This window comes from Salvelinus sp. IW2-2015, linkage group LG20 (assembly GCF_002910315.2).
Source record: "Salvelinus sp. IW2-2015 linkage group LG20, ASM291031v2, whole genome shotgun sequence".
NCBI classification, from domain to species: domain Eukaryota; kingdom Metazoa; phylum Chordata; class Actinopteri; order Salmoniformes; family Salmonidae; genus Salvelinus; species Salvelinus sp. IW2-2015.
Window position 1 is genome coordinate 25,882,190 of NC_036860.1, and position 71,123 is coordinate 25,953,312.

The 71,123-nt window shown below is 41.3% G+C and overlaps 2 protein-coding genes across 3 annotated transcripts; both read right to left on the reverse strand.

Moving 5' to 3' along the window:
- Nucleotides 1-23,888: 23,888 nt before the first annotated feature.
- On the reverse strand, nt 23,889-44,173 carry LOC111980704 (keratinocyte-associated transmembrane protein 2). 2 transcript variants are annotated; one of them, XM_024011601.3, is made up of 3 exons: nt 44,033-44,170; nt 31,588-32,779; nt 23,889-25,166 (listed from the first exon to the last, which is right to left on the reverse strand). In XM_024011601.3, exons 2-3 carry the CDS (start codon nt 32,068-32,070, stop codon nt 25,032-25,034), a joined length of 618 nt encoding a protein of 205 aa, XP_023867369.1. In that variant the 5' UTR covers nt 32,071-32,779; nt 44,033-44,170; the 3' UTR covers nt 23,889-25,031. The 2 variants fall into 2 exon arrangements, with proteins under 2 accessions (XP_023867369.1, XP_070305382.1); XM_070449281.1 differs by lacking the exon at nt 23,889-25,166 and having other exon boundaries at nt 32,067-32,776; nt 44,033-44,173.
- Nucleotides 44,174-45,035: 862 nt separating this feature from the next.
- Nucleotides 45,036-60,630, reverse strand: LOC111981335 (non-selective voltage-gated ion channel VDAC1). The gene is made up of 9 exons (XM_024012557.3): nt 60,520-60,630; nt 56,969-57,038; nt 54,595-54,644; nt 52,119-52,271; nt 51,674-51,726; nt 51,212-51,439; nt 47,579-47,729; nt 47,312-47,369; nt 45,036-45,797 (listed from the first exon to the last, which is right to left on the reverse strand). The coding sequence occupies exons 2-9, from the start codon at nt 57,033-57,035 to the stop codon at nt 45,706-45,708; spliced, it is 852 nt and encodes a 283-aa protein (XP_023868325.1). The 5' UTR covers nt 57,036-57,038; nt 60,520-60,630; the 3' UTR covers nt 45,036-45,705.
- Nucleotides 60,631-71,123: the final 10,493 nt, after the last annotated feature.

A 71,123-nucleotide genomic window follows, 5' to 3' on the forward strand; every position in this document is an offset into this window, starting at 1 on the left:
CACTAGAGAAGCTACACTCCACACAGAACAAAAATATAAGCGCAACATGCGTAACTGAGTTACAGTTCATATAAGGAAGTCAGGCCCTAATCTATGGATTTCACATGACTGGGAATACAGATATGCATCTGTTGCTTACAGATACCTTAAAAAAATGGTAGGGGCCTGGATCAGAAAACCAGTAAGTATCTGGTGTGACCACTATTTGCCTTATGCAGCGTGACACATCTTCTTCGCATAGAGTTGATCAGGCTGTTGATTGTATCAGGCTGTTSATTGTAGCCTGTGGAATGTTGTRCTGCTTCTCTTCAATAACTGTGCGAAGTTGCTGGATATTGGCAGGACCTGGAACACGCTGTCGTACACGTCAATCCAGAGCATCCCAAACATGCTCAATGGGTGACATGTCTGGTGAGTATGCAGGCCATGGAAGAACTTGGACATTTTCAGCTTCCAGGAATTGCGAACAGATCCTTGCGACATGGGGCTGTGCATTATCATTCTGAAACATGAGGTGATGGCGGCAGATGAATGGCACGACAATGGGCCTCAGGATCTTGTCACATTATCTTTGCATTCAAATTGCCATTGATAAAATGCAATTGTGTTCGTTGTCCATAGCTTATGCCTGCCCATACCATAACCCCACCGCCACCATTGGGCACTCTGTTCACAACGTTGACATCAGCAAACCGCTCACCCACAAGTCTGCCATCTGCCCAGTACAGTTGAAACCCGGYARTCATCCGTGAAGAGCACACTTCTCCATTGTGCTTGTGGCCAGCCAAGGTGAGCATTTGCCCACTGAAGTCAGTTATGACGCTGAACTGCATTCAGGTCAAGACCCACGTGAGGACCACAAGCGCGCAGATTAACTCCCCTGAGACCGTTTCTGAAATTCTTCATTTGTGCAAACRCACAGTTTCATCAGGTGGCTGGGTYGCTGGTCTCAGACGATCCCGCAGGTGAAAAAGTCGGATGTGGATATCCTGGGGTGGCGTGGTTACACGTGGTCTGCGGTTGTGAGGCCGGTTGGACGTACTGCCTAATTCTCAAAAATTACGTTGGAGGTGGCTTATGGTAGAGAAATTAACATTRAATTCTCTGGCAACAGCTCTGGTGGACATTCCTGCAGTCAGCATGCCAATTGCACACTCCCTCAAAACTTGAGACATCTGTGGCATTGTGTTGGGTGACAAAACTGCACATTTTAGAGTGGCCTTTTATTGTCCCCAGCACAAGGTGCACCTGTGTAATTATCATGCTGTTTAATCAGCTTCTTGATATGCCACACCTGTCAAGTGGATGGATTACCTTGGCAAAGGAGAAATGTTCACTAACACGGATGTAAACAAACCTGAGGAGAGATACACAACCATTATGCATACACACACACCCAAACACACACACTCTCAGTCACAGAGATACAGTAGCTCTGTCACTGCAGTCCCAGCAGGGTTTGGCAGTGGCTAAGTCAAACACAGAGGTGGGCTGGTGTCTGTACCACAGTGCAGTCTCTCTCCACTTCCTGTCCTCTCCTCTGTCTCCACAGAGCACAGAGGCCCAGACTGACTAACATGCTCCACAGGACAGTGTAGCACTGTGCTGTCAGGGTCCCATGAACAGATGGAGGGCCACCTCTATGACAACACCTGGCAGACAGAGTAAAGCACATTGTCATGCCTGAGCTGTGGCAGCAGGCAGCAGCTTCACGTTCCACACCGCAATTAAGTCTGAAGGATGGACAGAGGAGAGGAGTGGGTGGTGAGGGTAGTTATTGTGGTAGACAGTGAGATCTGTTGTTTCTATTCAAAGAGAAAGAGAAGCTGTTCAAACAGAAGCTGGGACTTTTTGTTACATAATTTATTGTTTTTTAGGGTAATTTTGAGGATGGTTTGAGAGTGGTCTGGAAGTCCAAGGGACTGGGTAAATGGTGGAGGTCTCTGGCTATTGAATAACGTTGCCAATGCAGTTAGTATATGGGTTCATATTCATTGTGTTTTAGTCACCTTTTATAACATCTTGACCATATGGTGCTTAGTGATTCATTTTCATGTTGTGTTGATTGAAATTTAAATCTAACCCTTTGCTTGTGCTAATTTGTGTAAGTACATACACTACCGGTCAAAAGTTTTAGAACGCCTACTCATTCAAGGGTTTTTCTTTATTTGACTATTTTCTACATTGTAGAATAATAGTGAAGACATCAAAACTATGAAATAACACATATGTAATCATTTGGCTGGGACCGCAGATTGTCCCAGGTTTGTGGCTGTCTAGATCCCTGCTGTTTGTTGTTTTCAATTTTCCCCGTGACCTGCCCTGTCTGGAACTGCGAGTAACAGCCTAACATACYTTGCTAGCTACCATGACAAAGACCAAAGCCAGCAGGAGTACCATTGAGGACAGTGCCAGTGGTGTCTCTCTATCACACGTGAAGGATCTTTTAAACAAACAAAAGACCTATAAGCAGTTGTTACAACAAGAAAATACTTAAGTGTTTAGTCCAAATACTCATCGATTCTACTAATAAAAGAATGGACGACCTGACCAGAGAGGTCCAGGACCTGAAGAAKAGTTGTCAGCTCGACGAGTTAAAACAGGAGAACGGCAAGATGACAGCAATCTGTAAGTCATTGAGAGAGGACATCAGTTCTGTCTGTGAATCCATGATAACAATGACAGATAAATCAGACTATCTCGAGGGACAATCAAGGCGAAACAACAWGGTTGTGGACGGAATTGCAGAATCTCGGCATGAGACCTGGATGGGACTGAGTCTGAGTCTGAGGACAAAGTGAGGGAAATGATCTCTGAGAAATTGAAGATGGACCACAGGAAGATTGAGGTGGAGCGCGCCCAAAGGACTGGAAAACCCACCACCGGCCCAGGTGATAGGCCCAGGCCGATAGTGGTCAAGTTCCTGAGGTTCAAGGACAAGGTAGCTGTTCTGGAAAGAGCCAAGAACTTGAGAGGAACGTATATCTTCCTCAACAAGGACTATCCTGAAGCTGTGCGCCAGAAGAGGAAAGAACTGATCCCAGCCATGAAAGCTACCAGAGCGCTTGGGGACATTGCGTACATCTGCTATGACAGGCTCATTGACCACCCTCACTCCCAGAAGCCTGGAAGGGATGAGAGAGCCAAGCCTATGGGTTCGTAGCCTCAACCCCGCAGCACACAACAATTGATTAATGGACTGATGAATGTATATTTTTTTCTCTTACTTAGACATACTATTGAAAGAAGAAGACTATCTCTGATAAGCTACCCAGGAAAGGGCTGAAAATAGCACATATTAATATATATAGCCTTAGAAATAAGGTTCATGAAATCAATAAATTGCTAACATCAGATAACATTCATATATTAGCCATTTCTGAGACTCACTTAGATAAGTAATTTGATGATACAAAAGTAGCAATACAATGTTATAACATCTATAGAAGAGACATAAATGCTTATGGGGGAGGGGTTGCTGTATATATTCAGACCATATCTATCAGGGCACAAGGCGAGACCCAGATGCAGACACAGGAAGCAGATGGTTGGAGTCTTAGATGTTTATTGATCCAAAAAGGMGTAGGCAAGAGAATGGTCGTGGACAGGCAAAAGGTCAAAACCAGTTCAGAGTCCAGGAGGTACAGAGTGGCAGGCAGGCTCGAGGTCAAGGCAGGCSGAATGGTCAGGCAGGCGGGTACAGAGTCCAGAAACAGGCAAGGATCAAAAKCGGGAGGACTAGCAAAAAGAGAATAGAAAAGGCAGYAGCARGGGAAAAACACGCTGGTTGACTTGGACATACAAGTTGAACTGGAACAGAGAGACAYGAAACACAGGGATAAATACACTGGGGTTAACAAGTGACACCTGGWGGGGGTGGAGACAATCACAAGGACAGGTGAAACAGATCAGGGTGTGACAATATCCCTGTAATGCTTAGAGAATATCTTACGWCAAGTGTTATTGAAGTGTTGTGGTTGCAGGTTCACTTGGCACATCTAAAGCCTTTTCTTTTGGGGTGTTGCTATAGGCCACCAAGTGCTAACAGTCTGTATCTAAATAATATGTGTGAAATGCTTGATAGTGTATGTGATGTAAACAGKGAGGTCTACTTTCTTGGGGACCTGAATATTGACTGGTTTTTATCAAGCTGTCCACTCAAGAGGAAGCTTCTTACTGTAACCAGTGCCTGTAATCTGGTTCAGGTTATTAATCAACCTACCAGGGTGTTTACAAACACTACAGAAACAAGATCATCCACGTGTATCGATCACATTTTTACTAATGCTGTAGAACTTTGTTCTAAAGCTATATCCGTACGCATTGGATGCAGTGATCATAATATAGTGGCTATATCCAGGAAAGCCAAAGTTCCAACAGCTGGGCCTAAAATGATGTATWAGAGATCATACAAAAGYTTTTGCTGTGACTCTTATGTGGATGATGTTAAAAAATATTTGCTGGTCTGATGTGATTAATGAGGAGCATCCAGACGCTGCACTTGATGAATTTATGAAATTGCTTCTTCCAACTATTGATAAACATGCACCTGTTAAGAAACTGACTGTTAGAACTGTTAAGGCTCCATGGATTGATGAGGAATTGAAAAWCTGTAAGGTTGAAAGAGATTGGGCAAAAGGAGTGGCTAATAAGTCTGGCTGTATATCTGACTGGCCACCTTACTGCAAATTGAGAAATGATGTGACTAAACTCAACAAAAAGAATAAGAAACTTTATTATYAAGCCAAGATCAATGATATAAAGAATGATGGYAAAAAACGTTGGAGTACCTTAAATTAAATTATGGGGAGAAAGACAAATTCAAATCCATTTTTCATCGAATCAGATGGCTTATTCATCACAATACCCTCTGATGTTGCCAATTATTTMAATGATTATTTTACTGGCAAGTGGACAAATTTAGGCAGGAAATGCCCACGACAAACAGTGAGCAATTATTATTTATTATTATTTATGTATAAAAAAACAAATAATGAAAGAAAAGCAGTGCAAGTTTGAATTTTGTAAAMTTAGTGTGGGAGAGGTGGAAAAATTATTGTTAACGATCAATAATGACAAACCTCCTGGCATTGATAACTTACTTAGATGGAAAACTACTGAGGATGGTAGCTGATTCTATAGCCACTCCTATCMGTCATATTTTTWATCTGAGCCTAGAGGAAAGTCTTTGTCCTTAGGRCTGGAGGGAAGCCAAAGTAATTRCACTACCCAAGAGTGGTAAAGCMGCTTTTACTGGTTCTAACAGCAGACCTATAAGCTTGCTGCCAGCTCTTAGCAAAKTGTTGGAAAAAATTGTGTTTGACCAAATACGATGCTATTTCTCTGTAAACAAATTAACAACAGACTTTCAGCATGATTATAGAGAAGGGCACTCAACATGTACTGCACTGACACAAATTACTAATGATTGGTTGAAAGAAATTGATAATAAGAAGATTGTGGTAGCTGTACTGTTAGATTTCAGTGCAGCCTTTGATGTTATTGACCATAACCTGTTATAAACTTAAGTGCTATGGCTGTTCAACCTCTGCCATATTGTGGATTCAGAGCTATCTATCTAATTGAACACAAAGGGTTTTCTTTAATGGAAGCGTCTCTAATGTCAAACATGTAAAGTGTGGTGTACCGCAGGGCAGCTCTCTAGGCCCTCTACTGTTTTCTATTTTTACCAATGACCTGCCACTYGCATTAAACAAAACATGTGTGCCCATGTATGCAGATGATTCAACCATATACGCATCAGCAACCATAGCTAATGAAGTCACTGAAACCCTTAAAAAATAGTTGCAGTCTGTTTTGYAATGGGTGGCCAGCAATCAACTGGTCCCTAACATCTCTAAAACTAAGAGCATTGTATTTGGTACAAATCATTCCTTAAGTGCTAGACCTCAGCTGAATCTGGTAATGAATGATGTGGCTGTTGAACAAGTTGAGGAGACTAAATTACTTGGCGTTACCTTAGATTGTAAACTGTCATGGTCAAAACATATAGATTCAATGGTTGCAAAGATGGGGAGAGGTCTAGCCGTAATAAAGAGATGCCCTGCTTTTTTGACTATTGTCCAGTCGTGTGGTCCAGTGCTGCAAGGAAAGACCTAGTTAAGTTACAGCTGGCCCAGAACAGAGCGGAATGTTTTGCTCTTCATTGTAATCAGAGGGCTAATATTAATACTACGTATGCCAGTCTCTCTTGGCTAAGAGTTGAGGAGAGACTGACTGCATCACTTCTTCTTTTTATAAGAAACATTAATGTGTTGAAAATCCCAAATTGTTTGCATAGTTAACTTACACACAGCTCTGCCACACACACTTATCCCACCAGACATGCCACCAGGAGTCTTTTCCTAGTCCTCAAATCCAGAACAAATTCAAGAAAACGTACAGTATTATAAAGAGCCCTTATTGCATGTAATTTCCATCCATCTCATATTGCTCAAATAAACAGCAAACCTGGTTTCAAAAAACAGATAAAGCAACACCTTGCGGCACAACGCCTCTCCCCTATTTGACCTAGATAGTTTGTGTGTATACATTGATATGTTGGCCCCATGTGCCTTTTTAAAAATGTATGTAGTTCTGTCCTTGAGCTGTTCTTGTCTAATAATGTTCTGTATTATGTCATTGTTTTGTGTGGACCCCAGGAAGAGTAGCTGCTGCTTTTGCAACAGATAATGGGGATCCTAATAAAATACCAAATACKAAATGTAGTAACCAAAAAAGTGTTAAACAAATCAAAATATATTTAAGATTTAAGATTCTTTAAATAGCCACCATTTGCCTTGATGACAGCTTTGCACACTCTTGGCATTTTCTCAACCAGCTTCATGAGGTAGTCACGTGGAATGTATTTCAATTAACAGGTGTGCCTTCATAAAAGCACATTTGTGGAATTTCTTTCCTTCTTATTGCGTGTGAGCCAATCAGTTGTGTTATGACAAGGTAGGTATACAGAAGATAGCCCTATTTAGTAAAATACCAAGTCCATATTATGGCAAGAACAGCTCAAATAGGCAAAGAGAAATGACAGTACATCATTACTTTAAGACATGAAGGTCAGTCAAGGCAGAACATTTCAAGAACTTTGAAAGGTTCTTCAAGTGCAGTTGCAAAAACCATCAAGCGCTATGATGAAACTGGCTCTCATGAGGACCGACACCAGAATGGAATACCCAGAGTTACTTCTGCTGCAGAGGATGAGTTCATTAGAGTTACCAGCCTCATAAATTGCAGCCAAATAAATGGTTCTTAGAGTTCAAGTAACAGACACATCTCAACATGAACTGTTCAGAGGAGACTGTGTGAATCAGGCCTTCATTGTTGAATTGCTGCAAAGAAACCACTACTAATGGACACCAATAAGAAGAACAGACTTGCTTGGGCCAAGAAACACAAGCAATGGACATTAGATCGGTGGAAATTTGTCCTTTGGACTGGAGTCCAAATTGGAGATTTTTGGTTCCAACCGCCATGTCTGTGAGACGTGGTGTGGGTGAACGGATCTCGGCATGTGTATTTCCCACCGTAAAGCATGGAGGAGGAGGTGTTATGGTGTGGGGGTGCTTTGCTGGTGACACTGTCTGTGATTTATTTAGAATTAAAGGRACACTTAATTATGGCTGCAGTCCCGATATCAGGACCAATATGACAACAGCCAGTCCAAGTGCAGGGCGCCAAATTCAAAAACCAGAAATCTCATAATTAAAATTCCTCAAACATACATGTGTCTTATATCATTTTAAAGGTAATCTTGTTGTTAATCCCACCAAAGTGTCCGATTTCAAATAGGCTTTTCAGCGAAAGCACTACAAATGATTATGTTAGGTCACCACAAAACCAAAAATAATCACAGCCATTTTTCCCAGCTAAATATAGCTTCACAAAAACCAGAATAGAGATAAAATGAATCACTAACCTTCGATTATTTTCATCAGATGACACTCATAGGACTTCATGTTACACAATACATGCATGTTTTGTTTGATTAAATTCATATTTATATAAAAAAATCTGAGTTTACATTGAGGCTACAAGATCCACTAAATGCAAAAACATCAAGTGACTTTGCATAGCCCATCGTTTCAACATGAATACTCATCATAAATATAGATATAATACAAGTTATACACATTGAATTATAGATATACCTCTCCTTAATGCAACCGCTATGTCAGATTTCAAAAAAACTTTACGGAAAAATAATTGCACGCTATAATCTGAGACGGCGCTCAAAGTAGCATACCACAGCTGCAAAGATAGCGTCACTATAAACAATAAAATACATGATAAATATTCCATTACCTTTGTTGATTAGGATCAGAAAGCACACCAGGAATCCCAGGTCCATAATAAATGTTTGTTTTGTTCGAAAAAATCTGTTATTTATGTCATACCTTCTTTTGTTAGCGCGTCTGGTTTACATATCCAAACGCTAATTCTGGTCAGCGTTATATCGGACAAAAACTTCGAAATGTGATATTCCCGGTCGAAGAAACATTTCAAACTAAGTACTGAATCAATCATTAGGATGTTTTTAACATATAGCTTCAATAAGTTCCAACCGGAGTATTCCTTCTGGTCTGCGTGAGCAATGGAACGTCAGTGCCTTGCATGAGGAAAAGGCATGATCAGCGCATGGCTGCTTGATGGACCCTGACTGATTCTGCTCTCATTCTCTCCCACAACATCATAGAAGTTCCTTGGAATTTCTATTGATTGCTGACATTTAGTAGAACCCCTAGGCAGTGCAACATCAGTCAAAACTCAATTGGATTTCTTAAAGGACTCTGGTGAATACAGACAGCTCAGATTTCTGACTTCCTGTTTTGATTTCAACTCAGGATTTTGCCTGCCAATATGAGTTCTGTTATTCTCACAGACATAATTCAAACAGTTTTAGAAACTTTGGAGTGTTTTCTATCCAATACTAATAATAATATATATTTAGGACTATGACTGAGGAGCAGGCCGTTTGAAATGGGCACCTTTCATCCAAGCTACTCAATACTGCCCCTGCAGCCATAAAAAGTTAACCAGCATGGCTACCACAGCATTCTGCAGCGATACYCCATCCCATATGGTTTGGGCTTAGTGGGACTATCATTTGTTTTCAACAGGACAATGACCCAACACACCTCCAGGCTGTGTAAGGGCTATTTGACCAAGGAAAGTGATGGAGTGCTGGCCTCCACAATCCCCTGAACTCAACCCAATTGAGATGGTTTGGGATGAGTCGGACCGCAGAGTGAAGGAAAAGCAGCCAACAAGTGCTCAACATATGTGGGAACGCCTTCAAGACTGTTGGAAAAGCATTCCAGGTGAAGCTGGTTGAGAGAATGCCAAGCGTGTGCAAAGCTGTCATAAAGGAAAAGGGTGGCTATTTGAAGAATCTCAAATATTAAATATATTTAGATTTGTTTAACACTTTTTTGGTTACTACATGATTCCATGTGTTATTTCATAGTTTTGATGTCTTCACTATTATTCTACAATGTAGAACATAGTAAAAATAAAGAAAAACCCTTGAATGAGTACGTGTGGTAAAACTTTTGACCGGTAGTGTATTCCTACACAAGGTATAAGGTACTTTACTGCTTCAGTTCACCATGGATGCGTCCCAAATGGGACCCTATTCCCTATACAGCACAATACTTTTGACTAGGGCCCATATGGCTCTAGTCAAAAGAGTACACTATAGGGAATAAGGTGCCATTTGGGACACAACCCATGACTTCATAGAGTTGTGTCTTGCTAGCCCTCTCACACATGGAGGCTCCACACTCTACAGTCATAAGCAGTAATACACCTTTATTAATCCTCTGTCTGAAACCATTTAAAGGACGCCTTTAAGTGACTTTAATGTACCTGTTCTGATGAACCTAATGTCCCACTTCATTCTCTATTCCCCCTGGTTTGCTCCTCCTCACAGAGCTCTGGCTGCATCCTGTCCACCACTGTGTTGTTTATTTTCTCATTAGCATCTGTTAGGCACCTGTCTAAGGTAATGCCTGTCTCCACACACCACYGGAGCAGCTGCTGTAAAGTCACTGAAGAGGGGAAAAGTTAAGCACTCTGAAAACAGGGGGGGAATCGAATCCACCCTCCTCCACCCCTATCGATTCCATCAGCACTTACTTAATAACATATTTTTTGGGCAGCTTTGCCAGACAGAAGTACTATTGAGGACAACCACAAAGGGACTTTGCGCGACAAGTGTTTATTGTTTGATGGAATGTGGACAAGGAGGCTATGTGAGGGAATTAACGCCATGATAAGGATAGGGAACTTCTATTACCTTTCAACAAACGTCCGGTAGCAACAGACCAATCAGGTGAGACGTGGTGAGAAGCGGACCACACATATTTCATTGTCTTGTGTTTCATTTCTACAGTTAGGGGMCTTCGTCCCAAATGCCACCATATTCCCTACATAGTGCACTACTTTGACCAGAGACGTATGGGCCTTGTCAAAAGTAGTGAATTACATAGAGAATAGGGTACCATTTGGAACACTCCCTAGATGATGAAACCCATCATAGTGTTGTAATGGCCTTTTAGGAGCTGAGCTGGAGGTTAAGGGACACAGGAGGGGTGGACTGTTTTATACAGTGTAGAGAGACTATAGGTCTGATCACTGCGATTGCTTTTCCAATGGAGATGGTTAACCACTGTCTCGGATAATTAAAGATTTCTTCTCCATCTTGGTCACGGCACGTCACAGACCCTTGCGAAATGTTTCCTTTTGYGTTTGTAAAGAGATCAAGACAATCAATTGAGAAGCATACCAGTGGACAAGACAGAGTGAAATCATTACACATTTCTAGCTTTACATCAACAGTTAGATATTCTAGGCAAGTTGAGCAAACTACTGATGGAGCTTCTTTCCCTTCTCCACATTATATTTCCCTTACTACTGCTGCTTTCAAATTATCAAATGGTTTCCCTGACTAGATCCCAGCAAGGATGGCAGTTGTTTTAGTGTRGAGGTTTTAAGGGGGCTATAAAGCATTGCAGGATAACCTGTGTTGACAGAGAGTTATATTGAATCTGGCTGTCCCACTGCCAAATCACCTGCTGAATTTCAATTAAAACCGAGGAGGCTAACTAGAAGAGACTCCTCTATCAAATCATTCTGCCACATAATCAAAGCAGCATCTTTATCAATATTACAGAGGTGCTCTGTACCCACTTTTGGTGGGTCAAAATGTAATCTGAGTGGTGGGCTACGGGGCCAAACAAATAGACGCTATCCATTTAGAAATATAAAAGGTAGACAATAGCTTCTTAGGATCTTGAAACAATAGCTTTTTTAAAAACATAAATKAAATCGTTGCTATTTAACTTGATACCTAACAACACATTCTGATTACTAGAAAGGCAGAGTTGTTCGTTTGTTAGAACTCTGCGCTTTGACTAAAAAGCATTTAACATTGTCAGAAATGCTACAAAAAGGTAGCAGATCGTTGTTTCTTAATGGATGGAAATGTGCGATAAATTATAAATGTAATAAAAACTGTTGCACCTACAAACTTTTTTTGCTTTTTTTTAGGGGTGGATCAGCTTAATATTGCAGAAAGATTGTTTCTTCCATCAATGTAATTGTCTGCATCATTTCCAATCCCCAATATCTTTTTTTGGTAAGTCTATACAGTATATATCCATATACATACACGGACATACCCATACATATACATGTGCATACATAAACATTCATACATATACACATACAGTATATAGATACACATATCTACATAGATATACTTTTTTTTTGAATAAACTTTTATTATTCCCCGCAAACCCTACCACCCTTCCTCCAATTGGAGTAAACTAATAAACAACAACCCTTAGGCTTCTACCTTCAGTTTGTACATATTGTACACATTTTACAGACACAATCTATTTTACATTAGTTATATTTTGTTTGTTTTTAGTCCTTCCTCTATTTCTGATGTCCATCCAATTTGATTCTATTTGTAACTGTACTATTTCACAAAATTCCTGAACCTATATACATTTTACAGACSCCGTATGTTTTACATTGGTTATCTTGTTATTAGTCCCACCCTTCAGCTCCAGTCAACCCCTACCATCTATCTCTTCTATTTGCCATATATTTTTCAACTGTGCTGTGATGCTTCACAAAAGTACGGAACCTTTCTATTCTCATAGCTTCTACAGATTGTAAATTAAAGATACAATTMTTTGCTAAAATAATTTMTATATTATTGATTGATTGACTATGGCTTTTCAAATCACCCAGTATTGCTATCTGCAGCGTTAGTTCTGGGKAAATGTTGCAATTCTTCAGCCATTCCTGGATATGCGACCAAAAACGAGCCACATATGGGCAATACCAAAATAAATGATCTAATGACTCTGCCTCCTCACAGCAAAATCTGCAGKGCTGGGAAGATTGTATCCCCCATATATATAACATTATATTGGTTGCAAGAATTTTGCATAGTAATTTAAATTGAAAATTCAAAGTTTTGAATCCGSCGTTGTTTTGCGTATCAATTCATWAACCATGTGCCATGGAATGGGTACATCGAAAATCTCTTCCCAACTATTTTGCAATTTATATGGCACAGCTGTACATTTTTTGGTCCTTAAATGAAATTGGTATATATTTTTATTTATCACACTTTTCTTTAACCATTTATGTTCTTTAATGCAGGGCCGACAGACAAGTTCCTTACTTTTTTTCCCTTCTACTTGCCTCTTCCATTTTTGTGGTATTGCTGCAATTAGTTGGTTGTAATTTTGGGTAGAGCAGACATTTCCATATGTCTGTGTTAGCTGCATGCATGACATAACTCCACCAGTCCTATTTATGATATCATTCACAAAAATTTTACCTTTTTTTAACATTTCATTGGAAAATACGTTTTTTTTTTTTATCAATTAGTATATTTGAGTTTAACCACAATATTTGTTGTATTATTTGTTCTGTCTTTTCAGGTGGATTAAACTGAAATTGCAACCAACTTTCTAAGGCTTGTTTAAAAAATAACAATATTTTGGAGATTATTTCCTTTTCAAACAACTGAAAGTGAGCAGTTGTAATCTGAATAAAGGGAATAAGGCCATTCTTGAACATGGTGTGAGACATTCCTACCTATTTACTAGAGAACCAGTTTGGATTTAAGTATAACTTTTGTATGACTGATGCCTTTAGTGAGAGGTCTAATGCTTTAATATTTAATKATTTCTGCCCTCCGAATTCATATTCGTTATATAAATAGGCCCTTTTAATTTTGTCTGGCTTGCCATTCCAAATCAAATTGAATATTTTTTTTTCATATAATTTTAAAAGCTGGTCACTAGGTGTAGGCAAAACCATAAGCAAATAGGTAAACTGTGATATGACTAAAGAGTTAATCAGGATGATTTTTTCACACATAGACAGGTATTTTCCTTTCCATSGTAYCAAGATCTTATCTATTTTTGCTAACTTTCTATAAAAATTTATTGGAGTGAGATCATTTCTTTCTTTTGGGATTTGTATACCAGGTATGTCCACATCCCCGTCAGACCATTTTATTGGTAAACTACACAGTAATGTAAAATGTGCCTTTTTTTAGTGATCCAATACGTAATATAGTACATTTATCATAATTTGGTTTTAATCCAGAGAGGTTAGCAAAATAATCTATATCCTCTATGAGGCCGTGGAGGGATTCTAATTGTGGTTTTAAAAGAAAACATGAATCATCAGCGTACAATGACACCGTTGTTTTGAGCCACGGATTTRTAATCCCTTAATATTATTYTTAGATCTAATTTTATCAGCTAACATTTCGATGGCAATAATAAATAGATATGCCGATAGTGGACAACCTTGTTTGCACCTACAAACTTAGTCAATTAATCTGACATCTATAATTTGAGCTAGGTAGCAGCAAGACATACTCTTAAAACTCAAATGCTAACGACCCTGTTAAAAAATCTGGTATGTGGTTCTCGGTAACAGACGGCTCATTACGAGAGGCAGGGATTGTGTTGTGTACGAATTTTCATAGAGGTTGGTGTCATATTGGCTTAGATATGATGATAGGGAGATTTGAATTTAACACTGAGCTTCATCCAATTCCKATATAGACGCGGCTATTGTCAGATCTATAATATATCCTGAATGCCTAGTCACTTACCTCTACCTACATGTACATACTGTATTACCTTAATTACCTCAACTACCTCGATATCTCTGCACACTGACTCGGTACTGGTACTCTGTGTATATAGCCTCATTATTGTTTTTAATTGTGTTACTATCTCCTTTTTTAGTAAATATTTGTCTTACTTTTTAACTCTGCATTGTTGGGAAAGGCTCGTAAGTAATCATTACACTGTAAAATCTATACCTGTTGCATTGGCGCATGTGACCAATACAATTTGATTCYGATTTATTAAACATTTTGCAACCAGGTTTCTATGTTCATAATGCTAATAACTTGAATATGAGCAGCATTATTGTGGCCCTAAAATAGATTTGGTTGACCCCTAGTGGTCCTGGTGTGCCAAACCAAACGTCATTGTGGGAACCAGTTCGGTCGACCCTAATCAATAAGTATAGATCACCCATCTACATATAAAGCAGTTTTTCAATTTAAAATGTTGTATTCAATTAAAAACCTTAAAAGGCAGGCTAGATGAATGTATTTAGATTACCTTTGGTGTAATCACTGCAGCTACAGGAGAGGAAGTAGAAAACCAATATCGGAAATTGGATGGTGGGACAGAGGGGGGTTCGCTTTTGACACAGCAGTGGTTCTTATTAAAGAAAATAAAAAGTTACACAAAACTCAAAATTGCGTTCAGGAACTATTTGTCCTGTAGAGTTCTTCAGTTCACATTATTCTGTTGTTGTTGMTTTTTTTTCTTAGAGCGTTTGTCCTTTGAGTGTGCACAGTCAACACACCCATCAATAGCTCTCTCCCTCTCTCCTCCAGAAAAGCAATTTCCTCGATCCCCGGAGCTCCATTGTACAACATGAATGAACTCATTATTTAAAGCAATGCAAAGGGCCTGTGGAGGGCTCAGAGAGAACGGTGTCCCCTGGTGCCCTCTCTGCCAGCCGCTGACAGCACCACCACCACTACACAATCATGTCAATGGGCCCCACTGTTCCAGGGCTGTCTAGACTGACCCGGGCCTCCCTCCTGACTGCCTGAATACAACTTCTTCTACAATCCTGAGTCGAGTCATCCACTCAGACATACAGTACACTCCTGCTTAAGAGTCCTCCAAACACACTGCTTGTAGACGCTGCTTGTAAATTCGCAGTAACGACTGGCCAGGGAGGAGGTCTTCTGGGTGATGATTGGTGGAGGTCCCTACCTCTGTCCATCTACAATACACACACACACACACACCCACACACCCACACACACACACACAACACACACACGCACACGCACACYCACACACACACACACACACATTTTCAATGGATCGAAGTCTTTGATCAAGAGCCAAATCTTTGCTTTTCTGACCAGTTGTAAAAGGTTTCGATGGGCGAATAAACAGTAGACATGGGCTGGGTGTCACAGTGAATTCAATAACCTTTATTTCTTCTAGGGAGAAGTAATATCAGCAAACCACAAAAGTTCATTCAACACATGGAAAGCAAGGTGATCCCTTTTTTATTACTCCCAAAATGCAATATAGTCAGAAACATTGAGGACCCCCTAAAAAAAATCTCTCACCAAGCAAGGTCTGCATAATGTATATATCAGGATTTCATAGCGGCCATAAAACATTAATAGGGGCAATAATTTGGGACCATTGTGTTTGACCTGGTATGAGTGAAATTCTTGCTTACTCAGGCGTTGGTAATCGCTGTCACATTGAGAGCTGGTGGAGAGGTCGTCCGTGTGACAGCAGAACGCAGCAGAAATACTGTTACATGAGGGAACGTCCGGCAGTTGGGTGGCTTGGTGGGTGGAGAGGAGGGTGTGTAAGGGGCCTCCTTTGCTGAATATGCACCAGCTCAATGGGGGGGCATTGGAATTTACTTCATTCAGATTTCGGCTGCAGCGTGTGACCTTTGCACACCTCCATCCATATATTGTTCTTCATTATTGCTGTTCCTCTGCAGCGTCGGCATGACCGCGGGCCTTCGTACCTCCGTCCTCCATCCCACATGCTCAGCTGGATTTCCCCCTCTTTCTTATAGGAACTGTATCAACCAAAAGGAACTCCACAGAGTCAATGACTGGAATTTTAATGGTGTTCCTTTCAGCCTGGCCTCAGAGCCATATGAAACATACTTTACGTATCTCTGAACACCTCCAAGACCTAGGATACCTACTAATGGTCTAGTTACTTTAGACAGAGACGAAAGTAGGGAGGTTGGTCGAGAAGGATGGGTGGGCGTAATCCGTGACAGTCTAGCGATCAAAAGGCAAAAGGTTGTGAGTATGTAGCGATTTAGCTAACCCTTCCCCTAACCCCTATTCTACAATTTAACCRAATTCACCTATCCTGCWAAGTAAATTCCCCTACAGATGTAGGATCTTAGTTTGATAACTATTTTGTTGCAGAGAATCTTCCTGCACAGCAGAAATGCAAACGTCTAGTGTATTTGAGTTTTAAAAAGGCTTCTAAAGTTTTTCATTTKCACTTTGAAACTTCAGACTTGATTTGCCCTGAAGGAAAATGTATCAACCTCTACAAAAAATGTCCATTGATTATAATACACATAATAATTTGCATTTCCTGTTGCTGCAGGATTATTTTCCTCCTGTAGCAAACTGGCTCAAATGAAGATCCTACATCTGTAACCTTCATCATGTRAGCAACCCTAACCACCAATGTAAATTATCCCTGTATTTTTTCTTTGTTGTTACAGTWCAACAAGCAACCTGTCCTCCAAATTGTATGATAAGTTATGTCATCCAATTCGTATGCTATTGTACAACCGGGTAAGACATAGTATCATACTACGTACTATGCATCCGATAATTTGTATGATATTGTACGACCGCTATTCCATTCATAATAATGTAACCTAACGTAACGTAATATATGATACTAAATGGAGTGTTACAGATTTACTTACAGAATAATACAACTTGCCCTGAGACCACGTACTTCCTTCAGAATGCTGAGATTGCTCAGTGTTCTAGTCAGTGGTCATGCCTGAGCCTGTTAATCAGGTGTTTTATTGCCCGGGGGACAGAGGGTGACGAATGTCCATGTTGTTGTGACTGACAAGGGACAAACAGTGTGTTTGGAAAGAAGTTATAATGTCCAGGCCATGACTCCCCAATAAATTCACCCTGCCTTGTCACAAGGTGATCCCATGGATTTAAAATGGGAGGGACAAGATGTTGAGGGAACTGCAGATGGTGTCAGTGAGAAATCTCCCTCCAATTAATYCATAGACATACCTACAAATACACAGACAGAAAAACTGCACCTCATCATCAGAGACTGAAGGGAAGATCAAAGTAGCATATAAAGCCACGAGAAGAAGCTAGTCTGGGAGATTTGGACAGAGCTAAGATTATAGATCCAAAGTGAATAAGAGATATATGGACCCTGCAGGACTCTGAAGACACTACTGGTAGAGAGAGTAGAAAGGATTTTGAATATCCCATACAGAGTTGACAGACAGCGTAGACCAACTTACTCCTACAAGAGAGAAAGGGAAGAGGAAATACAAGACAAACAACAAGAGCTAATACACTATTCTGAGAGGACGGAAGGAGAAAAGTAAATTGGGGAGATGCTGACAATGAACTTAAGGTATGAAGCATGAAGCAGCTAACATAGTAGGTCTGACAGAACCAAGRAGCCAGACACTGTATGGCTTAGCATGGGAAGGTAGGTGGAGGCAGGGGAGAAGCACACACACAGATATGTATTCGATTCCAGCCATTGCAATGAGCCAGTCCTCCTATAGCTCCTCCCACCAGCCTCCTCTGGCCTCCACCAACCATCCTAAGCTAAGCCATAGTTTCAGCAGCAGGCCGATTTCTTTCTTGAGCGAGAAGAAGCACACACACACACACAAACACGATGGATGTTTAACAGCAATCAGCTGAGAGCAGAACTGGAGGCAGCCGGACCAACATGCTAATTAAGACTAAGAAGGGGGAGTTGCTAATACGAAAGAGTTACTGAAGAAGACAGAAGGTTACATTTAAACGTTTTTTTTAACGGATGTAAACCGTTTCATCATCTTAAATCAACAAACCAATGACAACCTCTGAGCTAACAGTTTGTTAGAGAAGGAGGAGGAGGGTTTTAAAGGGAGGGAGGTGCTTTGATGGTGAGTGAGTAATGAAGGGGAGGATGACAACATAATGAGAGAAGCTAGGGAGGCTCCAGGGGAKCGGGCCCCTCAGAGAAGAAGGCAGGCAGTCTTCATTACAGCAAAGAAGACATATGGTGTGGTGTTTATAAACAAGAGTTAATCCAAGAGTCAACACTGTACACTCTGTAGGCTTTCCCCAGACAGAAACTCAGGACAGTAAAGCTATAGTCAATATTAAAACCACACACCCAGATAAAACAAGGCAAACAGGACTAGACAGTCTAGACCACGCATCATCAACTAGATTCCGCCACGGGCTGATTCTTTCTTGAGCGGATGGTCAGGGGGCAGGAACATAATTAAAAATKATTTGTAGACTGCAAATTGACCGCAACAAGCCCAAACATATATAATATTTGAGTAAAACATAATKATTTCAAACCTTGCTTACATTTATACAACGAGTGGGTCTAATCCTGAATGCTGATTGGTTAAAACGGCATTCCAGCAGGTGTCTATTCCACAAGTTACCACCGGCTAAATCTATTACATTAAAATGCCTATTCACTGTCACATCAACGCAGCCAAACAATTAATAAACTTGATCTCCACTATAAAAAGCATCGAGACATTATGTCACATTTCTTTTAGACTAACATTTCGTTTTCAACAGCYGATTTGTATAAACCTTGCTGTCTGTCTCTCTGACATTTGCAACATTGTTTCATTATTCAAATTCGATCTCCAGCTGTCCCATAGTAATGAACGTGTCAGGACGAGACAGACGGGCAGGCAGCTTTTCTCAACCAGTCGAAATCATGAATCAGCTTTTTATGGATATATACAAAGAAATGTCAATCGAAAAAAAGGTTAAACGAAACGAAGTGCTGCTAGTTTGCCGTCTTTCCAGCTTCAGTTTGAAGTGATTGTGTTAGCTGTGTTGTTGGCTAGCTCCTCTGATCAACAGTGTCCTGACGAGCGAGCAAATTTTCTATGCCAGGTGAAATCGCGCCTCATTGTTATGGATGTGTCCAAATAAATGTCTCTAGAAAACAACTTAAACAAATGTAAATGCTGCTACTTTGCTGTTATTCTGACTGCATTTTTTGCGTGACTGTAAGTTAGCCGTAGTTGGCTAGCTAGCAAGCAAGAGAATAAGAATGTTGCCAGCCGGTATTGCAATGGAACATTTAGAACGAACGACTAGGTCGTGTCTCTAGCAACCGAACCGATAGAACAAACGACCAGCCGGCTTGGTAGCAACCCTAGATTTGTGTCTGGACTATATCRTGTGAAAGGATGAAATAGAATGAATAAAGTAATCAAAATAACGTTTTTAATGAAAATATGTCAATCAGTATTTGAATATGTTGGTAACCCATTGTATAAAAGTGATAATYCCCTCGAAGCCAGTGTTTGGAGGATGTATTGGATATAGTGCCAATACACCAGCTTATTGGGCATTATCACTTTATTGTATCACATACATAGCATTTGAAAAGTATTCAGACCCCTTCACTTTTCCACATTTTGTTACATTACAGCCTTATTCTAAAATGGATTCAAATTATGTTTGTCCTCATCAATCTACACACAATACCCCATAATGACAAAGTAAAAATAGGTTTTAGATTATTTTGCAAATTTATTAAAAATAAAAAACAAATATCTTATTTACATAAGTGGAGATGGGAGAACCTTCCAGAAGGAGAACCATCTCTGCAGCACCAATCGGGCCTTTATGGTAGAGTGGCCAGACAGAAGCCACTCCTCAGTTAAAGGCACATGACAGCCTTCTTGGAGTTTGCCAAAAGGCACCTAAAGGACTCTCAGACCATGATTAACAAGATCTGATGGTCTGATGAAACCAAGATTAAACTATTTGGCCTGAARGCCAAGCATCAAGTCTGAAGGAAACCAGGCGTCGCTCATCACCTGGCCAATACCATCCCTACAGTGAAGCATGGTGGTGGCAGCATTGTGCTGTGGGGATGTTTTTCAGCCGCAGGGACTGGGAGACTAATCAGGATCGAGGGAAAGATGAACGGAGCAATGTACAGAGAGATCCTTGATYAAAACCTGCTCCAGAGTGCTCAGAACCTCAGACTGGGACAAAGGTTCACCTTCCAGCAGGACAACAACCCTAAGCATACAGCCAAGACAAAGCAGGAGTGGCTTCGGGACAAGTCTCTGAATGTCCTTGAGTGGCCCAGCCAGAGCCCCGACTTGAACCTGATCGAACATCTCTGGAGAGCCCTGAAAATAGCTGTGCAGCCATGCTCCCCATCCAAGCTGACAGAGCTTGAGAGGATCTGCAGAGAAMAAAACTTGGGGGGCCCAAAAAYATAATCTGGGGCCTGCCAGCTGGMGAACCCTGGTGTAGACAAAGAAAAGTACAATATATGCCATCCAGGTGATTTTTTGTTTGAAAGCAACAGGGAGAGGACATTTTAAGTCTCAGTAAAGTAATTAGAGGGTAGAYGAGATCAGAGATATCCATCTTACTGCATACTACCGACAATTGTCACATTTTGTGGTAGGGCTACTTGGCTATGTTAATTTCTAAAATTAAGGTAAACGGCACTTCCTGTGGAGCATCAACCACGTTTACATTTGACATTTTAGTCACTTAGCAGAAGCTCTTATCCAGAGTGACTTACCGTAGTGAGTGCATAAATGTTCAGATATTTTTTCGTACTAGTCCCTCGTCGGAACCAAGTCTCACACAATATGAAAATCTGTTACGAAGAATTTTTATAAAAAATAATGATCCATTACATGCCTCTGTGAACTGAAACAACATTTTGAGGACATGAAGAGAAGGATATTTTTCTGCATTAACACATTGCATTCACCCATGTGCGCACACATTGGTCCACAAATGTCCTCTTTGAAACATACAGCACCTATGAAAATACCATAAATCCCAACTATTTCCGTCAACAGCAAACTTTCGCACACCTTGACTTCCCTCTGAAGATAAAGCAACAGCCAGAACATATCGGATAGGTATGCTTTGATAAGTATTGGTTTTATTCCAGATTTTTTATCTGCGAGGGGGAGGCTTCCCCCCCAGTTTCCAGTCCATATATTGACATGTCAGCACCGGGGAGCCCCCGTGGCATCTGTTCTGCCAAATTTCAGTTACTTGAGTGCATTTAGTGATTTATATTTTTTAAGGAGCAATCCAGAAGGATGGGAAGCGGATGTGGAACTTGAATCGGATGGCGGTGGATGGTGGATGAAGAGCTTTTGTCTCACTCGAGTTGATGATTATGCTGTGTCGTTCTTTGAGCTACGGAGACGGGCACCTGTCAAGGGAGTAATTTCTGGATATACTAAAGAAATATTAATGGTGGTCAATTGGCAGTAAAGTTATTTTTATGTGGAGTCCCTCCCAACATGAGTGCAGCTGGATATGTGTACTACATGTCAGAGCTTTTGTATCCAGGCCTTTGCAATGTCATTGTTGTAAAATGTTTGGACCTGTAGGAAGTGTCTGCAGACAGAAGAAGCCGAGATGTTGGGATGTTGGGAAAGATCACTTTGAAGTGTTCCAATGTGTAGCAGAAGAGAATGGCCATTGGCCAAGAGTAAAGTGTTGTAACTGTGGTGGAGAACATAGGGCGAAATCCTTGAATGCCTGAGTAGGGTGAAAGAGACTGAGGTTGCCAAAATCTGGAAAAGTGTTTCCAATGCAGAGGCTGTCAAAAGGTAGAGAGATTATCTGAAGGTCCAGTGGTAGTGAATCACCAACAGGACCTAGAAAATCTTCATGTGAAGAAAGATGGACTTTTGTCTCTTTTAAGCAATGGTGGTAAACGGCACTGCACAAGTTAAAAGAAGTCAAGATCGACTTCATTGTTTATGCAGCTGAAATATTTCTGGGATTAAAATACTTCACATCTGACGAGTTATATGGAGTACTGTCTTGTGCGGTCCCACACTCTCAGGCCCTAGAGCCTGAGCAGGGATATGATTATATATATATTTTTTTATAATATTATTAATTCCTTTTTTTGTAGGCACTAACGGGGGTTGACTCCGCCATGGCTCGCTGGCCAAAGCCTATGGGGAAATTAATGGGGTTTTGGATAAACATAAATGGCGAAAATAAAGTCTGTGGGTAAACAGGCTTAGGAGATCTTATACATTTTGTTCTGAGAATCTTCATCAGCTAAAGTAACTTTTTGTGAATTTATGTAATCAAAATAAGTCCATAAAGCACATACAGACTTCATCATTCTTAAAGGCCATGTTAACTGACTGATATTCATAGAACAATACATTTAAGATCTCCTAAGCCTGTGTTAACCTCAGACCTTATTTTCAGCATTCATCCAAAACCCCATTCTTTTCCCATTAATTTCCCCCATAAGAAAGACTGAACAAACCAGTTTCATTTGCGTTTTTTAGGAATACAAACTGGCAAGCTCTATATGCCCAATATCAGCCAGAATCAACCACCCTGCATAACCTTGATTTTGATCAATATCACTGCATTTAACCACCATCTTGTGCTTTCATGTATAAATAGAACTTTGGTTTCAATTAAATTGACAGTGCTTGGGGTTCATGAAATCAACAGATGTAAAAACATTATTTAACTACATAAGAACATTCTACTTGCTTACACGGTGATTAACATACTAAGTTTTAGGATGATGGAATCACCGTTCAAGCTTAAACAGTCTTGTACTCAAACTGGAAGTGCATTTCTGAATGTTCTCTTGAATAGTTGAGCTGCTGTTCAATTGTCTGAACACCACTGACTTGTAGGTCTCTACTGCCATCCAAGGGCAATATGACTAACTGCAGCCTTACCTGTTAGTACAGGCCCTTTGGTATGTGCCTCCTTCAAGAACAACCCCCCCAAGACCCAGCTCATACCAACCTCTCTCAATAACATCACGACAGACAGCTTCTAATGCAGAACCGCCATGCAAGTTCAAAAATATTGACACTGCTTAGGATTCAGGGTTCCTCACTTGGGGTGCTTGGATGATCAACAGACAAGGATGTGACAGAGGTAAGCATTGCTGTCATCATACAAAACAACAGCAGTGAATGATTGAGTGGCTAGGTAGAGTCATGTGGTCATGACAGGCTCATTTCCAAGGACATTTCCAAAGCATTCCAATACTCATGACAGTTTTTTGATGACTCTTAAAACCTGGTGTGACGTTATGTTAAATTGACAAGAAACAGACTAAACATTTTTTTCAAAATGGATTTCTTAGAAAACTAAGCATTAGCAAGAGGAAAAACAAAAGGGGCCCCAAATTCAATTGTGCTTTATGACAAATACAATTGTGCATCATCGGCAAACGATTGTACAATCTCTACAGTTGATTGCAAAGGCGATGTCCATCCACCAAATCCATATGAAAGCTACACAATATACTTCCTGTTCCTTGCATGACAAAACTCCCTTCCATGCTTTAGCTATTGTCGTGACACTCAGATTACAATGCTTTTCCACAGTCCTGAAAAGACAGCTGGAAAACTATTGGGGATTGATAATTGAACTGATTCTGGATTCACGTCACAGGATATGGCATTAGAATTGAAGCCTCGTTAAGGTAATGACGAGTGAGCGACGGTGGTGGTTATCGTTTCCTCTAGACTGAGGCAGATTCCCAAATGGTACCATATTCCCTATATCTATAGTGCACTACTTTTGACCCAGAGCCCTAAGGCCCTGTTCAAAAGTAGTGCACCACATAAGGAATAGGGCACGTCCCCAGATTCGACAATCAGTTCTCTGTCCCCTAAAGTAATCTGTGTTGAAGTAGTGTCTTACATGCACATTAGGCCGCGAGAGAAGAAGAAAAAAAAGTCCTACAGAAGGAGAGCACTCTGGTCGAGTCCACATGGTTCAAAGTCATTGAGAAATTTCAGTGAGGAATCTTTACCTGACATCGGAGACTTCATCAAAGTCATTAAACAAACACACAAAAAAAAGGGATCAGCACTGGGATTAGTGCATAGCACAATCTGGCCAACGTGTTAATAAGAAAACCAGTCAAATGCCGGATTATGGAAAAATACAATTTCAAGCAAGGGAATTACTGCCACCATATCACAATGTGGTGGGCTCTGTCATGTCAAAAGTCCTCACTTGTCTAACGGATTTAGCGTAAGAAATAACCACAAGTTCTGAACATAAATGTATATTGTGTAGTACGCTACATACGTACAATATTCACTTTTACAACTGCAAATGCTTTGTACTGCAATGCTTTGTGGATTGAGGGCTTTGAGGCGAACCACTACAAATAGCCTTCATTCATTACAGGGCAGATTAGTGACTAGCAAGTAAAGTACACTATTATTGGTTATTAATCTTGGTATTGATTGACACTATTTACATTCCAATTTTCTAAGTGTGTAATCAGCACAAACACTTAAGTGTGCAAAACAATAAGTGTAGAATGATAGTAAGGCTTAAACATGGTGAGAACGTATTTCATACAGACAAGTATAGGCCACCCAAATAAATCAAATACTAAAATCATAATTAATTTCAAAACCCAGGACTATGGTTAACAAAACAGAAAATAATATTTCCAGCATACGTGGGCAAACATTGAAAACGTGTATCGATTACAGAGTGGTCATACCATCAAACTCCCTCCTGCCCAGGTTTTTCCTGAAGCAAGAAAAAGTGGGGCAAGCTTGTGGGCAAGCAAGCGTTTCAACAATGCAGCTGGGAAAAGGCTCGTTTTAGTTCTTTCAACTTCCTTCTCTGCTCAGAAGATGTAATCTTGAGTCATCTTGAGGGAGGGCATGGCCTCGTTGACATTCTGGTCCAGCCGATGATACTCCACGTTGTTGCGAGAACACAGGCCGTCCCTCCAGCGCCGACTCTGGGCTAGCAGGAAGATCTGGAGAGAGTGGATATTCAAGTTAACATTTAACCTTTTTATTGAATACTGGGCTGTCCATTCATAAAGCGTCTCAGAGTAGTAGTCCTGATCTAGGATCACGTCCCCACTGTCCATGTAATCCTATTCATCAAGATCTAAAAAGGCAATGCTGATCCTAAATCCGCATTCTTACTCAGATGCTTGATACATACGGACCCAAAAGTAGCTAAAATAAGCGCCATCAGGGTGATACTCAAAGGAACACAAAAAGGGCAATGAATGGAGACTACCCACGCTAACAATGTAGCTAGGCTACCTAAAAGGGAAGTAAATAGTCTCTCAATAACAAAAGTTAACTCCAACTCTATATGCATTTCTGCATAATGTATATATTTAAGATGACTAAAGTTAATATTTAAATTGGGCAACTTTGATAGGGGTGGGGCCCACACAAGAATCTGGCTCACGGGACTGTGTACCCACAGATGCAGTCAGAGCCGGCCCTAAGTAAAATTTTGTTTTAAAGTAAATATGCTGCTATTATACACATTTTGTCAAGGTGGAGAGAATATTTAGCACATTTTGCCATGGGGCAGAGAATTTTTTCAGTTTTACAGCTAATTTCATGAAATTCTACACATTTTGACATAGAGAAATGTTTTCAGTTTTTAATATGATATCTGAATGAGTGTGACTAAAAAAAATAATAATGGGGGCCCCCTGGTCTGTAATTCAACCATGTTTACAAGTTTAGTTAGCAGTCTAGACTACCTTGAAAATAAATGTCAGCTGATTAAGTGACTGTCAGCAGCTGACATAAGATTARTTTTTAAATTCAGCAAATATATTTTTGAATTAAAAAATAATAATAATTAAAACGGCACTGTGTATTGTACTATTCTCTCTCAACAGTAAGTTGAGACCTTGACTGGGTCCCTCCCTCACAAATTCTTCTTCTTTTTGTTGTAAATTGATCCACGGGCCTACAAAAAGGGGGGCCCTGACAGATGCCCATCCCTGATTTAGTGATCAAAAACATATTTAGCATATTTTGAGTTTCTGTAATACAAATAGAACACAGAAAATGTGATGTAACACTCAAGGTGCGGGTTGATGGTCACTAGACTTGTAATGGACTATTCTCATATGTTGATAGTGATTGACGCCAGACTGGAGGTACAAGGACCGAGGACACACTGATTATTCACTGTGGTATTGATGACATTCTATGAACACTGATTCTGTAGCAGCTGACAAAGACACCCTTTTGTTTGGACTTCCCACAAGCCTCTTGGGCTGGTGTTTGGAGAGCATTTGGTGCAGCCTGATTAGGAGGATAAAGGACCTATCTACAAGAGGCCAGTTAGACATTTTCTCTGCATCTGTGCTGGGTGGCGTCTCCCTATTGCAACTTGTAAATCAACCTGATTGACATTATCTGCGACTGCTCTTCTCTTTTGTTCACCTGGAAATTCCTATTACAGTGTGTGTATACAAAACATCAGGAACACCTGCTCTTTCCCTGACTTATTGACCAGGTGAAAGCTATAGTATATGAGCCCTTATTGATGTCACCTGTTAAATCCACGTCAATTAGTGTAAATGAAGGGGAGGAGACAGGTTAAAGGACTTTTAAGCCTTGAGACATGGATTGGGTATGTGTGCCATTCAGAGAGGGAATGGGAAAGACAAAATATTTAAGTGCCTTTGAACGGGATATGGTCGTAGGTGCCAGACGCACCATTTTGAGTGTGTCAAGAACTGCAACGCTGCTGGGTTTTTCACGCTCAACAGTTTCCCATGTGTATCAAGAATGGTCCACCACCCAAAGGACATCCAGCCAACTTGACAACTATGGGAAGCATTGGAGTCAACATGGGCCAGTATCACTGTGGAACGCTTGACACCTTTTTGTCCATGCCTCAWCGAATTGAGGCTGTTCTGAGAGCAAAAGGGGGTGCAACTATGGCTGTGGCGGTCACGAAATTGTCAGCCGGTGATTGTCAAGCAAATAACTGTCGGTCTCACGGTAATTGACATGAATTAACATAAACACATTTAGCATCTGCTGGCTTCCAAACATAGCCTACAAGCCACTGATGCAGACCTTTGGAACATCTACATTTTAAAAAGTCTAATAAATCCATGTAATATAGCCTACACCTTCACAATAAGTCCACTTTTTATTTTAGACAGGTCTGAAGAAGCATGACAAGAAGAAATGTAGTCTATTTCAGGAGAACAGAATAGTATACTCGGAGTTGCCCTTATGTTAGGTCCTGATGTGGATATGCCAAATGGCTGTGGGCTACACTAGTTTATTTAGCAGACAAGATTTGCTTAGAATTTCGTGGCATTATTTTGTAGTATGAAAAATACAATTGAATAAAATAGAAATTGTATTTTCTCCAAACAATTTGATGTGGCTATTCTGTGTTGAGCGGTTCAGAAAGAAATAGATACTCCTATATGCTTAATTTAGAGTTAATGTAATGGTTCTACAAACTCTATATGTTTTGATTTAATACATTGTAAGGCTGCATGACGCGACCAACGATGATTTGAAAAAAGTTGCTACTTTGTTTTTTTGCGCAGGCTGTACACACTGCATCAATCACTCATTCACAATTTGACTAGCACTTGATAATGCTTAGAATTTTACGGCGACTTCCTCTTTGTGTGGCCATAATGCATCCTAAAAAATCCATGCCTTTTGCGGTCAGTGGTCATTGTGGCCTTGGCCCGGAGTGCTGCGCTGGGCCCTTCTTCCTGAGTGTTGCGCGCTCCGAAGCACCTCTCACTCAGATGGCTCGTCATCATGTGATCAGGTCTCTCACAGGCTACAAGTGAAGACAGACACGTCGGGGACGCATCTGCGCATGTCCTTATCCAATTCCGAGGTGCATATTGAAGATATTGGAAAAACTGTCCACATTTACTTTGTCAGCCAACAAGATGAGTAGGCCAAACAAACAGCAAAAGCCTAAGTCAATCTACTATCCCCCATAGTAAAAAATGTTGTTTTTTTTAAAGACGTATTCTGTGCGAGAAATAAATATTCCAAACAGTCTGGGACAGTTGTGGGATGTGATAGATCCCAAATTAATACAACCACTAGCATTAAAAAAGAAAATTACGGAATGTGGCTGACGCAACAGATCAGAACGTTTAGCTTTAAAATGTTGATAAACTATTATTAGCAGGAAAACTCCATTATCAAAAGTGACAGCTAATGCGATAATGCTTGTAATTGCTTTTGTTATAAAGGTGCAATTTACGGTGAAAATTTACTTCCCCAAGTTTGAAACACATACGTTGCTTATTTATTCATTACCTTTAACTAGGCAAGTCAGTTATTAACAAATTCTTATTTTCAATGACTGCCTAGGAACAGTGGGTTAACTGCCTTGTTCAGGGGCAGAACGACAGATTTTTAGTTTGTCAGCTCGGGGATTCGATCTTGCAACATTTCGGTTACTAGTCCAACGCTCTAACCACCAGGCTACCTGCCACRCCATATGTATGCCAGTTAGGCTCTATAGCCCTTGTAAAAGCGGATAAATGTGCTTCATTTTAAGAAGTTATTTGTCCACTTTAGTTGTGATACAAACCTTATCAAAACATATAGGCCTATGGGCTAGGCTACACGAGGTGTGCGACTATGATTCGAAAAAAAAGCGTTGTTCCTTGCGTTATGCTGGGCATCATTCACAAATGATAATATAGAATTCACAAGTGATAGGCTAATATTGTCACCCATTAGACTATTCTTGATTTAATCTTGTCTTAACATATACTTACACACACACGCAGTACCAGTCATAAATTTGGACACACCTAATCATTCTAGGGTTTTTCCTTATTTTTACTATTTTCTACATTGTAGAATAATAGTGAAAACATCAAAACTAAGAAATAACACACATGGAATCATGTAGTAACCAAAAGTTAAACAAATCAAAATACATTTTATATTTGAGATTCTTCAAAGTAGCCACCCTTCGACTTGATGACAGCCTTGCCCACTCTTGGCATTCTCTCAACCAACTTCATGAGGTTGTCACCTGGAATGTATTTAAATTAATTGGTGTGCCTTAAAAGTTAATTTGTGGAATTTCTTCCCTTCTTAGTGCGTTTGAGCCAATCAGTTGTGTTGTGACAAGGTAGGGGTGGTATACAGCAGATGGTCTTTTACCAAATAGTGCTCAGTCCATATTATGGCAAGAACAACTCAAATAGGCAAAGAACCGACAGTCCATCATTACTTTAAGACATGAAGGTCAGTCAATCCAGAAAAAGTCTAGAACTTTGAAGGTTTCTTCAAGTGCAGTCGCAAAAACCAAGCGCTATGATGAAACTGGCTCATGAGAACTGCCACAGAAATGGAAGACCCAGAGTTACTTCTGCTGCAGAGGATGAGTTACTCGTGAATCAGGCATTCATGGTCYAATTGCTGCAAAGAAACCACTACTAAAGGACACCAATAAGAAGAAGAGACTTGCTTAGGCCAAGAAACACGAACAATGGACATTAGACCAGTGGAAATTTGTCCTTTGGTCTGGAGTCCAAATTGGATATCTTTGGTTACAACCGCCATGTCTTTGTGAGACGCAGTGTGGGTGAACGGATGATCTCCGCATGTGCAATTCCCATCGTTTCCCCACACTTAACCAGCATGGCTACCAAAGCATTCTGCAGCAATACACCGTCCCATCTGGTTTGGGCTTAGTGGGACTATCATTTGTTTTTCTACAGTACAATGACCTAAAACACATCCAGGCTATCTAATGGCTATTTTACCAAGAAGGAGAGGGATGGAGTGCTGCATCAGATGACCTGGTCTCCACAATCCCCCGACCTCAACCAAATTGAGATGGTTTGGGATGAGTCAGACCGCAGAGTGAAGGAAAAGCAGCCAACAAGTGCTCAGCATATGTGGGAACTCGTTCAAGACTGTTGGAAAAGCATTCCAGGTGAAGCCGGTTGAGAGAATGCCAGGAGTGTTCAAAGCTGTCATCAAGGCAAAGGGTGGCTATTTGAAGAATCTCAAATATAAAATATATTTAGATTTGTTTAACACTATTTTTGGTTACTACATGATTCCATGTGTGTTATTTCATAGTTTTGATGTCTTCACTCTTATTCTACAATYTAGAAAACAGTAAAGATAAGAGAAAAACCCTTGAATGAGTAGGCYTTCTAAAACTTTTGACCGGTAGAGTATGTGTGAAATTTGTTTTTGATTTAGAATGGACAATTATCATGCACCTGTATCGAAACAGGGGCAGCAGGAAGAAATACATGTAATCTATGCACTTAAATAGCGAATGGAGGTCACTTTTCCTGTGGTTCATTTTCATGCCAGCCAGGTAGGCTATACTCCTGTTGTAAAGATAAGCAATGAGCTTAACATTAGGAAAGTTGAGAAATAAATATAGTAAGGCTAGCCTATAGAAAGCTGACAGGATCCTCCTCTTTTTAAGAGGCCATCATTCAGTTTTCACGTAATTGCATAGCCTATAGAAATGTTGTGCAACATGAGCTCTCATGGTGTTTGATTAGATTTTCAATTACATTTGCATTGATGTCAGAATGATTTAGAGAGACAATAGAGTGCTGAGTACCAGGCAGTTAGCAAGTCTGGTAGGCTACTAATGACCAGCAGCAGCATCAGAGCTTGGAGAGGCCTAATTGGAGTGGCAGGTAGCCTAGTGGTTAGAGCATTGGGCCAGTAACCGAAAGGTTGCTAGATCGAATTCCCGAGCTGACAAGGTGAAAATCTGTCGTTCTGCCCCTGAACAAGGCAGTTAACCCACTTTTCCTAGGCCGTCATTGTAAATAAGAATTTGTTCTTAACGGACTTGCCTAGTTAAATAAAAATGTTAAAAATAAATAAATTAGCGTGATTAAACGGTCACGTGGAATTTGACTGCCTTCGTGACTCGTGACCGCCGGTGTGGCGGTAATACGTTCCTAGCCGCAACTCAATATTAGGAACATGTTCCTGATGTTTTGTGCACTCAGTGTATAGCCAAGGCTACTAGTTTACGAGCTAGAGAGAAGGGGAAGAGATGGGCGAGTTGCCAGCGGAGATGCACGAATTACAGTGAAATACCCGCCGGAGTTTAGGCTACCCTTTTTKAATAAGTGTTTGCACCYATTTTAGATAAAGCACTCAAATTAAAATGTAGGCCTAGTGTCAACATAACCACCCATTGCTTCACTAAAATGTATTGATCAATGGCTGATAGGCTATGGATAGGTTGCATGTATGTTTCTATTTAATTGTTGTCCATTTTATAGCCTAGGCCAAGTGTTTCCCAACTCCTCGAGTACCCACAACAGTACARATTGTGTGTGTGTATTGAAGGGGTTCGGTACAGCAGAAATCAAACAAACAGTCTCGTATGGATTAATAAAGTACTCCCCCTCTGCTTACCTTCCTCTTGTTGTGGTAGGTGATGTATACAATGGCCACCAGGAAGGCCAGGATGACCAGGTGGAAGAAGAAGTGGGAGTCCTCGTCCTGGGTGGTGTAGATGTTGGTGTCCTTCATACGTACGTCTATCTTCCCAGCACTCTTTGCTGGGCTGAGCACCACCTGGTCATCGTCGGCGTCCACCATGCCGTCGTCGTTCTCCTCGTTGAGGTCTTGGCTGCCAAAGTTCTGGTTCTGGTCCAGAGGGACCTTATCATAGTCATCTTCACCACCTTCTTCCTCATTTTCTCTGCCGTACATGTCTGTCTCGGTCTGGGACTCCAGGGTGTTGACAGGCACTAGATCGCTCTCTTGCTCATCCTCTGTTGCGTCCATGGGGCCGACGAGCTTGGTGTTGGAGGCAGGGCTTGGTTTCTCCAGGATGGGCTTGGCAGGCTCTGGGGCTTTGACTGTGGTGGTGCTGGTGGCTGGAGCTGCAGTCATGGCCGGGGCAGCATCAGCATCTGAATCAGCAGGTTTGGGAGGTAGTTTTTCAGGAGTCAGTCCTGATTTATCTAATTTGGTTTTGTTCTTGTCTGCAGTTATTGCAAACTTGCCAACAGTTGTTTCAGCAATAATGGCAGTGGATTCAGCTATAACCTCCCCTTTGGTGTATGGTGCATCATCACGTGCTTTTACACCTTCGATAGGTGTGTCCTTGATGGGTGTGTCTTCTATAGGTGTGGGAGCAGCGTCCTTGACGGGTGTGCCAGCAGCGTCCTTGACGGGTGTGCCAGCAGCGTCCTTGACGGGTGTGCCAGCAGCGTCCTTGACGGGTGTGGCAGCAGCGTCCTTGACGGGTGTGGCCAGCAGCGTCCTTTGACGGTGTGGCAGCCGTCTCTTGACGGGTGTGGCAGCAGCGTCCTTGACGGGTGTGGCAGCAGCGTCTTGACGGGTGTGGCAGCAGCGTCCTTGACGGGTGTGGCAGCAGCGTCCTTGACGGGTGTGGCAGCAGCGTCCTTGACGGGTGTGGCAGCAGCGTCCTTTGCATCTGCTGTTACAGCCTTAATTACTGTTGCATCAGGTGTTGTAGCATTGTCACTGGTTGCTTTGCCGTCTGTTGTACCAGTGCTGATGGCTGTTTCTGCATCGTTGCTGGCTGGTGCCAAAGGCAAGGGTTCTAAATCATCAACTCCTGGATCCAGAGAAACTGCTGAAAATTAGAGAAGTAGGAATTGAAAACAAAACCGTCACCACACTCATTTGGACATCTGTTCACATTCTACACTTTACAAAACAAGTCATTTAATCTTTTTGTAGCCTACAGGAGATTTGAAAATAAGCGTGGTGAAATCTTTAGTGGAAAAATGTAGCCAAGTTATATAGCCTAGGCCTAATCATCAAATTGTACATGATACACACATCTTATCATTCTACATCTGACCTGTAATGGTTGTCATAGCGCCATCCCTTTGAATGTGTTCTGTGTTAGATAAAAGAAAATAGTAGGTTCTCTTTGCCCTCTGAGTTGGGTGTCCAATCAAAAATGCATATAAAAAAAGTGTACCAATGGTCCAAACCTCATAATCCGTTAACAAGTTCTTACCCTTGTAAGATGGCTAAAAGTATGGTGACTAAATCAATGGTACTGTATATCAGAGCTCGGTGCTTATTATCGGAACTATTAGGTTATGAAATCTAAATTTTGGGATATAATGTTAATGATATTGTAATGTAATGTAACAGGCAGGGAGCAGGTCTCGCCCCTCGACCTTCTAGCCCGAAGTCCAGCGCGCTATCGACTGTGCCGCAAAAGCATGCTCGTGCGGCAGAGTCGATATCTGCGCTTATAAACCCAGGGTCGTTGCAATATGTTAGAAAAAGACCCCCCTGAGCAAGTCAGAACATGAATAATCTTACTTGTCTTAGTCAAATTTGTTTTAATAACACAAGGAAGTGAAATTTCATCACCAAAGCGTGTTTTCACCCACGCTGGGCAGAGCGGGTAGGCACCCTACTCTGAGTTTATCAGTATACGCTTCTCACTGTAGAAATGTGCAGTGTACTGTACAGTAAATATCTACTTAATTCATATGCATTCTGTCACTGTACAAAACGTTCAGTCAGGCATCCAATGAGAGGGATGTTTGTTCTAGCTCCTGCCATCTCATGCCTTTGGCCGGTCCTCTTAAATCAATGGCCCGATTCAACCAGAGAGTCAACATGATTTTATACTCATGGGACTTTGATATTCATCGGCCAAGCTGTGGGTTAAGATGGGCGGGGAAACTGAAGAATAGAGGCCAAGTTAGCAGTCGCCACACAGAATGGGAGTTTTCATTCCTGGAAGCTACTGCCAGCATCAACATTGAATAAGAAGAGGCAAGGCCGTCAGAAGATGATTAGGGATGGGGTTGGGTTGGGATAATTATTTCTCCCCATGCTGCAGACGGCTATTTCGATCCGCTCAAACAGTAAAGGCCCAGTGCACTACTTTTGTGGGAAGAAAAAAAATCTCCTTAAAAAATACACTGCTCAAAAAAATAAAGGGAACACTAAAATAACACATCCTAGATCTGAATGAATGAAATACTCTTATTAAATACTTTTTTCTTTACATAGTTGAATGTGCTGACAACAAAATCACACAAAAATGATCAATGGAAATCAAATTTATCAACCCATGGAGGTCTGGATTTGGAGTCACACTCAAAATTAAAGTGGAAAACCACACTACAGGCTGATCCAACTTTGATGTAATGTCCTTAAAACAAGTCAAAATGAGGCTCAGTAGTGTGTGTGGCCTCCACGTGCCTGTATGACCTCCCTACAACGCCTAGGCATGCTCCTGATGAGGTGGCGGATGGTCTCCTGAGGCATCTCCTCCCAGACCTGGACTAAAGCATCCGCCAACTCCTGGACAGTCTGTGGTGCAACGTGGCGTTGGTGGATGGAGCGAGACATGATGTCCCAGATGTGCTCAATTGGATTCAGGTCTGGGGAACGGGCGGGCCAGTCCAAACTGTATGCAGAATGCTTGACAGAAATGGTTGGAGGCGAATGTTGAACTTTTGTTGCACACATATCCAGATGATGCTGCGTACCATTTTTTGCGCAATGACGCTGTCAGTGCGATCGAGGCGTTAGCCTGCACTGGGAGTCTGGGCTGCATCATTATCGCGGGCGAAAGAGCCAATAACGTGTTGTGATACCAACACCTGACTCACATCTGCGTGACACGTCATCTTAAAAAAAAAAATAGCATTGAGCTATATTGTTAATCTGCAGGCTATTATAATATAGTAAACCTCTKAACTGCGGCAGGGTCTACTCATACCATTTTGACAGTGGTGTAAAGTACTTAAGTAAAAATACAACTAAAGTATCTGTACTTCATTATTTATATTTTTGACTACATTCCTAAAGTAAAATATGTACTTTTTACTCCACACATTTTCCCTGACACCCAAAAGTACTAGTTACAATTTGAATGCTTAGCAGTACAGGACAAAAAGTCCAATTCACACACTTATCAAGAGAACGTCCCTGGTCATCCCTACTGCCTCTGATCTGGTGGACTCACTAAACATAAATGCTTCCATCGTAAATTATTATGTCAGTGTTGGAGTAATCACCAACTGTCAAAAAAAGTAATAAAAAAGGAAATTGTGCCATCTGGTTTGCTAAATCAGGAATTTGATGTATAGCATTTACTTTGTACTTTTACTGAAGTATGACATTTGAGTACTTTTTCCACCACTGTACTTAAGTACATTTAAAATCTGATACTTTTAGACTTACTCAAGTAGTATTTTACTGGGTTACTTTCACTTTTACTTCAGTCATTTTATATTAAGGTATCTTTACATTTACTCAAGTATGACAATCGAGTACTTTTTCCACCTCTGAATTTTGATTAGATTTTATTTATTTTAGGTTCAAAAGAAGCATACTGGCAACTGTAGCTTTTATTCCGCAATTTGTTACATTTTTGGCACCAATGCATTTGATGTAAACAGCATGGCAATTACGCACTCCAAGATTAATTATATGCAACATGCATCAATCCATTCTAGGCCTAACTAACAATGCATGTATCATCCTAGCCTATATTATAGCTGGGATCTTTCTACCTCGTCATAACAACATCTTCATTATTATATTGCTGACATTCCAACTCGAATCGATTGATCAAGTGGTTACAGCCTACTGTTACATGATAGATGTGCCATATTCGTGTCATAAGCCCCCCCCCTTAAATAACATTTAGAAAAAATGTAATGCGTCAGCAGTCAGTCACTTGCAAAGTATATACTGCTGCGGTCATAATGAAGGAGCTGATCGTGGACTTCAGGAAACAGCAGAGAGCACGCCCCTATCCACATCGACAGGACCGCAGTGGAGAAGGTGAAAAGCTTAAAGTTCCTCGGCGTACGCATCGCCGACAATCTGAAATTGTCCACCCACACAGACAGTGTGGTGAACTAAGGCGCAAAACAGCACCTCTTCAACCTCAAGAGGCTGAAGAAATTCGGCTTGTCCCCTAAGACCCTCACAAACATTTACAGATGCACAGTTGAGAGCATCCTGTCGGACTGTATCACCGCCTGGTACGGCCACTGTACCGCAACCGCAGGGCTCTCCAGAGGGTGGGGCGGTCGACCCAACACATCACCGGGGGGGCACAATGCCTGCCCTCCAGGACACCTTCAGCACCCGATGTCACAGGAAGGCCAAAAAGATCAAGGACATCAACCACCCAAGCCACGGCCTGCTCACCCCGCTACCATCCAGAAGGCAAGGTCAGTACAGGTGCATCAAAGCTGGGACCGAGAAACAGCTTCTATCTCAAGGCCATCACACTGTTAAATAGCCATCACTGCCCGGCTACCACCCAGTTACTCAACTCTGCACCTTAGAGGCTGCTGTCCTATAGACATATAATCACTTTAATAATGTTTACATACTGCGTTACTCATTTCATAAGGATATACTGTATTCTATTCTACTGTATTTTAGTCAATGCTACACCGACATTGCTCATCCTAATATTGATATATTTCTATTTTACTTTAGATTTGTGTATATTGTTAGATTTTACTGCACTGTTGGAGCTAGGAACACAAGCATTTCGCTACACCCGCAATAACATCTGCTAAATATGTGTATGTGACCAATAACATTAGATTTTATGTTGTTGAAAGTGGCTAGAGGACACAGTAATGACAGAAAAATTATATACCAGGCCTACTAGAAAAATAATATGCTACTGAAAATACTAGGATAACCATCTAACCCTGTACGAATCATGAAAGGAGCTTGGCTACGTTTCATTCTTTGCGCCCCATTTAATAAGAGACGAAATGCAAATCTGACACCAATGCTGACGTCATTCAAATCAAATTGTATGTCACATGCACAGAATACAACAGGTGTAGACCTTACAGTGAAATGCTTACTTACAAGCCCTTAACCAACAATGCAGTTAAGAAAAAAAATACACAAAAAAGGAATAAAAGCAACAAATAATTAAAGAGCAGCAGTAAAATAACAATAGCGAGGCTATATACAGGGGGTACCGGTACAGAGTCAATGTGCAGGGGCACCGGTTAGTCGAGGTAATATATACATGTAAGTAGAGTTAAAGTGACTATGCATAGAAAATAACAGAGTAGCAGCAGCGTAAAGGGGGGGGGGGGGGGTGCAAATAATCTGGGTAGCATTTGATTAGACGTTCAGGAGTCATGGCTTGGGGGTAGAAGCTGTTTAGAATCCTCTTGGACCTAGACTTGGCGCTGCCTATAGTTCTCATTCTATCTAATTAAAGAGAGCCCTATTTTAGGAAACTTTCTGGAACGGACATAGAGAGGATTAGCAAACCATACACTCACACCCACCCACCTAAAATGATCCATCAATCAAAGCCGCCTGCAGCGCTTCTCACTCAGACTCATGCAAATCATATTAAAACCTTGCCTTAACTTCAAATCCTTTCTGTAGGTAATCAAATGAGTCTACATTATAGGAAAATGTTAAATCAATGTAGCCTATCATATAAATTTAAAGAGGAAAGTTAAGGGGAAGATAGACAGCAGTGATATTAGCCTGGTCTCAGTCCAGACGTAACATAGTAAATGTAAATCCAAGATTCAAATTAGTAAGATGTTATGTTTGGTTACATACAAAAGAAGGTTACTTAAGGCAAAAATAAAAGGAGTGTGCATGGGTGGGCGTATAACGCAAACGTCTAGCAACCCTAAGGTTGCATGTTCGAATCTCATCACGGACAACATTAGCATTTTAGCAACTGTTCGACTACTTACTACTTTTTAGCTACTTTGCATGTTAGCTAACCCTTCCCCTAATCCCTTTATTTAACCCTTCCCCTAACCTAACCTCTAGCTAATGTTAGTAAGTGGCCTTGCACAAGCCTTGGCTAAAGCAAGCCAAAACGTTCATAGCCTCCTGCCCTATCTCCTGATTCTATAGCGTGAGGCAGCTAGATCTACACCCCCTGGACAGGATGCTAGTCTATCCCCTTAATACTGAGTGGCAAGCAGAGAAGCCTCAGGTCCCATTTTTTACAGTCTGGTATAAGCCAGGGGATCGATCTCACAACCTTCTAATCTCAGGGCAGACTAACCACAAGGCCACTTGAGCTAGCTAACGTAAAGCATTACATATTGCACGTTTCGCAAATTATCATACGAATTCTAATTTGTAACATATATGAAATGGATAGAAATCCACCAATGAATACATACCATATGAAACGTAACATATAATACTAAATGAGTGTCCCGCATTTACATACAGAATAATACGAAATGCTCTGAGAACAGGTTGGTGATATAGGCTTAGGCCAGTGAACAAGCACACCTGATTCAGCTTGTCAACTAACCGACAAGCCCTCAATGAGTTGAATGAGGTTTTTGTTAAGGGCTACAACAAAACGGTGTACTGTTGGGGGTACTCGACGACCAGTGTTGGGAAACACTGGCCTAGGCTATATGAATTGGAAATTAACAACCATTAAATACAAACATACATGCAACCTATCCATAGCCTATCAGCCATTGATCAATACATTTTAGTGAAGCAATGGGTGGTTCTGTTGACATTAGGCCTACATTTTAATTTGAGTGCTTTATCTAAAATTGGTGCAACCACTTATTGAAAAAGGGTAGCCTAAACTCTGGCGGATATTTCACTGTAATTCATGCATTTCCGCTGGCAATTCGCCCATCTCTTCCCCTTCTCTCTAGCTCTTAAAATAGTAGCCTTGGCTATACACTGAGTGCACAAAAGATTAGAAACACGTTCCAAATATTGAGTTGGACCCCCTTTTGCCCTCAGAACAGCCCCAATTTGTTGAGGGATGGACTACAAGGTGTCGAAAGCGTTCCACGGGGATGCTGGCTCATGTTGACTCCAATGCTTCCCACAGTTGTATCAAGTTGGCAGGATGTCCTTTGGGTGGTGGACCATTCATGCTCTGCAATAATATAATCAGTTTGATTTCTAAATCAGATGAGTTCTCAAACAGCAGCTGCCCAATTCCATGGTGGACATGCATAATGTTGGATGCATTAGAATACAATATATGGAGAATGATAAAGAGCCTGTAGGATTATATAAAAAGTAGTTGGGAAACTAATGTTTGAGTTTCAAATACTAATTGTTCAGTGAATGTGAGTATATTTAGGTGGTTTAAATTATTAACTTTCCTACTAACCTAAAAGTTAGGTTAGTAGGAAAGTGAAATATATGTGCATGTTTGTTTCATGCACATATATGCGGAAAAAAATAACACCAAAGTGTTTCCCCATTTATTGAGAACGGAAACAAATCGTGTAGATCGGAAAAGGTATGTTTTCAATATAGACAAGAAAAATACAATAATGTGTGTGTTATTAGTTTAAGCACATTATATGTGTCTATTGTTGTGACTTAGATGAAGATCAGATCAAATTTGATGACCAATTTATGCAGAAATCCAGTTAAATCCAAAGGGTTCACATACTTTTCCTTGGCAGTGTATGCTCCCAGCAGGCCCAGTTATTCAGGAAAGCTTGCTCTGCCTTTCCGTTCTGACCAGCTATTCTTTATGTGTGGCATAAACACAACCAGTCAAAGTAGTAATCTGAATAGGCTAGTTCAAAAGTCTCCTGTAGTCGCAGAGTACGACCCTGCCTCACGCAGGAAGCGGGCAGGTCCTAATCCAGGCACTTGTCTTTCCCGTCTGGATTACTGCAACTCGCTGTTGGCTGGGCTCCCTGCCTGTGCCATTAAACCCCTACAACTCATCCAGACGCCGCAGCCCGTCTGGTGTTCAACTTTCCCAAGTTCTTTCACGTCACCCCCCGCTCCTCCGCTCTCTCCACTGGCTTCCAGTTGAAGCTCGCATCCGCTACAAGACCATGGTGCTTGCCTACGGAGCTGTGAGGGGAACGGCACCTCCGTACCTTCAGGCTCTGATCAGGCCCTACACCCAAACAAGGGCACTGCGTTCATCCACCTCTGGCCTGCTCGCCTCCCTACCTCTGAGGAAGTACAGTTCGCTCAGCCAGTCAAAACTGTTCGCTGCTCTGGCACCCCAATGGTGGAACAAACTCCCTCACGACGCCAGGTCAGCGGAGTCAATCACCACCTTCCGGAGACACCTGAAACCCCACCTCTTTAAGGAATACCTAGGATAGGATAAAGTAATCCTTCTAACCCCCCCCCCTTAAAAGAGTTTAGATTGCACTATTGTAAAGTGGTTGTTCCACTGGATATCATAAGGTGAATGCACCAATTTGTAAGTCGCTCTGGATAAGAGCGTCTGCTAAATGACTTAAATGTAATGTAATGTAAATGTAGTCTACTTGCGCACGTTCGTCCAAAATATACCGAACAAAAATATAAAACYCAACATCTAAAGTGTTTGTTTCAATGTTTCATGTGCTGAAATACAATATCCCAAAAATTTGCCATACCCACAAAGTTTATTTCTCTCGAATTCTGAGCACAAATTTGTTTAGATCCCTGTTAGTGAGCACTTCTCCTTTGCCAAGATAATCCATCCATCTGACAGGTGTGGCATATCAAGAAGCTGATTAAACAGCATTACACAGGTGCACAAAGGCTACTAAAATATGGAGTTGTCACACAACACAATGCCACAAGTTTTGAGGGAGCGTGCAATTGATATGCTGACTGCTGGAATATCCAACAGAGCTGTTGCCAGAGAATTGAATGTTCAATTCTCTACCACAAGCTGTTTCCAACATCTTAAAAGGAAATTTGGCAGTGAGTCCAACCAACCTCACAACCGTAAACTACGTATAACCTCCACATCTGGCTTCTTCACCTGCAGGATTGTCTGAGACTAGCCACCCAAACAGCTGATGAAACTATAGAGTATTTCTGTCTTTAATAAACATTTATGGGGAAAAACTCATTCTGATTTGCTGGGCCTGGCTCCCTAGTGGGTGGTCCTATGCCCCCCCATGGCTACGCCACTGCCCAGTCATGTGAAATAAATAAGGCCCTAATCTATGTATTTCAATTGACTGATTTCCGTATATGAACTGTAACTCTGTAAAATCATTGAAATTGTTACATATTGCATTTTATATTTTCTTCAGTATATAATTCCAGCAGCCAAACTGTGCAGATTGTAGTGTTGAAAACGCAAACCGTGTTGAAGTGCCCAAAGTCTGTATGTTTTGCCTATTGGTTATGGTGCATTTGTACAGAAACCTGTTGGTGGAAAATTAGTTGCATACATTTTATATATTACATCAAAATGTTGAAAATCAGATTTGCAACTAGCTAGTCATTGTCTGCAGCCGGCTCTGATTGTATTGTAGGTCTAATGAAACAGGCAGGGAGAGTTAGCTCATCTGTCGTGGTCTGCGAACCCTCAACCTTCTGGCCCGGAGCTCTGTGTGACATCGACTGTGCCACAAAAGCATTCTGAAGTGGTAAAGTCGATATCCACGTTTATAAACACAGGGTCACTACAGTTATTGTTATTTGTGGTCATAAAATGTTGAACTGTCTCATAGGTGACTTGGTGAGAGGTATCAGTAGTTTAATTAGTTTAAACTTAATTACTCTTCGCAAAACAATGTCCATAAAGGCTAGAACACTTTACAATGCAAGAAGATAGCCTACAAAGCTGGAAGCTACTGGTAACTTTCCTTGCTATGCTAGCTGACAGCTAAAACTAACAAATTCACTAGCCTAGTACTTTCTTTGTGATCATTTGCAAACCATAAAGTAAAATATGCTGGTTTCAAAGATGATTGCCACCAAAACTTTATTAATTACCTTAAAATCGGTCTCTTTCTCACATCTCTCTAAGATGATCTACTGCCTCAGCGAAGGGCTCCGATGGGCAGATTTGGATACAAGGGATCTCAGAATTGACTTTTCGTAGCAGGTTAGGAGAATTTTGTATTTATTTATTTTTCATTTAACTAGACAAGTCAGTTAAGAACACATTTTTTATTTACAATGACGGCCTATCCCGGCCAAACCCTAACGACGCTGGGCCAATTGTGCGCCACCCTATGGGACTCCCAATCACTGCCGTTTGTGATACAGCCTGGAATCAAACCAGGCTGTATCTAGCACTGAGATGAAGTGCCTTAGACCGCTGCGCCACTCGTTATCAGGTTAGTAGAATTAACGTAGCACATTAGGATAATTAGGTTAAGGTTAGGAAAAGGGTTAGTTTTAGCTAATACGAAGAAAAAAACTTTGTCAATTTGATTAACCAGTAATCTTGGGATGCAGTTTAAGAGAGTGCGCAATTTTAAAAAATAAGCTACTTCTATACAAATAAGTCCCAAATTTCAGAGAAACAGATTTTCATGAGGCTACAGATGACATCAGCCAAAACAYGCTCAATAACTCAATGCATGCACACACTCCTACTGAATACACATTCACCTGTATTGGTTTACCCAGAGATTTACCATTCAAATAAATTACCATTATGTTGTTATGTTGTCAAATTGATTTAATGAATACATGGCCGTCTCTGAAAAATATTGACGTAACATTTTTCTAATGTAATAATGCCCAACGATTGCAAAGAGCAGTAGCTGAGTTTATATGTCTGGATCAAGTGTCATTCTGTGCCTTTGGCTAATATGCCTTTTTTTGCTGTGGTATCGTTTTGGTATTGAGTATTGTGATACTTAACATGGTAAAGAAATGCTCTCATAACAGGTTAAACGCAGTAGGATGACAGGTCGACAGATGGGCTCTCTTTCCGTAACTCAAGAAACTATGGGGGCAATCTAAGCAGCCCGCACAAGGCACAGTGAATGGGCTACTGTTGAGAGTGATTAGACTGTTATGGATAGCATGTCATGTCAATTTGGATGCCGTAGGAATAGGCCACATGGTTTCGCTTTCCATGAATGTGGCATCATGCAATGCTCGTAAAAGAGGAACAATGATCCTAAGAAAGGAACTCATAGSAGTTCGGCTTTAGCACAAAAGGGACATGACTAGCTATATGAGATATGAGACAATAAGGCCAGAGTTGTAGTTTTGTCCCCAAAAAATCTGCTCTGGTCTCGAAAAATGATATTTTCCTAGTCCAAGACATTTTCAGAAGGCGATAAGGACCTTGGAAAAGTATTCCCATGAAGACAAGCTCTATATCAATACCATATACAGCATTATCAAGTAAAACATGTTGATATTAAAATGATGTAAAGGCAGAAACGAAAATATTTTATAAGTAGGGTTGTGATAAGGAAATCATTTTGTTGACATTTCCTTATTGGGCCTCTGCTTAGAGAACAGTGTTTCCATTTCACTGACAGAATGCTTATTATTTCAGATACATGGTGAGGGACACCTGGTCGGACAGTCCGTTTATCTCAGTCAAACCTGGAATTAGAGTTCAAGACCCCAACATAACTCGCTAACTGTAGCTGGCTTGTTACCACCAAAATAGTATCTATAAAGTGGGTTTTCTAACCATTGAGATACTATAATATTCATATTCTAACACTAAAGCATTGTGCTACTAGCTAGCTAACTACCAATTATCAGCAGAATCGTGACAAAATGAATCTTTACTTTCACTTTGACTAGCGAGCCCTCTGTGGCTAGGATTGGAAACTGTAACGTTCGTTAGGTAACGTTAATGGTCACTGATGACGGATTAGATGATTAGGCCTGTAAAATTTTAACCCTGACTTCTATTTCTGACAGAGTTGGCTGCCATGCTCCTCATCTAACACCTTGGCAAGTCACTAGGCGGCACCCATATACCTCAGACGGCGTCACAGCAGGAGCTGGTCGTCGACTAGCTACTGTGGCTAGGTGAAAACTGAACGCAGATACTGGTTCAGGTGAAAGCAGATACTAGTTCAGGTGAAAGCTAGCTACGTTAGCTCACTCTCAACATAAAACTAACCATAATCCATGGTAACTTCGTTTTGAATATTAAACATACCGTTTTGGGTTGCCAGCGGAGCCGAAATACAGTTGGGAGGAAACAGTTGTAACAAGATAAAAACGAAACATTGAATTTTCCAGCTACGTCCCATCTTCCTGCAAGTCGCCATCTTGTTTGTGAGTGATCATTAAGGGGCGTGGTTAAAATGCAAAGAGGGGACGTAGAACAGATGACAACCGAAACTGAACGGTCCTTTGTACTTGACACCTGAGTGGGGATGAGGACTGTCTGATCAGTTGGAAAGATAGCTTTATGTATACTGAAAACTATAAACGCAACATCAAACATTTTACTGAGTTACAGTTCATATAAGGAAATCAGTCAATTAAATAAATTCATTAGGCCCTAATCTATGGATTTCACTCCTGGGCTGGGGCGCACCCATTGGGGAGCCAGGCCCAGCCAATCAGAAGCAGTTTTTTCCAGACGAAAGGGCGTTATTACAGACATAAATACTCCTGTTTCATCAGCTGTCCAGGTGGCTGGTCTCAGACGATCCCGCAGGTGAAGAAACCGGATGTGGAGGGTTCTTGGCTGGCATGGTCACACGTGGTCTGCGGTTGTAAAGCCGGTTGGACTTACTGACAAATTCTCTAAAACGATGTTGGAGGCGTCTTATCGTAGAGAAATTAACAGTTATAGTCTAAGGTAGATATGAATATAGGCCTACAGCAAATCCAAGGCTTTTATTTCCATTATCATTGCATTATGGGTGAAAAAAAGCACAGAGGCATTCAATATGTTCTTTATTTAACAGGGAGTAACAACGTCAGGTACACAGAGTTTGTCTGTTCCAACACCATCATCGGAAGACTACCATTCCTTGTAAAATCATTTGTATTAAGAGGGATGTTGAATAGTGTGCAGGACAGGTTACCTTTCTCTTTAGGAACAATTGAGGTGTGCCTTAAACTTCACAGGCAGGTAAGTATTCAAGAACATTGTTAATATAATATTTTTGCTATACGTAATCAAAAATAATTCACACCAAATGCACAGACAGACGAGTCAAAAACAGGTTTTTATCCTAAATGGCACCATATTCTCAAAAAGTAGTGCCCTATTTAGTGCCTCAGAGCTAATGCTGCTTAAGTGAAGGACCACTTACCCATCCCATAATAATATAATATCTTAGACACTTCCCTTCTTTGTCAGATGGTTTACAAGGAGAGAACTCTCCAGTACAGAGGAATATTTCACCTTGGCCAAGGAATGTTTATGTTGTAATCCAGTACCAGTGATGTTTAATGCAACAGCCTCACCATGTGGACAGAAAGTAAACTGTATGTTTACCAAATCCTTTTTTCTTTTTTTTTTTTAATCTACAGTATCTTATTTTCTCTTATCAGCTTTGAAAAAATATATAAATAAATTAGTGTTTACATGATTGTAGTGAAATACAAATGCATAAGACCTTAACAGACCTTTTTCATTTTTACGTTTTGCCGACCTTTAAAAGATCTTAGTTTTGTTCTAAACTGGGCCCTGTATTCCGAAATATTTTATCTGAAATGGTCCTGTAAAAGTGGAATATCAACTGTAGTGTGATTTCACCACGTGTGCCGCCTCACCTCAACCAAAGCACATCTACTGTAAGGGAAACAAGGTGGTGAGGATAGCTATTTCAATAAAATATTTGGAGGTTTGGGGTTGTTGTGTTCCTTGCCTTCTTATGCCTCAAACTCTAGGCCAAGACCGAGCTTGTGCCCACCGGTGTTAATGTTTTTCCCATCCAGGAGAGCAGAAAGGGTCAGCTTAATGCCTGTAGACAGAGAGACAGAGACAWTACATCAACAAGGGGGAGTAACAAGTACGGCGTAATTGTCAKGTTAATGTCAAATTAACATTTAGCATCTCGTCATTTTCGTCAGCGAACAAGATGAGTAGGCCTAACGAACAGCAAAAGCACTAGCCAATGTCAATACACTATCCCCCATAGCATAAAAGTTTGACCTATTATATTCTAAGCGAGAAATAAATATTCCAAACATAGTCTGGGACAGTTGTGGGATTCGATAGATCCAAAATTAATACAACCACTAGCATCAAAAAACCTTTTTTTACACAATGTGGCTGACACAACAAATCAGAACATTTAGCTTTAAATGTTGATAAACTATTCAGCTATTTCTTCACATTATAGGCGCAGCAATGTGCACATGGTAGTAGGCTAATGTTCCATTAACAGAAAACACCATTATCAAGTGATACAAATGCAATTATTTTATTATAAAAAGTGKATTTTTATGGTGAAAATTATCTTCCCCAAACTTGAAACTCACGTGCTGCTTATGTATGCCAGTTAGGCTCTACACCCCTTGTAAAGCGGATTAATGTGCTTCATTTTAAGAAGTTATTTGGCCACTTTAATTGTGATACAAACCTTATTAAAACATATAGGCCTATGGGCTAGGCTACATGAGGTGTGKGACCTATTCYAAAAAGTTACAAAAAAATGTGTAATATATAATTCACAAGTGATAGGCCAATATTGTCACCCATCAGACTATTATTGATTTAATCTTGTCTTTACATTTACTAAATAATATGTGAATGGACCCTTATCATGCACCTGTATCGAAACAGGCGCAGGGGGAAAGAATACATGGAATCTATGCACTTAAATAGAGAATGGAGGACCCTTTTTTCCCTGTGGTTTATTTTCATGCCAGCCAGGTAGGCTATACTCCTGRTGTAAATATAAACATTAATATTAGAGAAGTTGAGAAATAAATATAGTAGGCCTAYCCTATAGAAATTTGATGCTCCTCTTTTTAAGAGGCCARCACTGTTTTCTCACGCAATTGCATAGCCTATTAAAATGTTGCGCAACATGAGCTCATGGGCTCTCATGAAGTGTTTGATTAGATTTTCAAATACATTTGCATTGATATCASAGTGATTAAAGGYACAATAGAGTGCTGAGGACGAGGCAGTTAGAAAGTTTGGTAGGCTACMAATGACCATTAGCAGCATCAGAGCTTGGAGAAGCCTAATTACCATGACTAAACAGTCACGTGGAATTTGCCTGCCTTCATTACTCGTGACCGCCGGTGTGGTGGTAATACGGTCACCGCAACAGCCCTAGTGACAAGTGACAAGATCAGGGCTCATTGACTGGCTGAGGAGGTCAAAGATCAAGTGCACGCTGCTGTTCTGTCATTTCTTCCCAAAATACAGTAYAACGGTATTTCAACTGCACATTTAATCTACACTGGCATGGAGAAAAATAATATTTCGCAAGACATTTTAATAAAACGTTTTAAAATTACTAACCAGGCTTCAGAGTCTGAGTGTATCCCAGGCCCACAAGGCTAGAGTTGTTCACTCTGGCCTGTTGGAGAAATGTATAGATTAGAAACATGATTATGATAGAAAGAAAAAAAAGGGGAAAAAAATAGGACTCAAATGTCCTCAACAATACTTCCACAGATCATTTWAAACTTATTAGCCTAGTAACTCCCTCTACCTGTCCCCTGAATGTGACCCCAGGCGGAGGTCATGTCTCAGCCAGTAAGAGGACTAGCTAGAGTGGCCCCTTACCGAGAAAGATGCATCAGCATCAATCTGGTACTTGGCTGCAATGCCAAAGTGGGTGTTGCTGTTGCCAGCGGTCCAYGCCAGGTTGACTGCTGTCTCCAGCTGGTCGTTCACCTTCTGGTAGATGGAGCCCCCGAATTCGGTGCCATCATTTCTGTCGTCGGGAAAAAAAACGGTTGGTCATTATTACTATGAGAAGGTGGAACTAACATGTACGCAAGTATATTGCAACATCACTATCCATTCCAGTATTCATGTTCAACAAAAAAACTAAAACGAGAACTGTTACAACTACCTAATATCACATGAACTGCAATCAGAAGATCAATATTCACAGTCTAAACTAGRAAACTGAGGGTACAAAACATTAGGAACACCWTTCTAATATTGAGTTACAACCCCCTTTTGCCCTCAGAAAAGGTCTCAATTCGTCGGGACACGGACTCTACAAGGTGTCGAAAGCGTTCCACAGGGATGCTGGCCCATGTTGACATCGATTCCTCCCACAGTTGTGTCGAGTCGGTTGGATGTCCTTTGGGTGGTGAACCATTCTTGATACACACGGGAAACTGTTGAGCGTGAAAAACCCAGCAGCGTTGCAGTTCTTGACACACTCAAACCGATGCGCCTGGCACCTACTACCATACCCTGTTCAAAGGCACTTAAATCTTTTGTCTTTCCCATTCACCCTCTGAACAGCACACATGCACAATCCATAAGTGTTTGTTTCTGCTTATCGGTCATAGTARGGATATAGTTAGCAWGCCAAAAGTTCCCAGATGTCGTACTACATTCGCCAAAATACAAAGTATACAAGCAATGGACACTTTTTCCGTGCTTTTCGGGTCCATAATGCAATTCTTCAGAAAATAGGCATTGCTTCACAARGTTTTCAGATGAGGAAAATGGCGGAAAATATGCAGCCGAAGTCTGACGAAAGCGGATACAAATTTGTTGCTTTAACCAATTATGACAAATGTTAAGAAAATGTTGAGCAATGTAATAAAGTAATTACTTTTCAAATAAGTTACGTTACACGTTATGTTGGCTGACAATTCGCTAGCTACGCTATCCTTACGAACCGCATACCCGGTATACTGGTGTAATGATACTGGTGTAATGATATGCTATGTTAGCTACCTACTGTAACGTCAGTTGGCTACTAATACATCGGACTTGCCAGTAGATTTACTTTATGCTATCTAACTACCCAACATTTATTAACTTGATTATTCACGTCATTTATAGCTTAGCTAAGTGTTAAAGTGGTTCGGGTGTGTTTGTAAATTCGTTCTGGCTACCTACTCCGATTTRAGAGCACTCTGGTCTGACTGTGCCAGAGRGCAGAATAACTGATGCAATTACAAACGCTCAACACCCGTTGAATGTGGCCAGTGTCAGTAAATGTCGGCAAAAAAGTGTKATTAAATAGMTSCCAGCAGCACCATTACAGTTACCAACACTCTGGATAACTGCCTAACCAGCTCTGCTAGGGTGAGTAAAATGGTCAGAGTGAGGTGTTCTCTCYTTTGTGTCTGGAAGTAGCTAGCCAGTTAGCTTGGGTGCTTGACTGCGGATTAATCCTAGATCCTACTCCTCGGCCAGAGATTCCAGTATGCGCTCCAGAACGCCCAYAGCACACTCTGACACTCCAGATTGAATTTACGAACACACCTGAAGTCTAGCTAGTAATTTGTTAWGCTAACAAGCTAGCAAGAGGTTGCATAGCAACAGSATCAACRTCCAGTAGACAGAGTAAGCTCAACTGAAAGGATACCATTCGTTTACAGTATACTAAAATTAACTAATAGTATATAGTAAGTAGTATACACTCATTATGTAGTATACAGTATGTTCGTATGGGTATGCGAACACAGCTCAAGTCTCAATTGTCTCAAGGCTTAAAAATCATTCTTTAACCTGTCTCCTCCTCTTCAACTACACTGATTGAAGTGGATTTAACAGGTGACATCAATAAGGGATCATAGCTTTCACCTAGATTCACCTGGTCAGTCTGTCATGGAAAGAGCAGTTGTTCCTAATGTTTTGTACACTCAGTGTATATCAAGGATCAGCTGTCAAAGGATTAAATAGCCATGTCTCAGAGCTAATTGACCTTGTCAAAAAAGTGATCATGAATGGAAGGCCAGGTCGCGGCAGGAGGTTAGCTTACTATCCTATACCATCCTACCAACAAAGCCCTTTGACAAATCCCATCACTGTGGGATACATAAAATAACTGKCAGTCTGCTTCTGAGGGGACCAGAGAGACAGCAAGTACTTGGGGCTGCTAGTGTCCAGACAACGTCAGCTCTCATAGTTCAGAGCTGGAAACAAAATGTTAGTGACTAGTCGTTCAAAAAGCTCAGTTGGTTGGAGCATGGTGCTTGCAACAGAGTTGGGGGTGTGCCATATATACAAAATACTTAAATCACTGGAAATCATTTTGGATAAGGGTCTTAAAGACCATAAATATGTTCCCTAAGCCCCATCGCTGGCTTACTGTCAGTGTTGTTAAGCCCCATCGCTGGCTTACTGTCAGTGTTGTTGAGCCCCATCGCTGGCTTACTGTCAGTGTTGTTGAGCCCCATCGCTGGCTTACTGTCAGTGTTGTTGAGCCCCATCGCTGGCTTCTGTCAGTGTTGTTGAGCCCCATCGCTGGCTTACTGTCAGTGTTGTTGAGCCCCATCGCTGGCTTACTTCAGTGTTGTTGAGCCCCATCGCTGGCTTACTGTCAGTGTTGTTGAGCCCCATCGCTGGCTTACTGTCAGTGTTGTTGAGCCCCATCGCTGGCTTACTGTCAGTGTTGTTGAGCCCCATCGCTGGCTTACTGTCAGTGTTGTTAGCCCCATCGCTGGCTTACTGTCAGTGTTGTTGAGCCCCATCGCTGGCTTACTGTCAGTGTTGTTGAGCCCCATCGCTGGCTTACTGTCAGTGTTGTTGAGCCCCATCGCTGGCTTACTGTCAGTGTTGTTGAGCCCATCGCTGGCTTACTGTCAGTGTTGTTGAGCCCATCGCTGGCTTACTGTCAGTGTTGTTGAGCCCCATCGCTGGCTTACTGTCAGTGTTGTTGAGCCCCATCGCTGGCTTACTGTCAGTGTGTTAAGCCCATGCCTGGCTTACTGTCAGTGTTGTTGAGCCCCATCGCTGGCTTACTGTCAGTGTTGTTAAGCCCCATCGCTGGCTTACTGTCAGTGTTGTTGAGCCCCATCGCTGGCTTACTGTCAGTGTTGTTGACCCCATCGCTGGCTTACTGTCAGTGTTGTTGAGCCCCATCGCTGGCTTACTGTCAGTGTTGTTGAGCCCCATCGCTGGCTTACTGTCAGTGTTGTTGAGCCCCATCGCTGGCTTACTGTCAGTGTTGTTAAGCCCCATCCTGGCTTACTGTCAGTGTTTGTTGAGCCCCATCGCTGGCTTACTGTCAGTGTTGTTGAGCCCCATCGCTGGCTTACTGTCAGTGTTGTTAAGCTCCATCGCTGGCTTACTGTCAGTGTTGTTGAGCCCCCTTCTTACCTCCATTGTTTGCTGAAGCGCGGAGGCCTACCTGAACCATATTTATGTATCGGGTAGGCGGTCATTGTAAATAAGAATTTGTTGTTATCTGACTTGCCTAGTTAAATAAATATATCTACTTACACATTTGTGTGGAGCTGGAACTCGTCGGTCTTGTAGCCCACGGCAAAGTTGCTCTGGGTGACCCTGTTCTTCCCGGCCTCGAAGGTCATCTGGTAGCCGGCCAGCCAGCCCTCGTAGCCCACCACCGCCATGCCGTGCACAGCCGTCCCGTTAATGTCATAGTCCACATCACACCCCAGGTTGATGTGCTCCCTCTTGTAGCCAGTCTTGATCTTACCACTCTTCTTGCTGGAGGTGGGGATATGAGAGGAATGGAAGGAAGGAAAAACTTGTGAGTATGAGGTAATATAGAAATCACAGTGACAGAATGGCAAATACATCCAACAATCTACATTGAGCTGAGCAGGACAAAAAAAAAATAGCAACATGTATTGTGTGACGACATCATTGATTGCAATGAATTAACATTGTGAAACAGTTAAARGCTATCTTCACTGAATTAATTGGATAGCCACTTCTTACCCAGTGTTTGGCGAGAAGGAGGAATCAAACGTCAGTTTAAGCCCTTTGGCCAACTGAAGGGAGAAGGTGAGAGAAAGATGGAGAGGTTAAGAAAGCATGAAGAAAGCATGAATGATTCATAAGTAAATTAATATCCGAGGCAGACGGAAAGAACTATTAAGAAAGCATTGTTGCGTAATTAAAAGGTATATGGCGATGAGCATTTCACCCCTTAATAGGGTGGGGGGGAACTGAGACTCCCACACGAAGAAGACTAAACATGAAAAGTTATGTATATATTGTCTTAAAATATATAATAAAATCAATGAAACAAGTCAGTGAGTGCTGATCTTTTTTATATTTACACTAAGGGATTACTCATTGGCTTATAGCACCCTTCGAACAATGACAGATTGAAGAAAACGGACTAGAGTACACCCTGACCTAAAGAACACATAGACCTGACCTGGTCCTCCAGAGTGATCTCGGTGCCCAAAGTGTTGTCGGTGTTCCACTTCTCAGTGAAGGTCAGTCCGTGTTCGGCCCACTTGTACTTGGTCTCCAGGGTGCCGGCCACTTTGCTGGTCTCGGTGTTGGCAGAGCCCGTGCTGGTGAACTCCTGGGATTGGGGTCAAACAGAGGTCAGTGGTGAGATGTGATCACGTTATTATAGCATCAGACATTATTAGTGAGGATTTGGATGGCTGAGGACCACATTGGCACGTCACAAGTGACGTGGACAATCCGAGAGGTCTTTCACAGGTGCCGATGAGTCAGATAACTAAACGGAAGAAAAATATAAAACAACATGAAAAGTGTTGGTCCCATGTTTCATGAGTTGAAAAAAAAAAAACACAGAAATTTGCTATACGCACAAACCGCTTATTTCTCTTAGATTTTGTGCACAAATGTGTTTACATCCCTACTAGTGAGCATTTATTCTTTGCCAAGATAATCCATCCATCTGACAGGTGTGGCATATCAAGAAGCTTATTAAACAGCATGATCATTACACAGATGCACCTTGTTTTGGGGAGAATAAAAGACTACTCTAAAATGTGCAGTTTTGTCACAACACAAWGCCACAGATGTCTCAAGTTGAGGGAGCGTGCAATTGGCATGCTGACTGCAGGAATGTCCACCAGAGCGTTTGCCTGAGAATTTCTCTACCATAAGCTGCCTCCAATGTCATTTTAGAGAATCTGGCAGTACATTCAACCAGCCTCACAACCGCAGACCAGGTGTATGGCGTTGTGTGGGTGAGCGGTTTGCTGATGTCAATTTTGTGAACAGAGTGCCCCATGGTGGCGGAAGGAGTTATGGCATGGGCAGTCATAAGCTACGGACAACAAACACAATTGCATTTTATCAATTTCAATGCACAGAAATACCTTGACGAGATCCTTAAGCCCATTGTGAGGCCCATATTTTTGAAGGTATCTGTGACCAACAGATGCATATCTGTATTCCCAGTCATGTGAAATCCATTGATTAGGGCCTAATTCATTTATTTCAATTGACTGATTTCCTCATAACAACTGTAACGCAGTAAAATCTTTGAAATTGTTTAATGTTGCGTTTATATTTTTGTTCATATTTTTGATATGACGAACATATCAAGACTGTTTCAAGGACAGCTTTCTTCCATCTACGTAACATTGCAAAAATCAGAAACTTTCTGTCCAAAAATGATGCAGAAAAATGAATACTTGCTTTTGTCACTTCTAGGTCAAACTACTGCAATGCTCTACTTTCCGGCTACCCGGATAAAGCACTAAATAAACTTCAGTTAGTGCTAAACACGGCTGCTAAACACGGCTGAAAGAAAGAATTTGATCATATTACTCCAGTGCTAGCCTCTCTACACTGGCTTCCTGTTAAGCCAAGGGCTGATTTCAAGGTTTTAATGCTAACCTACAAAGCATTACATGGGCTTGCTCATACCTATCTTTCCGATTTGGTCCTGCCGTACATACCTACACCTACGCTATGGTCACAAGACTCAGGCCTCCTTACTGTCCCTAGAATTTCTAAGCAAACAGCTGGAGGCAGGGCTTTCTTCTACAGAGCTCCATTTTTATGGAATAGTCTGCCTATCTATGTGAAAGACGCAGACTCGGTCTCGACCTTTAAGTCTTTATTGAAGACTKATCTCTTCAGTAGGTCCTATGATTGAGTGTAGTCTGGCCCAGGAGTGTGAAGTTGAACGGAAAGGCACTGGAGCAACGAACCGCCCTTGCTGTCTCTGCCTGGCCGGTTCCCCTCTCTCTACTGGGATTCTCTGCCTCAAACCCTATTACAGGGGCTGAGTCACTGGCTTACTGGTGCTCTTCCATGACGTCCCTAGGAGGGGTGCGTCACTTGAGTGGGATGAGTCACTGAAGTGATGTTCCTGTCCGGGTTGGCGTCCCCCTTGGGTTGTGCAGTGGGCGAGATCTTCGTGGGCTATACTCGGCCTTGTCTCAGGATGGTAAGTTGGTGGTTGAAGATATACCTCTAGTGGTGTGGGGGCTGTGCTTTGGCAAAGTGGGTGGGGTTATATCCTGCTTGTTTGCCCCTGTCCGGGGGTATCGTCGGACAGGGCCACAGTGTCTCCCGACCCCTCCTGTCTCTGCCTCCAGTATTTACGCTGCAATTTTGTGTCGGGATGCCATTATATGCTGTTATATCAGGAGTATTTCTCCTGTCTTATCCGGTGTCCTGTGTGAATTTAAGTATGCGCTCTCTAGTTCTCTCACTTATTATCTCTCTATTTTTCTCTCTTGGAGGACCTGAGCCCTAGGACCATGACTCAGGACTACGTGGCCCGATGACTCCTTGCTGTCCCCAGTCCACCTGGTCGTGCTGCTACTCCAGTTTCAACTGTTCTGCCTGCGGCTATGGAACCCTGACCTGTTCACCTCTTTTGGCTCAAGGGGTATACGGACTGCAGTGGAACTTACCAGTCCATTCTCTGACTTTGTTTTCAAGTCCAGCTTGATGAGACCAAAACCTGAAAGGCACAGAAGAAAATGTAATTAAACTGTTGTAATTACAATATATTCTATGAGTGCTTTTTAAACTGATGATATATTCCTGTTCAGTTCATTATTTCCACTAGAATTCCTAGCAATCCGTTAACGCATGGCTTCTGTTGTTTTCAAAATAAGTCTCTTGCAGACTTCATTTTAGCACTTCATAAACACATACAGTACATTCGGAAAGTATTCAGACCCCTTGAGTTTTTCCATATTTTGTTACGTTACAGCCTTATTCTAAAATGGAATAAATTGTTATTTCCCTTATCAATCTACACACAATACCCCATAACGACAAAGCAAAAACAGGTTGAGAGAAATGTTTGCCAATTTATTATATCACATTTGTATTAGTATTCAGACCCTTTACTCAGTACTTTGTTGAAGCACCTTTGCAGCGATTACAGCATCGAGTCTTCTCGGGTATGACGCTACAAGCTTGGCACACCTGGATTTGGGGAGTTTCTCCCATTTATTCTCTGCAGATCCTCTCAAGCTCTGTCAGGTTGGATGGGGAGCGTTGCTGCACAGATGTTTTCAGGTCTCTCCAGAGATGTTCGATCAGGTTCAAGTCCAGGCTCTGGCTGGGCCACTCAAGGACATTCAGAGACTTGTCCCGAACCCACTCCTGTGTTGTCTTGGCTGTGTGCTTAGGGTCGTTGTCCTGTTGGAAGGTGAACCGTCACCCCAGTCTGAGGTCCTGAGCGCTGTGGAGCAGGTTTTCATCAAGGATCTCTCTGTACTTGGCTATATTCCCCACAGCATGATGCTACCACCATCATGCTTCACAGTAGGGATGGTGCCATGTTTCCTCCAGACATGACTCTTGGAATTCAGAGTTCAATCTTGGTTTCATCAGACCAGAGAATCTTGTTTCTCATGGTCTGAGAGTTCTTTAGGTGCCTTTTGGCCAACTCCAAGCGGGCTGTCATGTGCCTTTTACTGAGGAATGGCTTCCGTCTGGCCACTCTACCATAAAGGCCTGATTGGTGGAGTGTTGCAGAGATGGTTGTCCTTCTAGAAGGTTCTCCCATCTCCACAGAGGAACTCTGGAGCTCTGTCAGAGTGACCATCAGGTTCTTGGTCACCTCCCTGACCAAGGCCCTTCTCCCCGGATTGCTCAGTTTGGCCAGGCACCAGTCTTGGTGGTTCCAAACTTCTTCCATTRATGAAGATGGAGGCCACTGTGTTCTTGGGGACCTTCAATGCTCCAGACGTTTTTTGGTACCCRTCCCCAGATCTATGCCTCGACACAATCCTGTCTCAGAGCTCTARAGACAATTCCTTCAACGTCATGTCTTGGTTTTGGCTCTGACATGCACTGTCAACTGTGTGACCAAATCATGTCCAATCAATTTAATTAACCACAGGTGGACTCCTATCAAGTTGCAGAAACATCTCAAGGATGATCAATGGAAACAGGATGCACCTGAGCTCAATTTCAAGTCTCATAGCAAAAGGTCTAAATAATTATGTAAATAAGGTTTTTTGTTTTATATTTGTAATAAATGTGCAAACATTTCTAAAAACCTGTTGCCGCAATGTCATTACGGGTATTGTGTGTAGATTAATGAGGAAAATGTTTTATTTAATCCATTTTAGAATAAGGCTGTAACGTAACAAAATGTGGAAAAAGTCAAGGGGTCTGGATACTTTCCGAATGCACTGTAAACCACTGTTCAATAAATCCCTCTCTGAGAAATACCAGTCTAGCCTATCACACATCCATTACAACTATTACATAACATTGATAGATTGAGTTTATTGATTTGATGTGGTTTCTACTAGGGCTGTGACGATACCAGTGTCACAATATTCTTTTACATAAATACATATGGATGTTTGTTTCCAACATTTGGCCTGTTTTCCTAAAGTTAAATCTGCTTTGTGTTTTGTTTCCTTGCCACGATAATAACGAGTATTSCGATACTTGTATCTTCCCGGCCCTAGTTTCTACACTAGAGTACATTGTCACGTCAGGCACAGTTCACTGCCCCAGCTTCCTTCCCATCCATCTCTGGGAGGCAGTGTGCTGGTCGTCCCACCCTCGCCTGTGTGATTTACCTGGGGATCCCCATAATAAGGCCTAGGCCTCAATAGCTCAGTACAGCTGTGTTTCTCTCAGTCAATAAGCTGCCTAAGGACAGCCAATCTAAACTAGAGGGTTTACCAAATGGCTATAACACTAGGCTAGTACGACTACAGTCCACCCCTGATTCTCTGCAGGACAGGAGCAAAGGCTGAGTTGAAGAATGATCTAGGAAATAGTGGGTAGAAAGTAGTACTGCTCAGTGCTCACCGTATCCCTTGGTAAAGACATCCTTGGCGGACTTGCCAAGGTCAACATAGGTAGGAGGAACGGCCATTATCTGWAAAAAAAAAWAAAAAAATCATAAGAAAAAAAGGAGACAGCTTTGTGTTAGGCTACTGCTTAGCACAAAYCTATGTGAGATAGCAATGGGGCAATGGCATACATAAAGCATTAGCAGTGTGCTAGGCCTTCAATGACATAGCAACTGAGGAGAGAGCACTGCGTGTGGGGGAGGAGGTGGGAGAGGATTGAGGTCATTGATGGACGGGGTGGGCCGGTAGGGGGAGGGGCAGGCAGACAGAGGAGCAGGCAGACATGCCTCACATCTGCCTGAACGGACTAACCCGTTTGCTCTGACTCATCAGAAAAAGAGTGATGTGCTTGCCTTGCCAGGCTAGAGATTTCACAACAGCAGCCAAAACCTGATACACTGGACTGACAGCCAAATTAAAACGCAAGACACAGAAGGGTCAGRTTATGAATCAATAAGTGATTTCTAAAAATGGAAGGTTAGATATGTTTTACTATTTGTTAGATGACCTCAACTCCACTCTTACTATAAGATAATGTGTGGGCAGAGACTTAAATGTTGAGTAACAGGAGGGGAAAATCTGCTTGTTGCAGATTCCAAAAAGGATTTCGGCATTGATCGTGCTTTTTCGTCCAAGACTAGGCTTAAAACTGGAACACTTGCCCTCTACACACATGTGCACAATGCTAATTTGCAAATAGAATAGCCTATAGCCCAAATGGCTATTTTGTACATCAGCGCATGCCACATAGCCTACAGCCTCGATCACTTCCTTCAAAACCCTATTTAATAGAATATGAATGATAATTACTACACCTTTCTCCCTGTCATACACTGAACAAAAATGTAAATGCAACATGCAACAATTTCAAAGATTTTACTGAGTTACAGTTCATGTAAGGAAATCACTTTCATTAGGCCCTAATCTATGGATTTCACATGACTGGGAATAAAGACATCTGTTGGCCACAGACACCTTAAAATAAAAAGGTAGGGGTTTGGATCAGAAAACCAGTCAGTATCTGCATTTGCCTCATGCACCCGATACATCTCCTTCGCATAGAGTTGATCAGGTTGTTGATTGTGCCTGTGAAAAGTTGTCCCATTCCTATTCAATGGCTGTGCGAAGTCGTTGGATACTGGCGGGAACTTGAACACGCTGTCGTACACGTCGATCCAGAGCATCCCAAACATGCTCAATGGGTGACATGTCTGGTAAGTATGCAAGCCATGGAAGAACTGGGACATTTTCAGCTTCCAGGAATTTTGTAGAGATCCTTGCGAAATGGCTGAAACATGAGGTGATGGCAGCGGATGAATTCACGACAATGGGGCCTCAGGATCTTGTCACAGTATCTCTGTGCATTCAAATTACCATTGATAAAATACTATTGTGTTCGTTGTCCGTAGCTTATGCCTGCCCATACCATAACCCCACCGCCACTATGGGGTAATCTGTTCACAACGTTGACATCAGCAAACCGCTCGCCCACACGACGCCATATACACTGTCTGCCATCTGCCTGGTACAGTTGAAACCGGGATTCATCCGTGAAGAGCACACTTCTCCAGCATGCTAGCGGCCATCGATGGTGAGCATTTGCCCACTGAAGTCGGTTACAATGCCGAACTGCAGTCAGGTCAAGACCCTGGTGAGGATGACGAGCACGCAGATGAGCTCCCCTGAGACGGTTTCTGTAAAACGATGTTGGAGGTGGCACATGTTAAGAGAAATTAACATTAAATTCTCTGGCAATAGCATACCAATTGCATGCTCCCTCAAAACCTGAGACATCTGTGGCATTGTGATGTGACAAAACTGCACATTTTAGAGTGGCCTTTTATTGTCCCCTGCACAAGGTGCACCTGTGTAATGATCAGGCTGTTAAATCAGCTTCTTGATATGCCACACCCGTCAGGTGGATGGATTATCTTGGTAAAGGAGAAATGCTCACTAACAGTGATGGAAACAAATTTGTGCACAAAACAAGAAAAATATTATAATAATATGTATATGGAACATTTCTTGGACCTTTCATTTCAGCTCATGAAACATAGSACCAACACTTTACATGTTGCGTTTATATTTTTGTTCAGTGTAAATGCATGGTTTAGTGACACCCAAAACCAATTATTACACATCTCTCATTTCTACACGCTTTGAAATTCAGTGGGGTGGCAGGTAGCCTAGTGGTTAGAGCATTGGGCCAGTAACCGAAAGGTTTCTGGATCTAATCCCAGAGCTGACAAGGTAAAAATCTGTCGTTCTGCCCCTGAGCAAGGCAGAACGACAGATTGTTCCCCGGACGACAAAGACGTGAATGTCGATTAAGGAAGCCCCCCGCACCTCTCTGATTCAAAGGGGTTAGGTTAAATGCGGAAGGCACATTTCAGTTGAAGGCATTCCGTTTTTAATACGAGCCATCTTCAGTGACCAACAGGCACTCACTCGAAGGGGACCACGGTAGGAGACAGGAAGTGTCAAACATCAGGCATTCCAGAATACACACACACATCCCGCTCACACACATTACACAAATACACACACAGGAAGGAGCACTGAACCTTTGAGGATCATTATTGGTGGAAGAGGTTAGAATATTAGGCCATAAAGAGAATAATGTCGTGGGGTCTTGAGGAATGTATTAGCTAGTCTTACATAACAGGGTATTCAAGGAAAGCCACACAATGTGTCCTTCTGGTCCCTCTGGAGATAGATATACTCCATTGCACAAAGTCAATGAAATCTCATCAGAAGATAGCTAGATTTTTGCGTTATTTAATTTTCAAATAAGCATACCTGAACAGTAATACCATGGGGACATCGACTGATAGGACCTTGCGATAGGAGATTGATCAAGCAGAGAACGTTAGCATTGTTGCATTAGACCCGTGTCAGGCAGGTGGTGTCACGTTCCACATGCACTAGAGAGATGGAAATGCAATGTACATGTCTCCCAGACAGTTGTCACGGAATCTGCAACCTGCTGCCTGTTACGAGCAGTTCTTCTGCCTGGCTGCCTGATGATGTCCAAGAGGTTATGCAACAAGGCGGCAGAAACATCACTGCTTGTGCTTGAACATCTTTAGCTTATTGGTAACTAAGTAGAAAACTGGCTAGCTGCTGAGGTTAGCAGGGCAATTGGTGGACAGCGGGACAAGCGCATACACTGCACATCATCGTTGGCTATAGCGAGTAACTTTAATCAAATTGCATGGAACAGTACCTAAGCTCGTTAAATTCAAATAATAATGCGTCAGGGTGTTAGCTAGTTACTCGAGGCCATGTTCACATAGTTAGCTAGCCAGAGAGCTAACTCATCAGGCTAGCTAGCTGTATGCTGATCAGCATTTCTCCTCCTGGACTGCTTCTAACGCAACGTTACTGGTTGCGTGGTGGATGAGCGTGCCATCTCTGCCAACTCAAGCCAAGAGGTCAATGTCTATCACAACAGGGGTACAATAGTGCCCCATAATATTCCACAGTATTAACTACATTTCAACATACCTCTGTCAGTGCTTTCCAATCCTGCCTGAGGAGATTCCTGTCAACTAGACAACGGGAGGGGTAAGAGGAGGTGCAACAGCGTTACACACGCTAGAAGTCAAGCAAACGTATGAAAAAAAGAGGCATGACTCTTGCGTTGTCTTTGTGGCGCACGCGCTGTTGATCGTTTGACGTCCGCATAGCGCATCATCGGTAGGCTTAAAACCCGCCACCGTTAACAACCGATCTAGAATCAGCTCGTCCCACCTCATCACCAATCCCCATCATTATGTGCTTATAACAAAACCGTTCCTGGTCAACGAGTAGCCTAATCGCTGGAATGCAGGAATGTCGCATCAACGTTGCACAGGAGAAGAGCCAGGATGTGACATTGAGCACTCATCACAGTCGACTTCTGTGATGGCATTATCTGCATCGCCAGCAAATCCTGGCTGTTTAACCCAGTTTATACATTCAAAATGTGCATATTGTGAAGGCCTTTTTATGTCTAAGCCTATCATGCAGTTGCTATTTTGAACTTTTTTTTGTCATATACAAATCACCTCAGTGCCAGTTTTCATACTGTGTTCTGTACTCTTGTGAGCCTTATGAGTGTAGTGTATGGCAGCATGGGTGCGAAGCTTTTTGTGAAATAGTGTGTAACTTGTTGTCATAGAATAGTGTGGAAGTGGTTGTGTGGAACCCTGCCAAACCCCATGACTTCCTCTGTCATAGTTAGGGTGCAGCTGGCAGCAAATACCTCCAGGTATTATCTAGTGAAAATAACTACAATGTGATACCGTCTATAGACACTTTCGGTGTCAGATTAGTTATATTATGCTTAAGATAACATATTTTATATATATTTTTAAAATATAAATTAAATTGCTGGTTACAGTACGTGTCTATAGGCACACAGGTGACACAGGAAGTAGAAATGCAAAGCTAGGCCAATGGAGAGCATGTTCATCTTCGAAACTATGATATGCACCTACGGTAATTATGTCTCCCTTTATCGAATTATGTTTTAATCTTTTCTGCTACGAAATAGGCAAAATACCCTACAAATAAAGACATTTGGAAAGCCGTTTGTTTTGAAAGCATTTATGAACATTTGCAATCCCAAATGTGCTAGAGTGGCTTCTAGGAAGGTTAGTAGCACTACAATATCTTCAGAGGACAAGGGGACCATGAAACTGCCTAATCAAAGAACCAAAGGAGAGGCCGCAAACTGAATGAGGGCATGGGAGAAGCTTTGAGCTGTTTTGGCCAGTAGGTGACAGTGTAAGCAATGTAATGTGACTCCTCTCTGTTTCCAGAAAGCACAGCGAAAGTCTCCTCAAATTACAAAAAAAAGCAACTAAAAACTTTGTGGTAATCAGACACTCTCGAAATATTCATATAGTATTTTCTTGAAGTTATTTGATTGATTAGAAAAGGTTAGTTACTCTAGGAACTTGAACTATTTGAATTTCTTTTAAAAAAAATCTATTTGGTTTCAATGTCAATCATAAGATGAATATACTGCTAGAAATAACATATACTGTTGGGTTTTAGCTCATTTGAAAAGAATAAGGAACATGTTCTATTTCTCTGACTAATAAACACATTAATATCACATAAAATAGCAACACCTCAAATTAAATAAAAAGCCTCAGCATTTTCAAATAATTTATGTAAACATTCTCATACTGTCAGCCAGAAAAMAACAACTACTATGAAAATGACTCAAGTGTTATGTAGCTACCTAACCATCTGATAGATTCATTTAAATTTGCCTTAATCTTAATAGCAACACTTCAATTATTATTTTAATTGATAATACTTTAAGTGGCATTTATGTTATTTCATTTGAGCTAATTCTTCAAAGTAAATAGGAGCTGTTTTTGTCATTTAATTTCTGTAATAATTGATTAATTCCAAGATAATATCATGCAGTGTTTGAGGCAGTTCTTTTGTGATTTATTTTCCTTAAGATGGCTTGAAGTAAGTCATGTCAGTAAACAATAATGAATTATGTTAATTATAACAGCAGAGCAGGTATAAACAGCATGATTCATAACTAACAAACAGTCTGTCATTGATGCAGAGACTCTTATATTTATTTATTTCCCAACAGTGACTGATTATTTTAATTAATTCAAGTTAAAGCTACAATCCTTAGTTGCTACATCCATTTTTGGACTTATAAATGTATGATATATACCCATTGATTCTTGAAGAATATAACTCATGAGCTTAGTTCAACTGTTTTACCACATCAGAACCCAAAATATATTCTTGTTTTGCTGCAACATTTGTAAACAATGTAAATTAAAACAAACACTGTATAGCCTCAAAACATGGTTTAACTCAAAATGTTCTATCATGGATAGTTAGTCCTTGCATCCATAGCTCTGTCTATGAATTTAAGAGTGGTTGCATTTCTTAGTTTTTTAACAAAACAGAAGCAGTTTTGTTATTGTTTCAATTAAGGATTCTAGCTTTGAGGTATTTCCTTAAATTCTTGAACTGCTCTTTTATCTTGAACATGCACAATTGCATTTGGTTGTTCTTGTGTCATTGTATCCTGAATCACATTTTACCAACAATTTCTCATTTGTCGCTTTTCACTCGCCTGCAGATGAAGCCAAATTCATTTTTAAATTATCCCCAAGTAATATCTGGATTCTCCTTTCATCCCCACGCATCAAAGCCAACCAATGCACACTTCAAACAGCCATCACCAACTGCCAATCACGTATCTAAAGATGACAAACACAACAGAAAATGCTAATCAACCAAGGGCCCGCATCTACAAAGTAAATAAAGAAATTATAAACAGATGCCATAATTTACAACATATGGATAAATAAAGCACTATGTCATCTTTTTCAAAACAGTGGTTCAAGCGAGGTCCAAAACCCTCCCATCCAACCAAGCCTCTCATGAGTCAATGACTTCACTGGAGCCTGATGTATGTTGATGCTTTTTCCATTCAGCACTGAATGGAAGTCCGCAACCCAGACTCTGGTTATGGTTGTATAAATCATTTTATTTTCCCCAAGTTCCTACTCAAACAGCCGCTCTCCAAAGACCTTCTAACTTCCATTAACTATGGGCAAACGATTGAATATGGTAACTGACGTTTTTGAAGATGGGATGGTTTATTGTCTCGCACTTTTCTAAGTAAAACATCATTTCTATCAATGATTGGAAATGTTTTTTAGAGAGGGGGTGACACAGAATACAATAAGTAGTTAGTAGGAAATTCAGTCAACCATTTTTGGACTTCTTGACTTTTTGAAATCCCCATCGTCCACTGTTGGCTGCCCTGCCCGAGCACATGAAGTTAGTGATGCCAAAGATGAGCTAAAACAATATGAAAGGTGTACTTTGAAAGGCTTTGTTTTTTCTCTTCTGCTCAACGTCACAGAAGTTGTTAACATTACAGGGGGGGAAAGATGTGTGTGTTTCCTGGCTGAACTTTGGTAGAAGGTACAAGAAATGTCAAGGCTTGACTGTGGTCAAAGCTGTTCTCGCATATGTTCACACACACACACACACACACACACACACACACACACACACACACACACACACACACACACACACACACACACACACACACACACACACACACACACACACACACACACACAGACACACACACACACACACACACATTTGAGCCTTGAGTCACTCTTGCTATGCCTGCTTGTTTTGTTTTGTTCTAAGTGTGAGAGACTGAGATCTTTATCTAGCTACCATGCACTGTAGTCCAAGGAATGCAGTAAGATGGGTAACAGACAGTTTCACAGTAGTGGCGAGATCTGTGCTGATAATTGGGTATGCTCAGATGCACCTTTTTCCAGTATAGAACAAGCTTTGTTGTGGGAACAAAAGTATTTCTGCAATCGCCCACTTTCTATTTCCCAAATCACCTCGCAGTGTAACACTGTGGTAATAATTCCATACATATGTTATCAACCTTTCTGTTTACTATTTATTTTATTTTGTTTATTATTTAATAGAGACATATGAAGGGCCAGTGTGTCTAGATTCATATTTTCAACACTAAACTGTGCTTGATCAGCAACAACTGATCATTCACAAAATTATGATATTTTTGCCATTGATAATAACAACACAGGTTTGGCTCAGAGAAGGGAGAGATGTTCAGCATTGAAGTTATTGAACAACCACTATAAAGTTAATCAGAGAGGCCTGCACCTCACTGTACCCAACATCAACATGTGTACTGAATATGTGATCATCTAATCAACAGATTCTCCATATTCTCCCCGCAGGTGTCTGCACATCAAAGGGGCAAAGGATGGAATGGTATCTCTATGCCTGCACTTACTACTGTGAACAAGCCTGGTTTTAACCCCCTGGACATGGCCAAGAAGAAACCTAGGAAATTGAATTTCATTACTCTACCGCTGCCTGGTTGATGTGTTGGTACCATTTGCAACCTTTAGGTAAGGTTGGACCACAAAAGAAACAAAGAAACAAAGCCCTAATTAAGATTCATTATCAAGTAAATACTACAATACTTTGACAAGATGTAGCACAGAGAAAGGACAATTTAATCAATCACACTCAACCCTTTTGAAATGAACATATTTTCAAACACAGCAAGCAGCAACTGAGAGACCATAATGGATGATGACTTCCAGACTGTTATGCAGTGGAAACAAGCGTTTTGCTTGTTGTGTAACACCTTGCTGACAAATGTGCAGCTCCTTTATCTAAAGTGTGAAGAAATCAGACAACAAAAGGAGATGTCTACTCCAAGGCTTGGCATATGTGCTAGCTTTGAGGAGATAGACAGGAAACCTTAAATGCCAGGCTTGCGTCTCTGAATAACGAACACACAGTACCTCCTCAGACCGTCTTGTCACATCCAAGCAACCCTAAATAAAAATACTTCTTATATACATCATTGCTTTTCCCCTCAGTATGAGAAATATCAGTCTCAGTCCATCATCTTTTATAGTTCTGAGGAGGAGACGTAGTGTTCCCCAAAGGCCCCAATAGATCCCCTTTATTAATTCTGGTCCTGGATAACGAAATGACATAACATTTTTAACATGATGTATTTTTGTCTTTCTAGTTCGAGTCACTATGGAGTGTAAAGCCAACTTTAGTGATGGTGCATCTTTGGCTTGCTCAGTGTGAGAATAACACATTTACAAAACTCTACATAGTTATCTCTTTCCCCAAAACCGTAACTGCTCAGCCCTGACAAAATATTTTAAAAACTGCAGTTTGGAGCAGATATGTGAAAACCAAGAGTCCGTAAAACCATGCAACAACAATGGCTATTATATCAACCACTGCTCCGCCAACCACCATTCAAGACCAATACATCATATCAGTAGTAAAGATAAGAGGTCTATCTAGCCTCAATTAATGTTTTCAGTTGTTCCAGTTTAGAAAATCAAGAGAAATAACAACAGTTGATATATGTGTGGTGAATCTCTTGCTGCCATTGCCAGAGCAACCCTGTAATCTAGCCCATCATAAAACCAGAACAGATTTGGTTTAGCGCTTCCAGGGTGCCATCACTTTAAATTATTTTGAGCCAATCAGAAGGCCTGGGAGAATAATGTTTGTTCCCAAGATTGATTCCCAACTAGATGATATACTGTGAGAAGCAGTCCATTCAAATCTATTTCTCACACATATGCAGACAAACTCTCACCAAACTCTCACTCTCCCAAATACACAAGTATAGTTTAGGGTTGAGTTTCCCCTGTCATTACAGGGACAAGGTTAGTTGACTATGAATCACACTTTTCAAGGGTCATTGTTTCTTTTCTGCAAGGATAGAACTACCACACTATTATCACAACATTATCCTCCAGCTTCCTGTGTAACACGGTCGTAGATTTGCCTCCCGATAGTAGTCCCATCTAGTAACATCCCAGATGAAAGAAAATCTCAACTACACGAACCCAGACGTCACAAAAATGAAAACACAGTGTGAGCATTTACATTTTAATGAGTTGCTGAAAGATATGTGAATCTTTCAATAGGCATCAGTGTACATATCTTTTTTCATCCCTGTTTGAGTTTATAAAAGGAAAATCAGTTCAGCACCAGTTGGGACATCCAATCTCTGTTCTCAGTCTCTGAATCAAGTCAAAACCATCAAAGCCTAAAGTTTAGGAATCTAAAGTCGGTTCAATCTCAGAACGTTTCCCGCAMCCTTTCATGGGTTGCCAAACATTTATTTGTTTTGGATTAGTTGAATTAACCCCGCCTTTCCCAGTGTCAGAATAGCCACAGTCACAGCGAAAAGATTACAAGGCCCTCCCTCATATATCCAGCTCAACAACCGTATTGTACCGTACACAGCGGCAAAATATTTAATATCACTGGATAATATTTTGGTTTTTGTTTGACAAGTAAATGGCCCTCTGAGCTGACAGTTCCCATGAGCACAGACCTGTACCCTTGGTGTCACCGTGGCAAAATGTTCATGATATCTTGACTTTACTGTACTTAAAGCTCTATAATGTAAAATGTAAGGGCACCAAAGAAACTGTTAAGTATTTTTAGTCCCAAGGGATTGAGTAGATTGGGCTGTTCTCATTCAATGTAAAATAAATTAGAGATGATGAAATTATGAATTATAGATATTGTTTGAGGCGGAAATTTGGAGATGATTTCTAAAAGTGTCTTGGTAATAAACATATAATCAAACACCACAAACAGTTGTCATGACATAATTGTATTGGAAAGTGGTTCACTATTGTGGAAAAAAGGTTGGGCGATTTAAAAAAAACACAAAGGCAGACTCATCATTTGAGGCATAACTCTTTTGGCGTCAATATTTCTTCACATGACAAAAGTCATGATAAAAACGATGTGTGAGTATGTAATGTGTTAGTGTTCCAACTATAGCGAAATGTTGAATAAATACAATTGTTTTTCTATTTCAAACTATTTCTCTTTCCATGGGTAAAAAAATATATCTGTTGCAGGGAATTGGGATCAATCCCAGATGGGACCAAATCATTTTTCAAAATGTGGTCAAATGAATCCTGTGGCTTCTAATATAGCACTATAGCACATGCAAGTTCAGTTTGAGAGAACTTTCCTTAGAATGCTCAGGCAGAGACACAGACAAGAACAATAATTAAGACTTTAGAGCTCTGGTCCTAAGTAATCATATCAAACCAAAAACAGAACAAATCACATATTTTCTTTGTTGAAATTCGAAAGTTGGCATTGTGCTCTCTGAGCCTGAGCTGTGTTTTTACAGTCATACAATGGGGCAAAAATCAAGTGTTTGTCTATCGATAGACAAGACCAGGTTGGTAATGTACAGTAGGCTACTGTACAACCAGTTTCCACTAATTCCCTTCTTGTTCCTCAAGGGGTCAGCCTTATTCACTTTGCTGAGTCCTTGGTCCTATCAATTATGAAGTAGCTCACTGACCAGTTCCGCACAGTACATTGGTACAATAAACGTGTTCTGCAGTTCTAAAGGAAGCAGTAGAATATTGCTCGTATATAAACACGTGAAATTGTTGACATGTTGACTACTTTATGCAATGGTGTAATCCATGTAAACAATATGGAACACAACAGAGCTCTTGCTAGCCTACATTGATTAGCACCATTGACACAGCCATGTACAGTACATGTAGCTACAGTGGTTTCGTTGCATCACACATCTCATCGTCATTTACTTAGCCTTCACACCACTAATTCTGTCCCTGAGTGAGAAGTCAAGTCTGATCCTTGGCTTTCACTACTCCTCAGGCAGCCAATTAGCAACAGCTCTCTTAGTATTTTCCTTGTATTTCCATGGCTTTTGCCAGCTGGTTAAAAAATCTGGGATGTTTTCTTTCTTTTTTTTCTTTCTGTGCGACACTCCCCACTTTTGACCTTGGCTTCATAGAGGATGTTTGGAGCCCAGTCTCTCATAAGGCTTGGAAATGAACAAGATCACACAGAGGAGTTTTCACTGTATTCTTTATGTTTCTGGGCTTGTAATAATCTCCCCACACTTTCAATCCATTAACTTGTAAACACTACTGGTGCTGGCAGGATAAAGAGCTGAAAATCCACCCCTTTATTCATCTTCATGCTATTGTTCTTTTATGAATGGCTCGTATCCCTTGCTTCTTGTGTCGGACAAAATCTGTGCAGAGCACAGGGGACATGTTATACGATTTTCTCTATTCCTTTTAATGTTGATTGATACTCATGTATGGTCTTTGTGGATGTCTTGTCTTGAAGTGAGACCCTGTGAACAGGAGTCTAATGGGGGATGTCCCCCCTGAGGACGGGCATGCGGTCTGCCAAGTCATCTCATCAGCCTAACGCAGGAATAACAGCAATCAGAACACATTAACAATTGCTTTCTTGCCTCTTGGTATCTTGGCAGGTATCAATTGGTGGCTTCTCTATAGGTCTTGTGAAACATTGGTACCCAGATCATTGGCGTGTGTGTGTGTGTGTGTGTGTGTGTGTGTGTGTGTGTGTGTGTGTGTGTGTGTGTGNGTGATATATACTGTACATAAACACACACACACACAAACACACAAGGTGATATATACTGTACATAAACACACACACAAGGTGATATATACTGTACATAAACACACACACATATGACACATGGTCATACATACAGACACACACACATACAGATTCAAGTACACACAAATACACATGTAGGAGCTTTATGCACACACAAGCACATAGAGCACACACATTTTCATACACTCATACACAAATGTTTCTTTTCAACGTAAAATGTGACTTAAATCCTGAGGGACAGACTGTAGAGAGAACATATCAAAACCAAATCAGACGTGACTTTGAAGATTGATTAGCAGTTGAATGAAGCTCATCTGAGTCAATGGCACTCAAGCAACAATCCAAAGTGTTTATTAGCAGAGACTGATGAGGTTAAATTAGGGCTTTCATGGTATCTGTGATGTAGTTAGATTGTGCCTGGGTGAAAACYTAATCAGGAAGAGTTATTTAACCACCCACAGCAGACCTTGCTGGACTGTGGTAACAAAAAAAATGTTAATATCAGTAAAACCYCTAATATCATGTTAGATGCAGAGGCAAGGCAGGGCTGACTCACTTTAGCACAAACCCAAGCTACAATTTTGTCAATGAAAATATCTGAAATTGAAGCTCTGCATGTCAGTGATCTTAGTGTACTGTTGTGAAGTTGTGGGGAGGTGCCAAAAAAGCTGCACTTCAATTTTTTTTTAAATAAATTGCAACATTGGCATGTTGGCATAAGTTCAACAAGTAATGGAATAATTCAACGAGGGGAAAAGGTGCTGTAGAAAAAAATATCTTTCCACTGAAGCAACTTGCTGCTTGTGCCACATCTTTGTACAAGCGTACATCGTTGTTTCAATCTAGTGTGTCTTTAAATAGCAGTGTGTGTGTGTGTGTGTGTGTGTGTGTGTGTGTGTGTGTGTGTGTGTGTGTGTGTGTGTGTGTGTGTGTGTGTGTGTGTGTGTGTGCCTACATGCGTGTGCGTGTGTGAGACTAAGCATGTATCCCCTTGATAGATGTATACATCCTCTACTTTGCCACATCAGTCCACTAACAGCGGAAAAACTGATCCCGGGATCTGCTGTTGACTGTCAACTCAAAAAAATCCAACCCGCCCACTCACCACTAGAAAGCGACCACCGTGAACGCACACATTTAATAGCCGTGCCATAAGTCCCGTGAAAGGCCACTCTGATCTTTTTCTATCTATGACATTCATTTGTTTCACTCTCCAAACCAAGAAAAAGGAAAACAACGCAATTGCGGAATTATAACTGCCATTATTTCATTCATTGTGATGTATGATGCTGTAGTGAGATGGCTTATTTAGGTGGCTTTCTAAGGGACGTCATGTTCATCTCCATGCAGTTTCATAAGCTGAAGTAATAACAAAAGTAAATCATCAGTGTGCGGTGTATTTGAGCGGCGATATAATGAGCAACTTAACTACATTGTAATAACTATATAGTTAAAAAGTGGTCCCATATTTTCTTGTTAGTTGTTCTCACTGTACCACTGTTGCCACTCCACTAACATGCTGAAGTACATTAATTCCTTTTGTGTTTCCTGATGTCCGCTGATGCCTGAGGCCCCCCCCTGACTCCCATTTATGGTTTGACTGGGGAAGGGAGTCAGGGGGTTCTCAGGCATCAGCCTTCAGCTGCCCGCCACTGTGGTCAGAGCCTGCTGCTGGCCCACCAGGGTTCTCACGCTAGTCCTCTACCTCTAAAGAGGCACAAGCCCCAGAGCCCTGGCCACACACACAGACACACACACACACACAAACACACAAGGTGATATATACTGTACATAAACACACACACACACAAACACACAAGGTTAAGATTTTGAGACGTGGATCATCGTTCTTCATGTCTGCGGCTTTGCTCAATTAGGCTTTTGTCAACATAATTTATCTCTGGAGTGGTTGGTACAGTAAGTATGGTGAGCGGTTCCAGTTCAACAAGTAATGGAATAATTTCAACGAGGGGAAAAGGTGCTGTAGAAAAAAATATCTTTCTCACTGAAGCAACTTGCTGCTTGTGCCACATCTTTGTACAAGCGTACATCGTTGTTTCAATCTAGTGTGTTTAAATAGCCCA

Coding starts and splice junctions, on each gene's coding strand:
- LOC111980704 (XM_024011601.3), bottom strand. CDS start 32,070: ATGACTGCAGCTCCAGCCACCAGCACCACCACAGTCAAAGCCCCAGAG. Junction 25,167..31,587: donor CCTACCACAACAAGAGGAAG/GTAAGCAGAGGG, acceptor CACTCTCTCCAG/ATCTTCCTGCTAGCCCAGAG.